Raw genomic sequence first — 72089 nt, 5'->3', positions numbered from 1 at the left:
AAAGTGAAGTAAGGCCAAAAGACTCCCCTCATTAAGTTGATGTTTGGGACATTTTGGGGTTTTGACGTTTGACTCAGAAAGTAACCCCTAACAAGGCAGGAAGTTTAATTGTAAGGCTGCAAGACTTTTCCAGAGTTACAAAGGTAAATAGGACACGGTGGTTCTGTATTCTGTAGCTACACAGAACACATGGCAGGATTCAGCTGTGCGAGCTCCAAAGCAACGGTTTGTCTCTTATTGATAAGTATTTGTCATAGACAGATGAAGGAAACCCTCAACAAATCTTGGTTAGCTTTTCAAGCTGGGAGTTAATTTGTCCATAGTTAAACAGAAGATATTTATAGAGGCATTAGCTGGTGGAACAAAACACTTCAGAAGTTTGTTTAGAAGTGATTGAAATCAGCTGTTGCTAAACTGAAAAACCAGCCACACAAGCTAAGTCTACAGCCCTTTGTCTGTTGTCTGTTAGTGTCTTCCAGCAACATCAATAACTCAGGGAAATAACATCAATCTCCTGTCTTTCATTGGTGGGTATTAATAATTCAAGGATAAACTCATCATTGAAGAGGGCAATTTAAGTGGGTTTAAATGAGAAACTGCTCCAGTTCTTATATTAAAATATATTTAAAATATTTCCATGTTTGAGAAGTCAAGCACTGAACCAGCAGGAAAACCAGTGCAGCTCCGAGCCAAAGCCCCCTTTGCCAGCAGTTGTAAACCTAGTCAAATGTGAGTGATGGGGAAGATAACAGAGGGCCCTTCCCTTTCAGAGTCCTGCAGGTCAAAATCCACCACTGCAGTAAGCTACAATTAAGAAAATGCTGGTGTCAGTGTGAACCAGGCTGCTCTGTCCTCATCCAGCCCTTCTTCTATCCCCCAGCAAGTTGTGGACCCAGCTATAGTGGTGTGTTTTGTACAGGCTGAATAGAACAAAAAAATGTCATTAGGGTAATGACATGAACCTGTCTCATGTGAAAAGGAGCTTTCCAGATGATGCACTTCTCAAGGCAGCAATGCTCCACTGGTGCCCTTCCTCTAGGCCATTTCTGTAGTATTTTGCTAAATATGAGCATTGCTTTGATTCCTATAAGATTCTCAAACAGATCACTGATTTCAGGGAATTAATCACTATGTTGATAAGCAGCAAATTGCTGATATCTTTTTTCTATTTGTTTTTCTTCCTATACCTAAGTAAGTATACTAGTACCATTAGTTAAATAGCATGCTTAACTTGATTGTATTTAAATACCCTAGGAAAACCCCTCTTACAACATCCTCATTTATGTGACAGCAATGACACCTCCACAGCTTGACCAAACCTTGGCATTCCTGTCTAACACCTGCACAGCTCAGAGCTCTGCTCTTCCTTTGCATGTTCCCTGTGGGAACATCACAGCCTTGACACTGGGGTTTATGTCTTCTATGACTTTATGTCTCCCAGTGATGGATGGTTTTCAGGGGACATACTTCCTTGATGAATAGCATGAAAAATGCTTTCATAACAAAAAATGCCAGAGATGCCTTTAAAATATTTCAATGCAAGGGGCCTGAATGTGAGGTAAAAGAAAAACTCTTCATATTTAATCTCTAAATTAGAAGTTTATTGCTGATGTTTACACAGATGCCATAGAGCTGGAGCCACTGCACATCTGGGGAGTAGGTGGCTAAATCTCCCTTTCAGTTTTTTTACTGAAAACACATTCAGAAGAGGCTGGCTGACAGTATGAATAAATCAGCATGCTGTCCACAGGAAATAAGGAGATAGCTGGAATGAAGCATAGATAATGTAATACTAACATGGAGAGATTATTTCATACATCTTTTTCAAAGGACTGTAGTGGATGGGTTGCTGGAAAATTTCTGAGAGAGCTGCTCTAAGTGTACAGTTATGAATGATCTCTTCACCTCCATGCAAAAGTCTGGATTAGCAGGATTCCACAAGGCCACAGGCATAGAGGCAGGGAAAGAGGTGGGAGACAGAAGACAAGATGGAAAGAGCTTTTGATATATTCTATCCTATCTTTGATAGGGGAATAAAAGAACAAAGACCATTTGGTTTTAGCAACATGAAAAAAGTGATTTTGCCTTTTTCATAAAACTTTCCAGATTAAAAGAATGAAGAGGCATGCAGTTTTTTAATCATCTGCTTTTCCCCATAAAAAATGTTAACCATGTCTTATCTTTGAGAAAAATAGAGGTCAGAAAATGTAACCACCTATTACTTCCCAGTATTATTCTTCTCTGAACAAAATTCTCTCCCCTCTCTACCTGCTTGCACTTGGGCGTGAAAGGAGAGGTACCATCCCAAGGGCAGTGTTTGAAAGAAATCTGGGTTGACATGGAAAAACTTGGCTAATGTCAGCAAAACATGTGGTCTGGTGTAGCCAGAAGAGACACTCAGGGGGTGTCTCAGCAATCCTGTCAGTCATGGCTGAGTGCAATTTTGCCTTGAGCTCCCACTGGTACCTGCTCCATGCTGGGGTTACGCTGCTCATAGCCTTGGAGTCTGCAGAACATGTGAAAACACTCACCAGGTACTTCAGGAAGACTCACAGAAGCCCAGGAAGATGGTAACTGGAGAGCATGAGCTCCTAAGAAGACTGTTATTTCCTATCATACTCTCTCAGGTTTCAGGAAATAAAATAATTTGGGTGATCAGATCTTGGTCCTTGCTGAGCCAAAAGAGGTCCTGGTGTTACCACTTTGCAAATCCACTGCAAGCCAGCTGTACAGGGATGTTGGCTGGAGAGCTAAATCCCTGAGAAACACTATTACGGGAAGTTAAAACTCCAGTTTGAATTTCAATGACTTCCCATTGGATTATGGGCACATTAGTAGGTTTCTGAGGCAAAATTATTAGAGGAAAAAGAAATAGTGAGATTTTCTGAATCACTATGGTTGTTTTTAATGCAAAGCATATGCACAGTCGAAGGGAGAATGCACGGAAGACCCTGGGATAGGCACAGCATCTCTTAATGAGAATTTTGGCTGCTGACAGGTTCTCTATTTCCCAGTTTGTGTGTTTGAAGCTTTGTTTCTGAAGTAGCTGTGATTGCTAGAAAACACCAGAGCTGTGCCAAGGATAATTTATATTCAGATACTTCTCATGGATGAAGTTATTGTTTATCTGCAAGGTCTTAATTTATATTGTACCAGACCAGCATTATTTCATGGGATATTTTTTGTCTGCTTGTGTCATAATACTGTCCCCAAACTGTGTGTAGTAGCAGTATTAGGAATTTTGAGATACAAGAAAACCGAGACAAAAGGGGTCACGAGGGATTCTTAAAATTCCAGAAAATTTTCATTGCATTCAGGTGACCAGAGAAATATTCTCCTGTTTCCACTATGTACGAGGAGTTTTTCCAGGATCCTGTAGAAGCTCCAAATGTACTTTCTGTCATGGCAGAGTCCTACAGAACTCTGCACGCTGTAAAGCTGGAAATTTGGCTGGTTTTGCATGTCTTATTTTGCTTTTGCTGATGAAAATTTCATCCTTGCTAATTTTGCTTCTCTGTTGGTTTGGGGTTTTTTTAGCATGCAACATGTTGGAATTTAGATTTAGCCAAGATGGTTAGAGAGGTCTGTCAGCTATTCCAGGATCATCTGTGTTCTACAAGCTGTTGCAACCACAGTCTTTTCTGTTGACTCAGACTCTGTGCTGTAGGCTTTTCCCCATCTTCTGAGTCCATTTGTCATTGCTTGCTTAAAATCCAGAACAGAAAAAAAATTGGGTCCACTCTTGCACCCAAGGGTAACATCAGTGTGTGTGCGGAATATGATATTCCTTCGTGGTGACTTTGGTAACTCCTCTGTAGCCAGATCTAGATGGTCTCTGGTGTCTTTTTCTTTTGCTGAGTGATGGCCAAAGTCTCTGAACAATCTTTAATGGCTTGTAAGATGGCTTTGTCCTTTGCAATTACCAAATGATGAGGTGGTTGTTTCTAGAGCCTCTTCCATCTGCATCAGTCTTTTTTGGACTCATGCACTATGATTTATAATTTCTGAGATAAGGGCAGTTCCTAAACAAAAGTTATCCTCAAACTGTGTTGAAGGCATTAATTTAAGATCCACCCCATGCTATACTGAGCCAAACTGAATCCAAATAAATGTAGGGAGCATCTAGCCTAGAATAGTCTTAATTGTTTTATGTCTTTCAGAGTTGGCATCTTCAAGATAGAGACATCTTTTTGTCCATCTTCCCAACAATGTTGCTGGATAATTAACTGAGAGAAATAAGCTTCTTAGCAAATGGTCTTCCTAAACAGCAGTTGTTTTCCTTATTTGAACTGAAGCAACCTGAACTCTACTTCCTGAACCTGTATAGGCTGCAAAAAGGTTGTGAAATTCCTGTTGTATCAAAGTTGTCTGGTGGGTCCAATTCACTACCCAGGTGGTGACTTTTGACTGAAGTCTTAACATTAGATTTTTTTTGTGGATCTAAGCATCTTACATCCATCATTTTATTGGCAGATCTTTGCTGGCATATATGCAGAGAAGTCCAGCATATTGGCAATCTGAGGTGAAATTTGTAGTGAAGAGAGAAGCAGGGAGACCAGCAGAGACTCAGGGGTAGTGCAGTTGCTTCAGCTCAGTGTTGCCCAGTGAGCCTGAAGACCAGGGTGTTAGACCTTGCACTAAAGGCTAAACAAAGCCTCAGTCAGTGGAGCCAGGAAACTCTGATGCACAAAGGCATTTAGGCTGAAGCAAAAATATGGAAAATCAGAGCAAAGACAATTTCTGGGTGGACAGAGAGATTACAAGAAGATTCATTTGGCCATTGCCGACTGTGGGCTGTTATTTTGTGGAAGACTACTCCTTGTATTGAAGGTAGAGAAATGGCTGCCTGAATCAGTCACTTCAGCAAGACTCATGTTAGCAACTTCCAGATCAGTTTAAAAGCTCCTGGCCTCTTTTGTTTCTTGAAAAGTCTGTTCCTCAAAAGTTAGGTCATGCCAGTGGTTTGAATTTCTCCTTAAATGTGAGAGAAATGCCTACTTGCCTTACTGCTTTCTCTAGTGAAATCCCCTTATTTTTAAAGGGCCAAAGAGGCTTATTGGCTTTAACATGAAAGTAGTCAAAAACTAGATGACTGTTTATTTTCATACAGTCACAAGGCACATTTTTTAACACCTATCCCAGAAAACATTCTGGTGGCTTTCTCCCAGTGTCACTCTGTGACTCTGGCTGAGTTATCTTGGACAGGCTCAAGAAGTGGGTGCGTGGAAATCTCATGAGATTTAGGAAGCCCAAGGGCAAGGTGCTGCACCCGGGTTCAGGATGTGAGCCTCCTCAGCTGCCTGCCTGGGGAAGAGTGGAAGACTGCAATGGCTTGATGAAACCAAGACCAGTGTGGTCTCCCTGTAACCACGCTTCCAGCAGCTGCTTGAGGAAAGGGGAGTGATGGCAGAGGAGTGATTCTTCTCCTGTACACCCTTGCAGCCTTTGGGCTGTCTCAGAAGAGACAAAGCTTTGGGAAATCAGATCCTTCAGGCCCAAGAAAGGTAAAATTCACAGAATTTCCTACCACTCTGGTATTTCCATATTACTGATTTCTCAACCATGGTATGAGCTAACATGCTACAGGCTGTTTGGTGACCCTCAATTCATGTTGTTACTGAGCTAAAGTCAGACTCTGGCTTGTGTTCTGGGTTGTGGTTTGGTATGGTTTCTATGAGTTAGTGACCATAATCCTGATGATGAATTGTTTTCTGGTGGTTTCTATGCTTGTGTTGACAGTACTGCTCTTGCCCCAGAAATGAACAATAACTATACTTTATGTTAATTTGCTTTGAGGTATTAGCCACAGCTAATAATTCTGCCCTCTCTAGGCTTTTGTTTTCTTTAGAAAACAGTTAAAAGATTGTGTGGTGCTCTTGTTCTCTTTTTGGCCAGACTCCAGCAAAACAAAGTCTAGAAATTGCACTCTAATTAAAACAGTCCTTACTGAGAGCTATCAAGCCATGAAGCATATCTATGTTTTCAACTCTGAACTTCCTTCCTGAGGACATTATAGGTTTTAATGAAAATGAACATGATTTCTTCAGCATTTTTTTTCCTCTTCATGAACCACAGAGATAAGGTCTGTCACATATGTTGTGTATCAGAGAAGCACTCAAACGGTTAAGAAAAAACCAGAGTATTTCAGTCAGTCTGTTTCATTGTGACGATTTTTTTATTTATTTAGCAAAGGGGGAAAAAAAACTGACATTAGCTGCAGGCCCTGCCAAAATAGACATTTGTTTTCCATTAGCTGCACATATGCTTTCCTAAGGGCTTACTACAAACTGAGATGCAGCTCTGGGCATAGATCTGGTTTATGTAAGGCATTTTTTATAAAGATAAGTCAACTTCACATTCAGAAGTTTCCTGTCTCTTCTTCTAATTCTACATTGATTATCTCTCTACTTAACACCCAAAAGCTGTGAGCCTATCTCACCTGGGGAGAGGTGTCCCATAATGAGAGGGAGTGATGTAATTAGGTGGCCTTCAAAAGATCTACAACAAATTAAAGAATAATAAGCTATTTAAAGCTTTGTTGTCATTCTCAAGGCTTAAAATATATTTCACCTGATCTCAGGTGAGTCTTGGAGAGAAAGGCATAATACTTCAGCACATCTACTTAGCAATCTACACAAGGAGAGGAAAATTTTATTCCAGACATATTTTATTTTTGGCTGAAGTGTGGACTGGAAGCAATCCACTGGCTAGTCTGTTACCAGCAACCTAGTCCATTCATGAGTAGTAACTTCCTTTGAAATCAGATTTTCACATGTTTCAGGTGCAAGAAGCAGTTCATGGATGGCCACATGGATGTCAGAGGACTCTAGAACTAGTTTTTACTTATACTTTTAGACTGAAAAATATTTGAAAGTAAAACTCACCACAGACTTCAGTGGCTACATTTTCTATGGTGATAGGCAATGCAAGTGCCATGAGAGGTCACTGCCTCTCAAGAATCAGATCACTGATTTTTTTTGATAATAAACAAACAAACAAACAAATATCAGGAAGAGAAAGAAATAAATATCAAGAAGAGAAAGCAAAATATGGTGTTCTTCACTACCACAACCCCTGACTGAAAGTGAATTGCTGGAAAGCTGAAACTCAGAAATACCTTGTTGGCTCCCAGGCTGTACTCTGTTCCCCATCATGAAGATCTGGAGGAAATGATCTGAGGCTTTTCAGCCTCATGTAGCTGAGAGATCTGTGTGAGCTGTGCCTTACCAGCAAATTCCTATTGAGAAAGCCCCTGGGAGGCTGCTGCTGCTGTCTGGAAAGAGGGCAAAGTGGACAGGAAGCAGGTTAGTGCAGTTCAAGGTAGACAGCGTGCTTGGCAGGGCATCTGGCTTAAGTCACATCCCCTGCTGGAGGTTAGAAGCCAAATTTGGGTGTACCAGCTGTGCCTGGCACGGTAAGTGGAGGAAATTCTGCTCTTTCTGTCTGTGTGGTCTCTCCACAGAGGGTTTGGTCTTGGCTTGGAAGGGTGAACATCTGAAAATGAGGTGTGAGACTCTGGCTGAAGAGAGACAGGACATCATTATGGAAGTATTCTGTGCAGAAGATGACCATGGCCAGAAATGCCCTGCTCACTTCAGGAGAGCCTCCACTGTGAGCAGACACATCAGCTTATGGGCAGCCCTCAGGAATCTCCATTCACAGAGTGTGAAGAAAATGCAGTGATTGGAATAGGAGTTAATTATTTTCCAGTCTTGCAGAGGAGACACCAGAAAGATATAAATGACCTCTGTGATGAAAGAAGAGATTAAATAGGAAAATCCTTACCCAGAAAAGTTCAGCAATCTGTAGCTTAGGTTTCATTTTGGACAGTACAGTATGATGTAGGCAATGCTGGGGTGCTTTGCTGTTTAAAATTTTGATGAGGCTGATATTTGTCATGCTCATGTTGCATGCAGTATAGAGAATGAGGTAAGTTAATGATATCTCTGAGATATCACAGTGGCTCCCAAAGCAAAAGAGATTCCACCTCAATGCTATTTTGATTCCTCGTTGTTTGTTGGATGGATTATTTTAAATGATCATCACAGTATGGAAACAAAAATTCTTTCACCAATCTTAAAACCTGAAATTAAATGAGAATATAGTATTTTCCTAACTGGAATTTAAAAGTTTTTTTTTTTTGTTGTTGTTTTTTTTTTTTTTTTTTTTTTTTTTTGTTGTTTTTTTTTTGTCATAAGGCCTGTTACAGTCATCAGAAATTATTCAGGCTGTGAGATAAATCAAGAGTCATATGTGACTGAAATAAAACAACTAAAGTCTGACGAGTTTTTTTTGTTTGTGGAATGTCTGAGATTGAGAGGAGGAGATACTCCTATTTATATTTGGTTTTGATTAAATCACTTTGGAAAAAATAGGATATTCGTCCCATCTCATGAGTGGTGTTAGCCTCTGAACAGGCCCCACTTAGACTCTGATGTCCATCAAGGACCTGTGCTGCTCCCTGATTTGGCTGCTCTGGCAATGGGCTTAATCTCCTGTTCCCAAGGACTAGAGCCTACAATGCTTTTCTCTGTGCATGCTGGGGCAACCTCCAGTGTCTCAGGGCAGGGAATAGATTATGGGAGCTTACAACCAAACTAACCTCTGCTAGTTCTATGAGAAACTGTGGAGGACATGTAGAGCAAATTACAGTTCTCATGAGGAGACTTATGGAGGGGGGAGATATTTCAGAGGCAAGCTTAGACAAGCATAATTTGACAGGCTCCCCAGGGAAGTGGTCACAGCAGCAAGCCTGACAGAGTTCAAGGAGCATTTGCTCTCTGACACATGGTGTGACTCTTGAGGGTGTCCTGTGCAGGACCAGGAGTTGGACTTGGTGAACCTTGAGGGTGGCTTCCAACTCAGCTTATCCTGTGATTGTGTGATTCTGGGATAAATGCCTTGGATATGTCTAGCTGTTCAAAAGCAGCTGAAAAAGTGTTTGCTAAACAATGGTAAACGCTTTATTTGGGGATCCAAATGGGAACAAATCCCCTTTCTTTCATGAAAGGGAGTATTATAAAGACGTACTCTGTTTTCTTCTGTGTTTGTTTAAAAGCTTTAGTCAGCTGTATAATTTTTGCCAAAATAAGTAATAGATACAAATTCTCTAACATCTGAGTTCTTTTACTTAAGGAATTTTATTTCATCTTTCAATAGGATTTTTTGGCAAATTATGTTTCCACCTACATTCAGTAGCAAAGACTTTCTGCTTTCCAGGGCAGTAACTCACATAAGATGGTCCAAATGAGATCATGAAGTTTTTATCTATGTCTTTTTATTTTCATATGTTCCCTTTCCTAAAACATGTTCCTTCTGAGTAACTTATGCCAGCTCATCTTCTGGTCAAAATGAATATAGCAAAAACTATTTCAAGGCTTTCTAAAAAAAAAAAAAAATTAAACCTTGCCTTTAGGTTGCAGAAAAAGGTATATTTTATAATTTAAAAAATGCATGTGGAGACTTCATTTATACAAACTTGGGCTTAAATCAAGTATTATTTTAGCTTAGCCCTCAGCTGTGCCTATTTTTCCATGAGGTGCAGTTTTGCCAGTGTCCCAGGCCATGTCTGGTGTTTGCTGTTTAGCTCACCTTCTTGAGCATGTCCCAGGCTGTTGTAGATGTCAGCGAACCCAATGGGAAGAATGATGATGTTTAACTCCATTTCAGAAGGCGGAATGATTTCTTTATTATAATTATGTTATAATATATTAATATGCTATATAAAAGAGGATACTAAATACTACATGCTACTTTCTCTAACTATCATATCTAACTAACTCACAACTCGTGACCCTGTTCTCCAGAGCCCAGACACAGGTGGATCCGATTGGCTCACAGGCCTAAACAATTTATTATGATCTAACCACGCGCTCACTCTGGGTAAACAATTCTCTAAACACATTCCACAAGAGAAAAACAAGGAGCAGAAATAGAAATTGTTTTCTCTTTCATTTCTCTCTGTGTACCTCAATAAAAAATCCTGAGAGAGAGAGAAATGTGCTTGCCACACCAGGCTGCCACTGCTGTGTGGGGATGATGCTGTGGCCAGCTTGTCAGCCCTGTCATGTCCCCTTGCTGGCGTGGCAGGCATGAAAGGCAAGAGTTCTGTGGGTGATGTGCTCCTAGAGACTGATGTTGTTAGAGGGAGACCTGGCAGACCACTAAATGAGTGGTTTATCTGAATCAATACTGGGATCTCCTAAACCTGAAGGAAAGAGGTGCAACCTTTTTTAGAGGGACCACTGGAATCCTGCCCTTCAGCCATCCAAGCAAGATAGAGGCAAACCCAGGTCACAGTGCTAGGACCAGCTTTTGTTCTCAAGCTTGTACTAACATCTTTCCCAGAATGAACCCTTTTGCTTGAACACACAGCACTTGTATTCTGTGCACGGGTCTCAGGCTGCATACACAAACTGCCTGTGTCTACCTGTAAGCCCACCTGGATGCTATCAGGATGGATGGTCAGGATGGATGGTCTCTGTTGGGCAGCAGAGCTGGCACTCTTCAATGCTTCCCCATGGAGGAGAGCAACTAGCTGGCCATTCCCTCCTACTCGTGCCTGGGGAGCAGGGCAGAGGAGCAGATGGAATATCTGCAATACCCAGGACAGCCCTCCTGCTGCAGAAGGGAGTCATGATGGCAGCTGCCTGGAAGGAAAATGGGAATGGGGAGCCTCAGGTGTGTCCGCAGAGCAGTGTGCCTGGCGTGGGGTCAGCACACTCAGCAGCTTGTGGGTGCACTGGGATTGCCAGCTACCGAGCTGACAATTCCCATGGCTTTGCCAAGCAGCCATCTGGGCAAGCTGGGCATCTTGCTGCCTGAGTTCACTGGCTCCTAAGCTGTTCCAACAGATGGATTTACCTTTAGCAGATGGATGAGGAAACATCTGCAATGTTGTCTGCCTTTCTGGAGGGTTATCTCTCAAGGATATCCCTTGGCAGTGGTGGATCTGGGTAATGAGGAAGCTGCTGGATGTGAAAGCTGAGAGGGGATCCTGGCAATGATTATTTTTTCCTTTGTTTTTGCCTTTGTGGGGTGGGCTGTCACAGCTATAAATGTACATGTTGTGATGACAGGCTTGATGAATCGTGTGGTGAGCCCCAGGGGACTGGTGCTAATCGTGTTTTGCTGTGAATTCTGCAGAACACCTTGGGGCTGGGTCACTGTGCCATCACCTTTTGGTCCTGATTGCCTTTAAAGGCCAGATCACTAGAGAAGCTGTCCTTCTCAGGGTTATCTGCCACAGACACATCTCATATGGATGTTCTTGAAGGCTGACAGACTCAGAGGGGTTCTAGGAGGCCCCACCACTGTGGGAGGGGTCTGTCTAAAAGGGTGTACCCCTGGGACAGGCCGTACCTTATTTCTTTTGGCCAGCAGAGATAAGTGAGCTTGCTGCGACCATATGCTCCCAGCTGTACAGACATCACCTCAGTGTTTAAATTTGCATCTAATCTAGCTTTGGTGAATAAGTGTGACTGCAGCCAAGGACTCCATGCCTTGAGCCCTGGCTCCAGTATACAGGACAGTTTACCAGTAGCCCTGGTGCAAGGGCTGACACCCTTGTAAGGCTGACAGCCTCTATGTAAGGCCCCTATGGCTGCTTTCATTTAGCAACATAAAAAGGTGTTTGCAGCAGCCAGCATTAGGTGTTTCTGTGGTTTAAAACATGTATCTGTTCTCTGGATGAGTTGCCTAGGTGTGTTTAGGTGTGTTATGCCCTTATTGCCTATGGACTGCAGGTGTTCAACTCACCTGTGCTCAGCCTCTGCACGGGCAGCATATTCACATCTCCAAGAGCAAATGGGTAGTTTGTGTGGGAAGCAGGCAGCCTCTGAGAGACTGAGGAATGATGAACTGGGAGGTTTGGGATTCAGAATAGCTGACAGCTGGCCCCTAACCCTTTGGCCACAGAGCTCTTTTGTTCTTCCCTCACTTGGTTGCACCTGCGAATATGTTAGGCAGAACATTCAGATGTGTGCATGTCCTTCCTGGCATAGCCCTGTTGATGGAAAGTCTCATTCCAAGAGGTGTCTTTGTCTCCCTGAAAGGGTACATGAACACAGGTGTCCTGGGCATGGTAGCAAAAGAATGGACAGGCCCCAGTGTGATGCAGCATCTCCCATCTTTTTGGCCAAGAGGTGGGAAGCACTGGAGGCTTGCTGTGATTGACAGGAGATTGCTGTGTCTGAAGATGGTTTTCACAGAATATTCTGAGTTGGAAGGGGACCCACAGGGATCCTCGAGTCCAGCTCTTAAGTGAATGGCCCATTTGTGGGTCAAACCCATAACCTGGGTGATATTAGCACCATGCTCTGACCAACTGAGCTAAAGCAGCAGCCCAAAACACCTGCCCAATGGGACAATGATCAAGGGAACAAGGAGAAAGGAGCAACTAAATAAACTGATGGAGGAAGAGGAGACATTTGAGAAGGAAATTGAACTAGGATATTTCTGGGATATTCCTGTTCCAATGAGGTGGGACAAAAACTGGGAGTGCTTGCAGCAACCAATGAAGATCTAAAAGATGGAAATAGCATGTGAATTATTTGAAACTTTGCAAAAGTAGTTAAGGCTAGTACTGGAGAGTAAACCTTCACAGGATTGAAGGAGCTTTGGGTTTTGGAGGTTCCCCAGAAAGACCAGATAAAATACTTCCAGGCACAATAAAACCATTTATTTGTGAAGGAACAGTTGGCTAGATGAGAAGTGCAGTTGTGACACCTCTGGCTTACCAAGATGAACTGATGAAGTGATCAGCATCCTGGCTGCCATGGACAGGAAGCTTTTTAAGCAAAATATGATCAAGTTTGCTCTGGCCAATTTGGAGCTTGTCAGCCAATGTGAACAAAGAGTACAAGAGCCAAAATGTCAGCTACACACTGAAAGAATCAAAGACTAAAGAAGAAACATGTTCTGTGGACATGGAATTTAGCCAGCTAAAGGACTTGGGTAAGACATGAAACTCTTATATATTTCCTATTCTATTTATAACCTTGCGTGCTGCAGAGAGAAGAATTCATATAGTTACAGCTCATAAGTCCTTAACAGGTTTTCTTAACTACAGTGCTAGAGCTCAAATAAATGTGTAGGAGGATGTTAATTTTTTGAGCAATTAATGTGACTCGTAGGAGAGCATGGCTCTGCAGAGGTGACCTCAGCTCTCCAAAGAGAGGCAGAAATTTGCAGAACAAAAATGGCTTTTTGAGCTCACCACTCCGGGAGAGGCTGCCTGGGAGGGATCTCCCAGGGGGCTGAGAAAAGTCCCATGGACTCAAGGTGAATCCTTGACCACTGTGATTTCAAAAAGGTCAGCAAGAATGTTTTTTATATTTTCTGAAACAACACTTCCTTTAAGCAATAAATTAACAAATTCAGGGTCTTCATTCCAGTTATGGAGGAAAACGTAACATATGTTTTTAATTTCCAACAAACCAGAAATCTCATTCCTTATGCTACAAGACTGCTCATTAGGTACAAAACAACCTCTTGTTTTGTCTTTTTTAGGTAATGGCCACCACAGAACTGGGATTTTTCCTATTTGGTGTTCCAGACATGGATGGTTTTACTTGGTATGCCATAGTTACTATGGCAGTCCTTTACCTTCAGCATGAGCATCACAGTAGTCCATCATTCACCTGTCACTGCTGAGGTAAACTAGTGAACTACTGTTCCTATGCAGTCACTCTTGCATTGATAATTTTTGAAAACATTTGTTTTCTGAAGTTATGGAAAAGAAATATAATGATGAGAGACAGCTGTGGTAGTTCTGGGACAAAGTCCCTACGCTTGGTTTTCAGCCTGAGAGAACTGATGAATGAAGGAGACATCCCACATCCAAATGTCTGTTATCAACTAGCCACCTTCAGTTGACTTTTTCCAGCAGTTAGCAGCACTGCAAGGATGGGGATTTTGATTCAGCAAGCAGCTGAGCATCTTGGGGACTCCCTTAGTCACCACAGTTACACACCAATTAACATAAAAATGGAGCTATAGAAGGCAGCTGCTAGGAAGGGTAAAAGGGAAAGAATACTTTGCAGGATAAGGTTGTTATGTGTGAGGCTTCCACATCCTGGAGGAAAAGTGTTCTGGATTAAGAAACTGTGGGATTAGGTATACAGATGAGCGTTGATAGTGTGAGAAGAGGGTTGCTTTATTATGAGTAAGTATGGTGCTTAAACTAATTTTTAAGAGAGAAAAGGAGTGATTAGCCTGAGGTGGAGAGCAGCTGAGTGGCCTAAAAGGTGAGGACTTGGTGGCTTCCTGTTGTAGGACAGAAGGGCACTCCCAGATTTGGTCATGAATTTAAGTATCTGAGGAATTATGAGAGTTCAGCTATTATTGTCCTGTGCTGTAGGAAGTGCTTAGCGAAAAGCTGAAGAGATTAATTACTAAGGGTGTTGCTGGTGAGTAGAGTATTAAGTGCAAGGGATGACATGCTGTGAAGCTCTGACCTGTTCATCTCTCCAGTTCTTATAGAAGTGGTAGAATCAAAAAGCAGAGAGGTATGGTCATCCTGTCCTGCTCAGATCAGTGATATGGAAGAATTGATTCTGGCTTTCTCTCTTGTGCTGCAAGTGAAATAGCACTTTGAGGGGGAAAAAAAGTGAATGGTCACTGCAATTGTCAATGAGGAAAGTTAGAAGGGATCTTAAAGGTCACCTAGTTCCACCCCCACTTCTAAGGGCAGGGGCACCTTCCACTAGACCAGGTTACTCAGAGCCCCGTTCAACCTGGCCATAAACATTTCCAGGACCGGGGCATCCACAGCTTCTCTGGGAAACCTGTGCCCATGCCTTACTGCTCCCACAGTAAATAAATTCACCTTAATATCCCACCTAGACATATTTGCTTTCAGTTTAAAGCCATCCTCTGTTGTTCGATCAGCACAACTTGTAAAGTGTCCCTCTCTGGCTTCCTTATAGGTCCCCTTTAGGCAGTGGAAGGTGTATAGGGCCTCCTTGTAGTCTCTTCTCCAGGCTGAACAGCCCCATCTCTCTCATCCTGTCTTCACAGGAGCAGTGCTCCAGTCCTCTGATAATTTTGTGGTCCTCCCCTCGATACACTCCAGCAGGTTTATGTCCTGCTTATGTTGGAGGCCCCAAAGATGGATGCACTCTTCAAGATGGGGTATCAGCATAGCAGAGGGAGAACTTTTCTTGGCCACGCTGCTTTGGATGCAGCCCAGGCTTTGTGGGGTTCAATGTGATTTTGTGCACATTGCTGTGTCGTGTCAAGCTTCTTGTCCATGAACATCTACAAATCTTTCTCCTCTGTAGTGATCTCAATCCATTCTACTCACAGTCTGTATTTGTGTTTGCCCTGCCCCAGTTGTAGGACGTTGTACTTGGAGTTGTTCATGAGGCTTGCACCAGCTCACCTCTTAAGCCTGTCGAGGTTCCTCTGCATGGCCCCTTTCCCTCCAGCATGGTGACCACACCACACAGCTTGGTGTCATCAAGCAAACTTGCTGGGGGCGCACTCAGTCCCACTGCCCATGTCTCCAGCATGGGAAGGGGAGACTTCTCTGCCTCTTCGTGTTCTCACACAAGGCAAGGTGGCCTGATAGTGCCTTGTTTGCTTAGGATTTGTGAGCCCTTAGACTATGAACTGGATGGTGTGACTCGCTCAGGGGACCTGGGGATACTTCTGCACTATATACAGTGTCAGTTACAAGTCAAAATGGAAAGATGGGGCCAGCTGACAAAATCTGACACAGGTTCTTTGATCCTTGTGATGGTGTCCTGGAAGCTTATGTGTCATGTGCAGCTGTCTGGCTTGGGCCCTTGCCAAACTTTAGCCCTTGAAGAAAATTTTAAATCAGTGAAAAGTAACTAGTTATTATTATGAAACTGAGTGTGCATACCTATTTTTTTAAATCACCAAAGAGAAGGAATTTCCAGGATACTATTGAAACTCCTGTTATAATAATAATAACTACTCTTCCATTCTCCTTTCCTATTTTTTGGCACAGATCATTTGGATTTCCATAGCATCTGGCATGCAGTTTTCAGTGAAATAAGAACTATAAAGGGCCTTATTTCCCTTAGGAACTCACGTACAAATCAAACCTGTACTAAGACACCTGATCTGAGCCAGATGAAATCAAAGCTTTGAGTCCATACACCTTAACTTTGAATGGCTTTAATTCTCGGGGAGTGGATCAATTTGAAGGCTTCAGAAGCCAGCTGTGGCTCTTTAGAAGTTGTAAAAGGTGAGGAAAAAAAAAGATTTATGATTGCTGAACCACAAACCAACTTGGAGTTTGCCAGCTGTCAGCCATTTTTAAAGCTGTTTTCAAGGCACTGGTACATCTACCACTCTCCTCACTCCTTTTTTAGAACTGTGTGTTTATCCTTACTATTGTCAAAAACAATAGATTGTTGTGATCATCATGTTCTTTAGGATGTATTGCTCCTTTAAGTTCTCATTCTTGGTGTTGCAGACAACTGGCAGCAGGAATATTTCTAGATGCTGCTAGGCAAGAAGTTGTGGTTTATCTAGTAGCACCCAGCATTATTCTTTAAGTAGGGTTCGTAATTTATCACAAACGTGAAGTTTTGAACTTTGAACTGTAACTCTAGTGGATAAAGTCTGCATAACTCTTTGGAGAAATAAACCTCTGCAGATTTAAACCTTTGCAGCTAGCAACTGTTCCACAGTCACCTCTAACCACACCTGGACACCATTTGATCCTGAATAGCAGATGTGCCCATTGCATTGTGCCACAGTTATAATCCAGTGCTGGTGTAGAGTGACCTGATGAACTGAGATCCAGATTCATCTCATCAAAGAGACAAGAATCAAATACTTTGGATGAGTTGCTTAGGGCAGGGTTGACCAAGTAAACTGTGTTTTGTTGAGCTGAAAAAACCTGAACACTACACTGTCAGGCTGCCACAAAGTTTTGCTGCTGCTCTTCCAACATGCAGGTAGGAAAGATTCACATGATGTCTCGAAGGTAATTTTGGAAAGCCTTAAGAGGAGTGATGCTTGAAACACCTTCACAGTGCATTTTCTGAATATTGTAACATTTGAAAGGACAAGATAGGCAGAAATGTTGTCATAACACGGAACACTTAATAATGAAGCTGTATTTAAATTTGGTATTAGAAGGTAACAGGAAGAAAAAAAGTAATGAGAGGGCTTAAGAAATAAGATGGATAGTTTATTCTGTGGGTAGCAAAGCACATTGAAATGTAGTTCTGCTTAGGGAAAGCTGCAGCAGTCTGACTTCAGCACACACTGAGCATAAACCACACTGAAATTAGACCCTTGGTTGTGTCAGCCATTTTCTGTATGAAAGTGCATCAGAACACTGTGGTTTTGAATTGCTTTTAAGAAATGGTTAGAGTAGAGGTTTGATAACAAAATCTTCCATGCTCTGTCCTGCTCCTTATTTGCATGAAGCTGTATATTCTTTGACTTTGGTAGATCATTTTTGTATATGTAAAATTGCAATAATGAATACCTCTGCCTTCCACATTGTTAATATGTTTTGATGTACAGAAAACCATGGCAATTCCTGAAGTCTGGACTAATGATACCAAAAGTCCATAATATTCAATATTTCATCCATGGATCAAGCCAGTACAAATGATTTACTGAAAGCTGTTTGAAGTGCTGGTGTGCATTATTTAATCCCATTTTGGATTTTATGTTTAGATTAAATCTTCAAATGAAGAATGTAATAGTGTAAAATATTTAATGTCTCTAACTAAACAAGTAACTAAAGGAAGTTCAGGCTCTTTGTATAAATATCCAGCTTCTTGAATCTTGCTAACTGCTTGGCCACAAATTCTGAAGCAGAATTATGCAATATATGAACTAGGCTTGGTTTTTTTTTTTTTTTTTTTTTAAATTTCCATCATTTAACTTGACTGAAATGCCATCAGGTTCTTTTATTCACATGTATTCTTTTGAGACCCTCAGATAAGTGACCCAAAAATGTACAAGAACACTTTTGATGCTCTATCCCAAGCAGTATGTTGCACTTCATACTGCAAATCTGCAGAGGTATTATGCTTAGATTGTTAATTTTGGGGATGTGGAGGAGAGAGGATGTGATAAAGATGGAAGAAAGAGAAGAGGAGGGTTTGAAGCATACCTAACATGAAAGATTGGAGTATATACTGGACCTGCTTTAATGCTTGTCTGTAACTACTGTGCTGCTTCTGCTTCCTAAGGGTCATACTTTGAGATGACAGGAAATGTCTCATGGGGCTTTGCTGGCAAGCCAAAATTTATCTTGTGTTCTGTCTCTTTAATGTTAGCAGACACTGGCAGAAAGAAGGGGTGGTCATAATCTGTCAGGGTCTTGAAAGGCTGGGTCTGACTGTTCAGCCAATGACATTCAGATGGGCTGTCAAACTGCATGCAGATCCAAGGGAGATTTTGTGACTAATGAAGTTAATAAGCATGACATGCAAATTTAATCTGAAACAGCCTTCTCAGCTACTTGTTACTGCTTGATAATACTGAAGTGATTATATTCTATGAAATAGCTGATCTTCTGACAGCGTGGCTTTTGTTACATCTTCCTTTGTTAGATTCTGGGATTATTCTTGGCTTTGCAAAAGACAAGGTAATATTTCTTAAGCTGCAAGCATCTGTAAGTGAGCTCTGGTTCCCTGAGGACTGGTTCTCTTCAAGCTGTCTGCCTGGCTTTCCCTCCTTTGGAAAAGGGAAGTTTCTGCTTAGTCCCATTCCATTCCTGCCTGCCCTGTGGCTTCTGGCTAGAGCATGGCTCTGGTATCTGTGAAGAGCTGCTGGTTCTCATCAAAGGATGCAGCCTTTGTAAACAAATCAGGGGCACTTTCATTTTGAGCATTTGGAATGATAAACTGAAACATGACTAACTTAATAGAAAAGTTAAGTCTGATAGAGTTCTCTAGGAGACTCCTGCAAACATCTTGTACAAATCTCATCAAAAGCTGGAATTACAGGTCTCAGTTACTTTCCCGGGGCAAAGCAGAATCATAATATTAATTTGCTTAGTCACAGGAGTCAAAACAAAGCACTAAAGGGGGTATGGTAAAAGGAAAACAAAGTTATTAACCTGACAGTGTCTTGGTTGATCAATTGCTACAAATGGGAGAAATGAAACTGTGGAGCCTTGCAGAAAAATTATGCAATGTTATGAAACAGATGTGGAAGAACTGATTAAATGCACATATCCTTTGTACTTGAAAATTATTTCTGGAAGCTTCCAACCCTAGTCATGGCCCTATGTAACCAATCCAACCCTATGTAAATATAGTGAGCCAGAATCTCATGCTGCTGGATCAGTATCTAGAGATCAAAAATGACAAAGGACCTGCTGAGCATTAGGGTACTCCTTTCTGTCTGCTCCTTCTATCCAGTGTCTTGTGAATGACTTAATGACATTTAATAATTGATTAAGGTTATTTGAAAGCCTGCTTATATTGATGATATCTAGCCATCTCCAAACATATCTGGGTTTCAGATGTAGCTTGTTAAGCCTTACCATGTGGTTGCCCTGCATGAGGAATCACTAACACTCTTGTCTGTGAAATGGCATCATTGGTCAAGAACCACGCACTTTTGTTCTGTAGGAGGAAGAGTTCCCTGGAGTGAGCTGACTGATTTCCAACACAGTCCCCACTGCCATTAAGATGCAGAGGCCCAGATCCTGCTGGAAACTCCACTGGTTCAGGTGTACTTTCATGACAGATCCCAGCATCCTATGAGACACTCCAGGAGCAAGAGGTTGTCACACTACAAAATTATTTCAGCTATCTAGGGTCTTCTGTGACATACCTGTCACCCCTAAGTAAGGATAGGATGGGGAGCAGCTATTCAGCTGTGAGTTACGTGGCCTTGCAATAACAGCATTGAGGGGTCACGCCTGAACCAGGTCATAGGCTTCTTCCCACTAGAAGGGTGACAAATAGGGGACCTTAGTACCCCTTTTTAATTCAAACTATAGAGAAGGAATTGTATGTAAGGTTTTTCTCTGGAATGACATACAAAAAAGCAAGGGGTTTTGCATGGTATCTCAGCGTGTAAGGGATGGATCACCAAGGCTCCCCCTTGGCTTAGGGTTATGGATGAACTCTCCCCACAGCTGAAATGCTACAGACCAGCTGGTAACGCTCTGAGACAAGAGGTTGAGAGGTACTTATGGCTGTATACAATACATTTAATGTGGAAAAAAGGCAAAATAAAAAGTCCTATGCCACTCTGAATATGTGGCCTCTTGGGGTAAGAAATAAAGGAGATATTGGGTCTTGCTTAATGGTTCTCAAGCAATGAATATTGGATCAGCTTTGGTTTCCACTTGGGCTGAAGGTGTGGAAGCACTTTGTACTAAAACACTTCATACTAGGGGCAGCTGGATGTCTGCCTGAAACAGGAGAATTTCCACTGAAGTTCATTGTCTGTTTTGAATCTACTGTCATTGGAATTTTTGCATAAATGGTTATTTTTTCAGAAAAAAGGGTACATATAAAACTTACGCAAACAGCTCTGCTGAGTGACCTAACAGGGTAATTAATAGGAGGTTTTTCTGTTTGGGGTTTTTTGTTTGTTTGGATTTTGTTGTTGATTTGTTTTTGTTTTTAAGATGTTTAGATATTCAAGTCAAGCAAAAGCTGAGACATAATAAATTTAATAGCAAAAAAAACAAAAACAAAAACAAACAAACAAACAAACAAAAAAACCCCCCAAAAAACTAAACAAAAAAAACCACCAAAAAAACCCACAAAAAAACAAACAAAAAAACAACACCAAAAGCCCCAAAACTCTGGGAAGGACTAAACTTCTGAAATTTTAAAAGCTGGATATTGACTGGCTGAGGAGCAAACTGGGCATGAGGAGTAGTGTGCTCTCGCAGAAGAGAGGGGCATCAGCATCCTGTGCTGCATTAACAGGAGCGTAGCCTAATCCAGGAAGGTGATCATTCCCCCCGTTCAGCACTTGATTGACCAAATCTGGGTACTACATCTAGGTTTGTTTTTCCTTTCAGCTCCCCAGCCAATACAGGAAAAAGTGTTAATAAGCTGGAACAAGTTCAAGGGAAAGCCATCAAACTGGTCATGGGGGGGCACTTGGCTGTGAGAAGAGGCTGGGGGACAGGAGCCTGTTTGGCCTGGAGGAGAGGGACTTTCAGAAGGAGCCATCTGCAGAGCCACAGTGCCTGTGGGGAGGTTAGCTGAATGGATACAAGACATCCCATGGCAGCAGTAAAGGATTGGAGTGGGTAGACTATCACTGTCGTTTAGAAAGCCCAACAGGACCAAGCTCTAAACTCACAGCTGGCTCTGCCTGAGCAGGAGGGTGGGCTAGAGACCTCCTGTGGGCCCTTCCAACTCGAGTTACTCCATGGTCAGATGGTCAACTTGTGTTTTATGTTAACATCAGTAACACCTCCAAGTCAATGGCATCTGGATATTTTGCCAGATCTGTGCATGATGGATTGAAGTCCTTCAGGTGTAGTATATTTCTTGGGATAGTGTTAGTCTCAGGTGCTGTCTCAGGTGACAAGTATGAAGCCCAGCTAGCCAGCCTTTAAGAGGAAATCAGTGCTCCTACAGCTGAAGAGCCATGAGAATTTTCTTACAGACTATCTCTCTCTATAAAATCCCCTTCAACTGGAGACAAGTAACTACAGTGAGTGGGAACAACTAGAGTACAGTCTTGGCAGAAGGGATTGTGTTTTTTCACTTTGATGTGAAAAGCTCTATTTGATCCAAGAAATTCATACTTCTTAAATGTTTTAAACGTGCAAGAAAAATCAAATAAGACCTTGACTTAGAGAAGGAAAAGCTTTAGTTTTCTGAAAGGCAGAAACTGCTGTAAAATTAGCTGCAGTGACAGTAATCATGTTGTTTGTCATGAGTTATGATACAGTTGAGAAGGAAGATAACCTCTGTGTAGTGTCAGCTTTATTAATACAGCTTACCTTGGCTTATCTGACACACCTCTTTTACTCAGCTACCTCATTGCAAGGCTTGTTGAAAAAATGGAAAGGGGCAAGAATTCAGATGGCTTGTTTAGGTTGCAATGTTTACAGTCCCAACAAATACTGATGCCTTCATGGATGAATCCAATTAGTATTGTACTAGTAACTAGTATTTGATATTTAATATACTATTAATATTTAATTAATAGTATTTAATAATATTTAATTTAATATTGTGGACTCCATAAATGCATCATACACATAGGAACCCCTATTTAAAAAAAACAAAGCCATCATAAAGTGTTGATGATTCTGACTCTAGGCATATTACGAGTCTGACAGGTACTTGGAGGCTGCATGATATCTCTCTGCCCAAATGGTCATGTAGCAAAATGCTGGGAAACAAGACGTATAAAAGCACCTGATGTCCTGGTGGCAACTCACTTAGCTTCTGAATTAAACTGGCTTCATTATCTTAGGAAGTAACATAGGATAGAAAACCTTCAGCAGCTTTTGAGACTGTGACTATTTTTAAATCACATGTCTTGTGAGGCTTGTTTTGACCACACTTCAATGTCAGTAACCTAAAGTATGAACTTCTGTGCTGTCCATGCTGACTTGATTTTTAGTCTCTATATTTTTCTTCTTCTTACTTGTAATTTAAAAAAAAAGTGGTCTTGGTGGTCTAGCACATTTGCCAGGGCTCTGTCATCTCCTTGCCATTCACAGTGTCTTTTAGGCTGTCATCAGATGTACAATGGATGCTTTCCCAAGTTTTATAAATTATTTTTTTTCTTGATTGTACTAATATCAACATTATGGACATATAAAATCTCATTCTCATTCACTACATTTCCTTGCCATAGGCAAGAAGAAATTTCTTGCAGAATAATCACCTTTATCTCACATATGAGGTCTCCTTCATCTGGTATTCTTCTGTGTATCCCAAGATTGTCTTTGTAACTTGTTTTTCCTTCATTTGAAGAGTTTGTTTAAAAAGAAAACAAAGTGCATGCACACACACATGCTCCCAAGCTCCAGCCAGTTTAACTACTTATTTCAAATGCTTTCCTTGAGTTACCTGACACCTTACCTGTGTTTGGGATATGTCTGTGAACAAATTCTTGAGTTTTAACAGCCCATTGCTCTTGTTCTAGGCAGGGTAGGTTTTCCTAATTATTATTCAGTCTCCTTCATATTCTCTATCAAATGCTGCTCTACTATTAACTGCTTTACTATTTGTCTTCAGAAATAGCAATTGCACATGTAGTGACCTTACACATTTTGGACAAGTAGCAGGATCTGACAACATGTCCTTGTTGACAGTTCCTGATGCTCTCAGTGGGCTGAGGTCACTGTTGGAACATTCCTGAGTGTTTCCAGTGCCATGCTTTCAGATGGCTGCTGTGGTTACCATTGTCCATGGCAGTGTTCTTTTCACCTGATGCTGTGACTTAATAATGTCACATCACCATGGGAAAGACATCTAGCTGTTGAATACTTTTTTTCCCTCTTCATCTGTCTGGGGACAGGAATCTGATTTTTCTGCTCCTCTTTCTGCATCTTTGATTTATTTATTTTCCACTATTGTGACTTTCTAACTTTACTTACTTGCAGGAAGCTGTTCTCTTCTGCCATCCTGCTCAAGATTCAAGGGTTAAAAGTTATGCAATATGAGACATTCAGATGATGTTCCTTCCTTGCTATCTACTTTCTCGAGGCCTTCATTCAAATGTTCACATGTAGTCCTGGCTCTCTAGCTGGTCAGACGTGTAGAAAAGTGTCAGGCCAATAAACAGAGATGAGTGATATGGGAACACTGAAGTGAAGGACCAGTTTGTTCTACCTATGGGCTTTATTTCACCCCTCTCTCTGCTCTTCCTTCTTGCTGCCTGCAGACCACTCAGTGCCAGTGAGGCTGAAATAACAATAAAAAGGATACTGTTTATTTCATACCTTCCTTAGAAAAGTAAAAGAGGAGATTGAGGGGATCTGATCTGCCTGGCTTTAGTCCTTAACATTTGCACTACTTCATTAGCTTTAGCTGTTAGGACTGAGGAGGGGACAGACACCACACAGGCCCCTTCTCTTAGCTGTGGGGAAGCCATCGCACGGACACGTCCCATCTCCTTGCGGATCTGCAGAGACGCCTGCCTTCTGCTCCCCTGGCAACACTTGGGTTTGAGACCCCTCCTGAGGCTGCCCTGGCTCTTCTCAGGAAGAGATCTAGCTCTCAATTTACAGTGTAGGGAACTGTAAAATATAGCACAGGTCTGTCCTGATGGGAGCCAGTCCGTGTGGTGGTGAGGTTGTTGTTGTCTCTAGTGTGTTGTTGCACTGGTCACAGCACAGGTTTCTCCTTTCAGCTAACTCCAAAGAGAATTAAATCTGTCTCCCATCCTAGCAGCCCTGATCACCAGGCCACAGTGAAGTGTTGCTCAGGGTCTGTCTGCCTTGAATTGGTTTGCAAGTAGTTTCAGGCAAGAAGCAAATGTCTAATGGATTTAGTCACCTCCACAACTGTGCAGGGATTTTTAGAGAGACCAGACCTTCATTTGGGATGTTGACAAAAGTAACTAAAATCTATCCTGTCATAATTGTTATTTAGATGTCCCAAAAGCTTAAATTGGTGGGTACTATTGTTATGTTTAAAAGCAATTCACCTAGCATTTAATTTTGTCAGCTATATTTGAGTTTGATGTAGTTCAGTTACTACTGCTTCTTTTAGATTGATGAATTTAATTTACAGACAGACTCAACAGCTTTACTGCACAGACAAGAAATTAATCCTGTGTTTAAACAAAGAGGAAATAGTAAATATTAACTAACTGCTTTCAGTCTTGAAGTCCTGATAAAATGTCATGTATAAGAATTGAGCTGTAGACTGTCTAATTAACCTTAATTTGAAACTTAACCAGCTTCATCATTAGCAGAGAACATTAAATACAAATTCTTAAAGCTATTCTTGGCAGTGAAAAATGAGGTCATCCTGCCAGACAGCTACATCAAATGATAAACTACATAACTCTGCCTCCTCCCATCTCCCTGCTGTGACTAGACCATTAGTGATAACCACCTAATTCTACCAAAGGGGATTTAGTTGTCAGCAAACAATCCTGGTCAAGGCCAAAAACCTAAAAAACAAATGTAAATCTAATTTATCTCATCTTCTTTCTGTCTGTCCAACAAACTTTTAACTCCAGGCAAAAAAAAGTTTGCCTGAATAGAAAGTAAGTAAGAACATGGCCATTCTTCCTACCACAATAAATATCTAATATTTGATGCTTCTCCAGTCTATCACAATTGTTTTTCCTATACGTTCTTTTGTGGCAAGGGAGAACTACAAATGTTTAGAACTGAAGACCATAAGTCTGCAGGTAAGAGTATCTCAGTAATAATGTATTAATCCTGTAAGTTTTCAAATGGTTTTACATTACAGAATTAGCTGGCTTCAAGGTATCCATCTTCATGGTCTTCCATCTCCTTGCTCAGCACAGCTGAGAGGCTGGCCCTGTTTATTCTGCTTCTCCCTCTTTCCATGCTGTTCTCTCAGTATGCAAAGGAAAAGGAGCTTTTCAGGGAATTTTGCTGGAATTTTTGTTTGTTTGAGGTTTTTTTTTTTAATTATTATTTTTTTTTATTTGTTTATTTACAGTTGAATTTACCTGCATTTGTATTGTGTCAGAGCTGCCAGCATGCTTTGCTCTTGTGATGTATTCAAAGCACTGGATATTTCAGTGGCAGCTGCTGACTCTTGCCCTGTCTTATTAGTTGTTATCAGGTGCTGATTCCTTCAGCAAACATAGTGAAAGGTATCAGTCATTCCCTCAGCTTGCTAGGGTTGCTTCAGCAGTGGCCCAGGGGGAAGGAAACTGTTTCCAAAATGGCCTGTTGGTTGGTCCTTGACTGGTGTGCACTAGGGACAGAGACAGCCTAAGAGAAGGATTTAAGAGAAGCTGAGCCTTTTCTGGGTCTGAACTCAGTAAGGCTCAGGAGCTCCTGGTGGCAAGTTGTTGCCCATGAGACCATACATGTAAGAATCCATATACACTTCTGTCTCCATTATGGACCTAAAACTGATTTTTCAGGCTCACACATACTTATTTCAGACTGTGGTGTGGGCCATTGTACAGAAGCCCTAAGGTTTCTCTCAGCAACAGTTATTCAGCTATGTATTTGGTAACAAACTTCTCTGCTGAGATCTTAACTGAGACTTACTGATTTTCTTCTGACAAAGAATTCTCTGAAATGTAAAGAATTATCTGAAATTAGAAACCAGAAATACTTCCAACAATAGTGTCTCCCTATTGTTAGAAAATCTGAAAGTGTGAGCTGGTTTTTCATGATTAAAAGCATTTATATGAATGTTACTAGTCACAATTACTGGTTGAATTGAAGAGAAATGTTTGCTCAGCAGTTTGCTAAGTAAGATACAACCTTCACATAGCATGAGATTTTAAAATTTTGTTAAATTTCTTATGACTTCCTATCTGTGCCCAGTAGGAGCTTTTGTCTGAGCTGCTGCAGGAGCCTGTGACAATCTGCAGAACCAAAATATTAAGGCATTGTTTCCAATATAAGTTGTAAATTGTGGTAACATTTCTGGATTAACTAGTAGGATGTATGGTGGCAATCTTCCTTTTTATTAATGTGAACAATTCAGACCTTGGGCTTAGTTCTAGGTAATTTGAAGCAAATAAATTGATTATTAAAACGAGCCTTGTCAAATGAAAGAAGGCTGTGCAACAAAAACAAGTTCAGAATCTGTAGTCTTTTCAAATTGGCACCAGATAACAGTGTTCCATCAGATTTTAAATCTAGGACTTCACTCTTAGTTGCCACTGAGAGGCTGTTCTGCTGCATTGTATTCCTCATTATGCTGTCAATAATTTTGCAACAGACATCTTAGTTAAGATTCCATTAAAATTTGCAGTCCCCTTCGATCACATCTTGGTTTATTTTAAAAGAATTATCAACCTAAGAATATTTTAAGAGTAAACTTGAACAAAACTGATTGCCTTTAAACTCTGCAGATCTGGAAAAACTCCCTTTTTCTGCCATATAAAAACTCACTCAGATTCTGAAGGCTAGGACACTGTGGTAATCTGAATGTGTCCATGTAAAATGTTTCTCAAGTTTAGAATCTTAATGCTGCATTTCTAAAGCCTGAGATGTGTAACCTAGATTATTTCATTCAATATGTGGGTTTTGTGTTGCTGTTTTATCCAGAGATTCAATATAATCAATGTAAGTAATAAGTGTTCAAATACTTACAGCTCTCCCAATGTTACTGGTATCAGTCTTGAGAGCAGGCTGTCTTCAAGATGATTGTCACAGGAAAAAAGAATGGTGCCTCTGGGTGATGTTTGAAGTTATTGAGAAATCTAGCAGGAGATATCCAGATAAATTGTAGATGTAAGTGCTGATCTTGCCCTATAGAAAGAGAAATTTCAGCCTCCTGAATGGTTTAGCAAGAATATTTATACACAAACACTAGTGTTACCTGAAATCATCAATTTGCAAACAGGATATTTGCACCAAGTAGGGAAAGAATGTAGATGCTGTTGGTTTTGTCTTCATGCAGGAGCATGGATTAGACTAGAATTATGGTCTGTCATTCATGGGCTTGTGCTCAATGAAGTATCAAAGGTGGTACATGAAAGCATTGCCATGAATTGAATGCTTCAGTCACAATCAACCGTTACAGAGATGCAGATTTGAGAGCACTCTTAAAATATTTGCATTAATTGCATTTGTAATCTTATTTATAGGAATGAAAACACAACTGTAAAATAGCTTATTAGTCTAAACTATGCAATGATCTTTCCTCACAAATGTTAAACAATAAGGTATGTCAATCAATTTGATTAAATCAGTCAACTGTTTGATTGATCATGCTCTCCCCAATCCAAAATGTCTGTCAATTCTCTTAAAATACATCAATGTCTTAGATGGCTTCTAGAATCTTCTTTCATCTTTATTTTATTTGCCACTGTGACACTATTTGTTAGCAAAAAAGTATGAAATAAAACATTAACAACAAGAATTAGTGGAAAGCCAAGAGACTAGAAATTAAAGTTAACTATAAATTTATGAATATTTGTACTAACTTGATGATAACCATCATTGCTGTTATTTTTGCTCTCAGTAGAGCATGCATGCCCTTATTTTTCTGAGCACCAGTCTAAAATACACTGAAAACCTTCAGTAAGCCCATTTTGAAGCGGGTAAAAATCCTGAATCATAAATTGTAGCAGAATCTTTAGCACTGTTAAATGCTGCTTACCTTTCCTTTCTAAATGGGTAGACTACTAAATTTAATTTTTTTAATGCACCCGTCATACTAGAGTATCAGCTGATGTCTACTGTAATTTACTGAGACAGGCTTGATATGCCTGGAATATGGAATGACATACTCAATTCCCCATGTCTCTTCCTTCCTTCTCAGAGACCTAATTTACAGAAGATTGCTGTTTCAGCTGAAAAGGCAATGGATATTTTTGAATGTTTTCCAGAGATTTGCCTAGCTTAAGGTCAATCATAACTGAGTCTAAAAAGACTAACATAAAGGCTGTGTATAAAGCATGCTTTTATTAACACAGCCCTCCCACCCATTAGAGTACAAACCATGTAATGATGCCTGCAATATCAATTCACAGTGTCAAGCAAAAGTGGTTGGAATAGCACTCAGGCATACATTTATTTATAATCCTATCTTTAACAACCACCTGAACTAAAAATAATATAGTCCAGTAAATGATTCGTGAGCATTAGAGGAAATGGATGACTTTTCCAGTGAAAGTAAGCTGTTCAGTGAGGGCATTTCTACTTTTCTCCAAGCATTTTCCTCCTTTATTTTACCTACAGCAAATTCTCCAATGACAAACTTATTTACAGATGGTTGAAACTCTCCAGGGGTAAACCAGCCTGAAGCATTAAAGACAAGCTCTCTGAGAATAGATGGCTGAAAAATATCAGAAGGTCTATGAGGAACACTTTGTCTCAGCTGACCAGAGCTGTCTAGCTACAGCTCAGCTTTCTGTGCACATGGTAACAATGGACATGGTCTCTTGTTACCCTTTTCCTTGACTTTAGACCACTGCCAGAAAAAGACTTAGCAGGCATATCAGCAGTCATCAGCAACCTTCCCTTCCAGACCTTCTCCCGCATAGGCTTTCATACGCTGTAAGAAATTGTCACTATGCAATTGTTACAATTGTTTGACTGTTTTAGTTCCCTACACCTGTCTTAGCTGCTGCTTGTAGGTACTACATTTTTCTCTAAGCTAATCCTGCAATCTTTTTTTGCCCTCTTTAACCCCTTTTTGCCTTCAAAAACCTGACATCAAGTTGGTTCTCACCATTACAAACAGCTTTAATTTGGTACAGGGAAAGACTGATCCACAGCATCTGCATCTGTCTCCACAAACTTCACTAACAAAAGCTGAGGAACAGTTTTCGACCTAAATTTTGAATGATAAAAGTAAAAAAATGCTTATTCTTGTGTGATAAAGGCAAAGGAAACACAAATTTCTGTTGTCATAACAAATCACCTGCCCTCCTGCCCTTCTTTGCCTTGAGCCACCCCCACCATTTGCTGAGATGGAAAGGGTAGGCAGCTTTCTCTGACTCTCCCAGAGACTTACCAGCTTGATGAGAGTTGACCTCTGGCAGCAGGAGAGCTTACAGTTAAAGGGCTGCAATATTTTATGTTGGAAAATTACCAAAATGAACTCTCCAGGCAGACAAAAGACAGTCAACAGCACTAATGCGCGTCTGAGTGTGAATAAATACAACATCTTCCTTGCTTTCCTGTCTGCTTTTCTTCATGGTCAGTGTTCATGCCATCCCTTAGATGATGGATCTTAAATATCCTTTGCCATGCTTGAAATAATTTGGGTAGGTGTGTGTTCCTCTAGGCATTAAAAATCTTGAGTTTCCTGTTTATTGAAAGTTCTCACCATTTAGAAATCAGGACTGAAATTAAACCTTTATGGGACGACCAGTGACTGCTATCCTGCTGCTGCATGAAGTCAGTCCCCTGGAACAGAGCCAGTCAATATTTTTGGCAGTGTTCCTGAAACAGCAAGAGGACTTGCTGACCCTGACATCTGGTGCACCTTATGAAATCCAAGCAATTAATCGTGATCCGAGGTAGAATCTCTCTAGACTGGCTAAGAACGTCTGTTTAGCAGAAACCTTGTGGTATTCATTAAGACCCTTTCAGATAATTTCCAACAGGTAATTCTCCTGGTCTTGAACAGCATTAGGTAATGTGTTATCCAGAGCCCACTGTAACATTCATCTCCGCTTTTTTGGAAGGTAAAACTAGTGATTATTTATCAGGGGATATGACTGACTGAAAGCAAGACTGAGAAGAGAAAACAATCTTTTGTGCTATTGTCTATTTTGTGCTATTGTGAAGGTGCCTTCAAGGTTCAAAGTGTTGTGCAGCAATGTGGATGTTAGTAGCACTTTTCTGTTGTAAAATGGGTCTTGCCCTCTATTGTGAGTCACACTGGCTATATGGTCACTGTAACACTCACCAGTTTCCTGGGAATGGGCCACAGACATCTTTTCAGCATAACTATTTCTTAAACTTTGGTGGTAGCAGGTTTTGTTCTTGCTACAGATGAGCAAAAAGGAGCAAATGCAAATTATATGTCCTTGAGTGTGAATCTGCTTCCCTACTCTAATGGAGGAAGGGGAGCAAGCTGCTCAGGTAGATGTACAATGCTCCAGCAAACCACTTATTTTGAATGGACATGGCATGTACATACATTTCCTAGAAATAACCAGGAACCCACAGGGGAAATTTAGCCCCAGTGAAAGTAGATAACAACCCGGTGAGGTTAAAGGAGTTTACTTATTTACACTAAAATTGGGTATACTGTCCCAGACCCACTGCAAATGGCGTCATGTTGGAAGATATTGTCAAAAATTATAAATTTATTAATCAATTTATAATATTATTTAAATTACCTTACATTGGCACTGAGATCAATTTACTTTTGGTTTTTTTTTTTTTTTTTTTTGCCAGTGTTTTCAGGAATTTGTTAAAAGGCATAATTGGTTGAGTTTATACCTGTCCACATAAGATTTTTGACTCCTAACTTCCAGATGGCATTTACACCATTCAGAGATACTGTAAATATGGACTTTGAAATAATATCTGGCTCCTTAAAAGCAGGATCAGAACTAAGTGGAATTGATTATTGCACAGTTTGTACTTCAAATAATTGTCAATACCCAAAAATTAAGCAAAACTTGCTCTGGTCAGGTTTGGAGATCTTGCAGTGCAGGTGCTTTCTTAATCCTATTGCTACACTGGGAATCGTGAAATCTCAGTTAATGTGTGCAAAACCAACTCATCATGCAAAAAAAAATTCCCAGTTTGTAATAATGCATGGATTTTCCAGCATCTGTGGTTAAATTGTACTCAGAAGGATACTAAGGAAAAAAAAGTTCCTGGAAAAATTGTTTAAATTTCCTGTCCATTTCAAATAGGTGTCATTTCACAGACCCAAAGTTAATGGAAGGCATATTTCTTGGCACTGTGGTTTTAGCAGTAAGGTGGGCTTTAAACTTGCTTTCTCTGGCAGAGAGTGAGCAGATACTTTAGAGAAGGGCCATGCATAAAACCAGAAACATTTAGATCCCATTCAGCCAAATGAGTTAAGGGTACCCAACACTTGAAAGAATATTGCCCTTGAATACATAGTTTAGTACAAAACAGTGTCCTTTTTCATCCGTGTTCTCTTTGTAGAATAAAAATGCTTAAAGTTTCTCTCCTATTACCACTTCCAGGCTGTGCTGTTCATTTGTTAATCCATTTACAAGTGACTTGGTTGGATATAATACTAGTACATAGGAGACCACAGCAAGAGCCAATAGAGTTTTGAAAATGGGGAGAAGGTAGCTCCTATTTTCCTGTTTGTATGTGAAGTACTTCAGTCACACCTTGGGGCATAAATTAATTTCTTGTAGCTAAGAACAGGAACAGCCACACTGACTGGAGAAGGGTCCATGAAGTTGTTCACACCCAAGTGATAACTATGGTTTTCATTGAAAGGAAGTTGAACTGCAGGAGAGCAGGTTTGGCAGTTAACACTTTTTTATTTTGAAGAAAGGTATTGCAGGTCTGGTTTTGAAAATGTCACTTTAACACCAAGGGCTTCAGTTAAGTCACTCCTGCCTTGTGCTGTTACAAGCAGAATCAGGTCTTGTTTGAAAAATAAAACAGGATGTTCCCTTCAGTTTAACTGCAGGACTCATTACATGCTCTGTATTTAAGTGGTATTGCAGACATTCATGCAATACAGGCAATACATCTTTGTCATGGTGACAGGTCTCTTTTGGAAGGGAGAGTTCTTCTCCTTCCCACTATGAAGTACTGTATGTTCTGTATTTAATGTGCACAACACTCTCTGAATTCTTAAGCTTTTAATTCCCTATGCACAATCTGTACACTTTGTTGGAGGATGGGATGCTGATGAAAACTCTCCTGTGATTTACATCTGCCAAAATGGTACCTTTAAATCATCACCTCTTTAGAAAGAAGGTAATTCTTGGTGCTCTGTCCTGTTGCAACCCTCACATCAGCATATCTCCTCTGAAAAATCTTTCCAATGCTGTAGTTGGTTTGTCATGCACTCCACAGTTGCATATGGGTGGAAGATTCTTCCAGATGATAAAAGAATTATGATGTAAACTGAATATTTTTTAGAGGAAAAAGAACCATAATGTTCATTTGTCATGTATTTGTGTGTTGAGAAAAAGAAAAAAATGAAACAATGTTGATTATGTGCAAAACTAGTAGCCAGTATCAGAAAGGGGAGAAACTGGGGAGATTATTTATTTCTGCACCTACATCTTGTAAATATTTGGCATTAACAATTCTGTTGACTACAGGGGGACTGCTTGAGAGACCCAGAATCTATTTTTAATTCTGCTGAAAACCACTTAGTTTTGACCAATAACTGCTGAGTAATAGAGGAGCATATTGCTTCTCTGTTTTGTTTTGTAAAGGAAACTCAAAGTGAAGCTGGTAGAAAAGGGCAGGGAGCGAGGAATGGTAGCTGGAAAGGCAGAGGTATGTGCCTGCCAAAGTCCTTGAGGAGTATAGGACAGAGGCACAGCGAGACACAAGTAAATGTAAAGCTGGGCTATAGTTTTGCTCAGGGAATTCAAAGTCACCATTTATCTTACTACTTGGCAGTCATGTGCATAATGAGGGCCATCTTTCTGGGAATGTTCCTTCTCACAGTCACTTTTGCCCTTCAATCTTTCTTTATCCGCAGTGGGTATTTTTTTCTGATGGAAGAAATAACTTTTTTTCTGTTATTTCTGTTGAAGAGCTATGGCTTCAGTCTAATTTCTTTTATTAATCCATAGAATTTAAAGCATTTTACAGAACAGGTCGATACAGAGGCAGAAGACCAAGCAGCTGCTTGCTGTGTGTAATCAGAGACAGGAAATGCACAGGAGGAACACAGGTGGCTCACCCTCCTGGCACGTTATAAGCAGATGAGTGATATTCAGGAAAGAAAAGTTCTCATGCATGAAGAAGGTAGAGTAAAATACATCTACATTACCATTTCAGCCTCAGAGTATGCAAACTGCATCCCTTTGGGGAGAATGAGTGGAAAAGTGTGCATGAGGGGAGCACTTCTTCTGCTGCAGCCAGTGGTGGCAGTCCTATCCGTGCAGCTGGACTGCTAGACCTTCTCTGAGGTGGTCCCTGGTGAACTGGGGATTGTATGGATGTCATATGCTTGGGACAGGCTATTTTGCTTTACAGGTCTGTTTCTGTAGTGCAGCTTTACTTACTCATGTATGCAAAGTCCCAGCGAAGTCACTGGGCTCAAACCATGTGAAATGTGTGGAATACAGAATGTTAAATTTTAAAGATGAAGAACTTCTTTGTGGTCATTTTCACATTCCCTATGCAACTCCTCTTGATACAGTGAATTAATTCAAGAAATTCTAGTGGGCTAAATTTCAATAGTTCATTTTTTTAAATGTCTGGGCAATTACAGAGCTTCAGAAACTCGAGGAATAATTACTATACTATTTTAAGATGATTCGTTACTGCCTTAAGATGTGCTTCCAGGAGAAAGGAAAATCCACTCAGCTTCTTTGCAACAATTGCACATTATTTGAAAGACTTATAACTCACATACAGCCAGTTCTGTGAAAGATTTATGTCTTTCTCTAATCATCCAACAACAGCTGAGGAGAAGTTCCAGACCAAGAGTACAGCTTTTTAAGTGAGGTACTTGCAGAGGCTAGCTACAGAATCTCTTAAAGATGGGGGGGAGAAGCCCACAAGCCATGTTAGAGCTTGCATCTGGAAAGAAAGCATTCCTAAGGCCTGCAGAACGAGCTCTAATATCTTCTGGATTTGATGCTTTGTCTCATGGGTCTTCAGTACGCATTGTAGCAAATGTGTTCTTCAGGGGAGGACATGGGGGCTGGCTAGGGATCTACTATATAATTTGCTCTTTTGAAGGCTTCATCCTGCCAAAAATTTCTGGGAGGAAGTAAATCAATCCTAAACTTTCTGTTAAGAAGGAAAAAACTCTGCAGTTACTTGCCACTAGATGTCAGAAAAACTACATGGTTCAGCTGGAATAGAAAATCTAACTGAGAGATTTTGTTGGCTGTTTAAGCACTTGCATAACACTTGGACGGGTCCCAAGGAAAACAATTAGACATTTGAGTTTATTTTTGTTTGCATGAAATAGTAAATATGCTGTTGGGTCAGACTCTCCTCTCATTGCCTCCAGAGAAAACTGGAAATAAACTTTTTGTCAAGAGTTATACCACCCTGGAAAATAGAACTGCTTCTAGTCTCGTCAGCAAAACCTTCTCATCTAGATTGCTGTGGTTTTCTATTCTTTGTATAAAGCTGGTCTCTGAGTTTTAGGCAACTCTAGCAGAAATGTGGTGGAGGGTGAGTGGGTTGGTCCTGATTCAGCAGAAATAAAAGCTGTTGTGGTTGGGATGCTTGTGCATGCAGAGTAAGCATCAAATGCTATGTTTCACTATATAGGAATATATGTAATTCTTAGTTCCCTGGATAAAACTGATGCAAATTGAAAGTATTTATTATGAAGAATAATGCCTGAAGCCTCCTATAGAATTGTGATTAAATATATGCAGATTGACCTTAAACTGTATCCCTAATTCCACAACACAGTTCAGCCTTAAGAGGACAGTTTGCCCTTTATGGCTACTGTTCTGCTGCTTTACTGATGCAGCTGCAAACTTTGTTTTGTAGTTCTGGCTGCAATTCAATACATAAATGAGTGGTCAAAATTATATTTGTTAGTTGTCTATAAGGTGAATAGACAGGGCATTGTTCTGCACATAAATGCATATATATCTTACTGCTTTACAGGCTGAAATACACTCTGGAAACAGCACAGAAGTTCACACTCAGTGGATTGATTTTATATTCTAATGTATGCATTTCTCTCTGGGAGAAAAAACATGTTCCAAATGAAAAAAACAATATGGCTTGTCAAACATGAAGATTTGTGAAGCAGTTCCATATTTCTAAGCTCTTGATGTTTACTAGACATACAGAGTGTTCAGTATTTAAGGGTCAGACTGTAACCTTTGAAGCAACATTTCCAGGAAAACTAGAAGGATATTGGGCCAAAAAGAAAGAGTCTGAGACATCCAATTTACTCAGTGTTGATCTTCTATCTAAATAAAAAAATAGAGTAGCCAGTGGCGAGAGGTGTAAAGGCAGAGGATGCTGTCTTGCACCTTCCCTGCTGCAGCTGCTGACCAGCAGGAGAGATGGGCATCGCAGACACCTTTTCAGGGACCCTTCTTTTCCCCAGGAGCCTGAAAACAGCAATTGACTGGCTTTAGTTTAGTATAGGAGAATAAATATTACCTCAAAAGCATAACCTGGAACCAAGGATTCTCACTGGGTCTGAAATTCAGGCAGCCACACACAAAATATGAACTGCATTGAAACCTACTTGGAGTTATTTCCCAGGAGGCTTCTCCTTGGGCTTTCTTTTGATCATGGCAGAGCTGAGGTCAAGGCTCAGCCAACCTTAGGACAGTCTGACATTTATTCCTCCACGAAAACTCTGTGTGTGGGGCACTGTGTGGTATTTACACTCAGCTATTGTCTCATGCACTGACATTTATAGTTGCATTTTAGGGCAGAATAATTGTACTTAAGATTATGCCCTTCCCTTTGAGGTGTGTATGTTTGGTTGTTTTTGTTTTTTTTTTTTCCCCCTCGTGTGCTCTGCTACCCTCTGTCTGTTGCACAGAAAGCAGGGAAGCACGTTTTCCTATTCCACATGTATTTGCAGTGCACAGCTTCTGCATTGCTAGAAGCAGCAGCCAGATAATTGCCTTGTCTGCTGCATAGCAGACAAAGACATCGACTTGGGCATCACACTCAAGTGAAACTGCAGTTGCCTGGTGTCCATGCCACTGTTGCTTGAAGGAAAGGAATTTGTTGAGGTGTAGATGGGTACATTGCTAAGCCTGGGGCTGTCATGGAAAGCTCTCAGGTTGTAAGCAAATTTTGGATGCAGTGAGTTTTTCAGTCCAGAATATATACTGTGATTTGAAATTGTATGTGATAATATTTTAATGCAGAAACTGCAGTCTTCTGACTCTTGTGATCTCCAGACAGGCGCAGTCTTTTCTGCCTGATGTTACTGTATGAAAAAAAAAATCTCACTGATGATTTATAGTGACTGTTTGATTCATTAATTTTTTTTACTCTGTCTTTCCTACATTATTACTTTCTTAATATAATTTTAATAAAACTGTCATTGTGGCTCTGTTGTAACACTTACTAGAAGGCTTTTTCCCAGTGTTGTATAGATTTTTTTTAGTGAGAAACCTGCACTAGCTTTGCAACAATATATTTAGAAATGTGATTTTACACAGAGGCATTTGGAGATGGAGCATTTTAGCATCTAAGCATCTAATTGGAATGCTCAGAAATATATCTCACCATTTGCACATTCAGACCTTCTACATTTTAAGTTTTGCCTAAAACCTGCAACATGAAAGCCTTCTGTTGAGAACCACAAATGTATTATATGGTGAATACACAGGGATATGTTCTACATGGTTTTAATGAGAAAACTTCAAAACCTGTGTAGCTGTAGCTTCCAAGACAGAGTGGAATTACTTCTATTCCAAAGAGCTCTGATTTTCATTTGAAGGTTTGTAATATTCCATGATGCTGTGGGAATCAAAGATTTTCTTCTTTTGTGCCACTACACCCATTAAATCCTAACCAGAGCAGCGTTCTGGGTAGGAAATAAACTGTTGCATTTGGAGTTCCTTTGCACTAAAACAGATGTTTCTTCTGGGGAGTTTTTTATTTGTAAGGACATTGTTCTGAACCTATTATTAGGATCTAGATCCAGTTGGCAGATGGTTATATGAGGTCTCATTTTAAAAACAATCTTGTAGAAGTTAAGTGTCACATTTCTGGAGTAGGAGTGCACACATACTTCTATGTAGACACACACATGCATGTGCATACTTTTTGTTTGTACATAAAACCTGTTGTTTCTCCTGGTTAGCTCTTAATTGTGCAAAAGTGACCTGACTAAAGTAGAAATTAACTGTTCTCTTGTATTAATATAGGGAACATTAATATAGGAAAATATTAATATAGGGGAAAAAGAGGAAAGTTAGTGGAAGCTTTTGTGTAATACTTTTATTCACTAAGGATATCTAAGAAGAACATACTCCAGCTCTTGAATTACAAATTGAATTCTTGTCATGACTTTTTGTCTAAGGACAGAATGGATGAAGAAAAGTGTAGCTTGAATCCTTAAGTCATCCAAATAGAATTTGAATGCATTGAGTAAGCACTTGTTAGAAGATGTCAGTAAAAAGGTGATCTTTTGCAAGGCAAGAGACACGCTTAACATATTGTGCATCTTTTTCCAACCCAAAGAAGCCAAACTCACATAGATGGAAGATAATCACAACGATCTGTAAGGATTTTCAGGAAGAGGTTTTGGAAATAACAAGCATGCCTAAATCTAAAGACAGCAATGGTTGTTGATCTCCACCATCATGTATAGTAAGAGTCTAAGATTTGGCAAGACTACCCCTGAATTTTTTATGGGAGCTGGCTTCTAGAGGATTCTCCCCTAAAATTTTCTTCTGTGGGAATAAATAAATGCTTAGCTGTACTCATAGTAAATGCCATACAACATGATTTGCTGCCCAGAGACCATGCACAGGTCTTGTTTAGCACTAAACTTACTCTCTTCTGTATCTTCTGATGTCATAGATGCACAACAGCCGGTGATTGAATACAAATTCCTTAGTACTGTTAGTCTTGTAAATGTAATTATGAAAAATGGAAAAATAGTGCAAAATGGTGAGATCCATGCCCCAGCTTTCTCTCAAGATGCTAATTAAAGGGATGGCAGGATTATAAAAGCATACAAAATCAGTCCAGGAAAATAACACTGCCAGTAGCTGTTCCTGTGTTAGAATTCTAGACAGTCCCTGGAGATCGTAGAGAAAAAAAATTCTGCTATGATTGCAAAAAGAGCAGTAACTGAATAAAACCAAGTGAATGCTACTTTCTTTCTTCAGCTTATTTTGTACCCAAGTCAAAATTCTAAATTTCACCTTTATGTCTCTGTGTATAGAAGAGCATCTCACATAAATCTATTTTGGCAGATACATAAAATTCATTCACAAGCTTTGTTCAACATATAAAATTTAATTAGATCTTGTAATATTTGTACTTGTTATAAATTCCATTATGAAGAACATTCACTGAACTGTGTACCTATAGGATTTAATTATGTCAGCTATTATTAAATTGTGGAATGGGAAAGGAACACATAAAAATTTCCTGCATATTATCAAGGAGACCAGTGGTGATGAATTTGCAAATTTTACCCCTGTAATGTCTTTGCATTATGCTGGCATGTCATGGAGTCAATAATTCCTGACAATGTTCAAAATACTATTTCCTCAGACCTTACAATTCTATAGCTGCAGGAATTTTGCGAATGAAGGAAACCTAAGAGAAGTGAAGACATCTAATGCACTCATGCATCCTGCACATGCTAAGAGGACTTGGTGTAACTATCCCTCCTGTAATTTGAATCCCTATCTAGACAGCAAATCATTCACTCCTTTGATGAGGAAAAAGGAAGAAAACACTGTGGCTGAAGATGAAAGAGAGACGACAAACATGTCAGCTGGGGAATAGGAACAAATCAAGAAGTGACCATGTCTATCAGATTCCCTGAAGTGACTGCCCTGCCCATTTTCTTGGGTACCTCTGTGTGACTGTGACTTCATGGGTGCTCTCAGACACCATGGCTGGAAGCCACTCTCTTAGTGAGCTCTTCTAGCCTGCCAGGAGAATGAATGAACAGTTTCCTTCCAGCAGAGGTAGATAAGGTTTGCTGCATTCCTGTCATACTTTTATAGATCCTGTGCATGGCTGTTTGTCAGCTTTGACATATGTTTCTTCTTGCAGCTGCCTCCATTGGTTGCCAGTGCATTCAGGCTTAGTTCATGTGGCTGTTCCAAGCACTGAGATTAGGAGTGGAGCCACCCGTGTGAACAGAAATGTAAATGCAACTCCCCCAGCAGGTTCAGAAGACACCCCTTGCTAACAGGCTAGAACAGTTGCTGGTTTGTTCAATAACACTAATTTGCTACTACCAGCTTAAAAAAATAGGTGCAGGAGACCTGCTTTAAAAATGAAGGGAAAAAAAGGAAAACAGAACGTATGTGTAAAGAATGTGCCTGAATCCAGGAAAGTAACACCAATGGAAAGGATGGTACAAAGAAAGGTGGTTATGTGTTAGAATTCAGCAAATTGCTAACAAGTAAAATACATGATAATTATCTGTAATTTGCAAAGCAAAACACTATAATGAAGAACAAATTACTATAAATAATTTGCTTCTTCCCCTCTTTGCCAGGATAAGTAAACATGAACCAATGCCAGTTTGTTCCTGCCATATGTTTTCACAAGTGCATTTCTGTTTGGTATGGAAGAGAACCTTTTCCATAGTGTGATCTGATTTTTATACTAATTCATGTGACTTTAACCTAAGATCTGATTACTTCTTGGAAAAGGAAAATTAAGTTACTGAACTGTGTCCTTTGCGGAAACAGAGAGGACACTGTTCTTGGATTCTTCAATTGTTCCTGTAGAGGGTTTTGCAAACCTTTGAGGTCTACACCTTCCCTCTGCCACCCCTTGGAACTGTCCTGATCTTTGTTCATCCTTTTAAGTGGTGGAAGTGGCCTTTTGGCTCACATGAAAGATTGATCTATGTAGATCAAATGTTTCTGCTAGGCCTGTTTCGCTCATTGTAATAATAAACCAGAAACAGGGTCCAAAAAAAAGTGCCTTGCATTTCAATTTGTTTTCTTTTATCATAACTTAAGAGATCAGAATGTAAGATGAAACACAAATCTGCTTTTGTTGGCCTGTATCCTGGGTGTATTATGACAAGTGAATTATTGCAGGTTTTGTGGGAATACATTATGAGGTATATTATGGCCCTGAGAGTCTGTAGAGGTCTGGGGGAAGAAGGAGGTGCAGCTATTTATTCTATGAGTCGTGTTGGGACGTGCCACTTGTGGTGCACAGTGTCTGCTGAGAGGAAGTGCAGGGACCTCAGTGACATATGAGCTCCTTCCTGGCCTCATGCTGCTGGCTTGAAATATTAGATTGCTGAAAATGAAAGCTGCTGGACAAGCTCTGGTGTCACCAGCATCTGCTGCTCTGCCGTGGGTGACAGTCGCCTCCCAAACCAATGCCTGCTGAATTCACATGTCCCAGTCACTGCTGATGGGGGCTGCAAGAGCAAACCTGTGTGCACAAGTCCCAGCTCACATGGGCAGGGAAGCCTGTGGGTTGGGTGCTTTTAGGTGGGATGGCAGCCCTGTTACCCAAGCTGCTTATTATTTCCCACACTAAAACTCTGGCTTTTGTGTACTGCAGCATGTAGGAGATTTTTCCATGCCTTGGGCAGGTTTTTGTTTCTGAAAACATCGGTCAAAGCAGTTCTGCTGTTTATGAGAACAAAAGCAAAGGGTAAACAATGCACTGGTTTCCAAAGCTGAAAAAGGTTAAGTAACCTTTTCCTTAGGAAGTTCAAGTGCCTTGGAGCTTTGCAGTAGAGGCTCTTGGTTTGGCACTAGAGCTGCCTTTCTGTCGGGGATGTGTTTTTCAATCCTTTGGGGAAAACCCGGTCATGCTTTGCCAAGTCATAAACAGTTGACAAATTGCAATTTATTCATACTCAAAAGAATTTAGCAATGAAGATCTTTGTGGTGTGTTGGAATGTCTACAGCTTCCTGTGCTGGACAGACCTGGCATAGCATGCTTCAGGCTCAGGCTTCAGGGATGCTGCCAGAAGGATTCTGTGATGCCCATTTCTCACTTCTTGGTCTGTACATGGTCAAGAGCGGTGGGCACACCTGTCTTTCTTCTGAGTCCTCTGCCCTTTGCACCCAGGCAGGCTGGAAGAAGAACAATTGTATAGACAGAGAGACCGAAATCAAGTGGGGAGGCTGACTTGCTGGGATGTAGGGTGAGAAAGGAACTAGCTGGACATGGTGATTAGAATGAAATGCTGGAGAAGGGAGAGTGCTGAAGAGGTACTGGATCTTGAAGTCAGATGCAAGGGGGTGTGTGTGGGAGATGTCTACTTGTACTACTATGCAGATACATTTTTTCAGGAGAGCAAATTTATATTCCTTCTAGAAGTTCATGTCCCTGTTTAATGTCAGCTCAAAAAACAATATCTGGATGATACTGTATTGTTGGTTTTGTTATTTATTATTTTTATTCTCCTACTACTGGTAGTCCATAAGTATTCCTGAAGGTACAGTAGCTAAGTTTTTTTATTACTGTTTCTATCATTTCAGACACATATGTGACTTTTATGACAGACGTAACAACTTCTTTCTTGTTTTGACCCCTTTTGGAAGTGTGAGATTGCATTCATACAGTACTTACTTGGTTTATAATTAACCTTTGACAACAACCATATCCACTGCTGCAAGAGCATCACCAAAGAGCAAGGTTAACAAGTAGAGTGTGTGGGATCTGTATGTATGTTGTTTACACAGGCACACATTGCAAGAGGGAGAATGGACAAGACACTGCACGTGCTTTGTAAATACTTTTGTGAATTTATAGCAACGTGGATTCTCCTCCCACCCCCACATTTACTCAGGACACCTGCACAGTGCTGTGTTAATTTTGTGTAGGCACTAAAAGCTCAAACTTGTTGCTCAGTGTTGTGTTTCACAGGGCTGTTCTAGCAATCCCTAGACCTTGGTCTTTGGGAAGACACCTCCAGGCTTTTCTGTCTTGCTTTGCCATCCTGCACGTCTTACAGCTCTTAATGTCTGTTTGTCAGCCTTCTCTTGGCTACTAGAACCCCACACTGCCAGCTCTGGGCAATGCTCTGCTGGTTTGGCAAGGCTCCCCTCAGGGCTGGTGGGGCCCTATGGGAGAAGCAATGGCTGGCTGCTGGGGAGCAGGAGCAGACGCAGGCGGGACATCAGTGGCACCAAGGGAAGCTGGCTGTGGGCAAACTGAACTGGCACGTTGTTTATAGGTCTGTGGGGCCATGTTCAGGCAAAAGAGAGCCTCTGCCAAACTGCTAATTGTAGCTCTATTTTCTTGCCTCTTGCCTTCACAGGTTAGGAATGGAAATTAATCCCTTTGCAGAGTGCCCTGCCTTCCTGTAGCTCTGGGGGGACTCTAATCTGCTACCACTTCCTGTGGTGCATGGCTAGCTGTCTGACAGTTTTCAGCATCACTTTTAAAGACATTTTTTTTTTTTTTTCAAATGCTTCCCTTACCTTGGCCTGACATATGTTTTTGCTTTAAGAGCAAAATGGTTTCCATAGGCAGCTGGTGAGGTCCCTGAACACATGTTCCTCCAAAACACAGAACTCTAGAAGACATCAATTCCCAGTAGAAAGGTTACTTACAGCTGCAGAGAACTGCTTAAAAGTTTTTTGGAAAATAATATTATAGTCAGCTGACATAATTTAGTCACTTTGTTTAGTTTCTTTTGCCTGATTACTGAATGACCTGAATAAAGACAAATGAGGCTTCTTCGAAGATCACATCTATATGCACTTTAGTAATGACCAGAAAATAAATCATCATTCGTTACAGAGATATAACCAGGGAAAATGTCCCCAGGATATAACCAGATTAGCTGGGCAGTATTTAAAACAAATGTAATTACAAAATACATGTATTGTAGCCAAAAGTGTTGTTTGAAATGAAGATTCGCCTATGCTTTCCAGTCTTAAGTAACACAGGGAAAATGTTCTTTCTGAAAGGAAATAAGGGAATTAAAGAGACAAAGGCCAGCTTAGGAAACAAAACCACATCCATTCACCCACAAGTTTTCTCTTTTTTTCAGTGCATGTGGAAGAATGGGCAGGTTGTAAAATCAGAAGAAAAGAAAGTGTTTTTTCATGAGAACAGGCACTGGATTTGTGTAGACTGATCCGATTTCTGGGTGTATAGACAGAAATGTACTCTTTTCTTTAGGAGCACTGTGGCTTCCTCTTGCACCCTGCCTGCCTGTAGAGTCCATCATCCCCATAGCACACATTGTGCTTTGCCAGACAAGGTGCTGAGCTTCAGCAGTAGAGGGTGGAGGGGCAACACCAGCCCTGCTCTGGCACTTGGCATGGGGCATCTTGGGAACATGCTGTGGGATCCTTTCTGTAAGGGAATATGAGACCTGGCTATTTTAAAAACATCTACTTTTTTTCCCCTGCATTAAATAAAGCCATTTGTGAGAGTCTATTCATATGCTGTGTCTTTCCTGTCCCAATTGTATTTTTAAGTGACTGCTTGGACCAGCCAGCACTGTTCCTTTTTAAGTGTAGGACTTTTGGTTTTCCTGTTTAGTTTCTTGTGGTCTTTAATGTTTGCACTCACAGTATAGACCTGAATCCCTAACTAGGGTCATAAAAAAAGGAAAGAGAAAAAGAGAAGTGTTCCCTGGATTGCAGTCCTGTCTTAGAGAACAACCCAAAGGACAAGAGGTCACCCTACGGGTGTGCACCCTTCCTGCCTTCAGGTTGCATGTAACTTGTAATAACCTAAATTTCCACGTTGGCAAAGGAGGTCAGATCAACAAATTAAAGCCAGAGTGCTTGTGAGAAGGCTTCATGACAGATTGATTTGCTCCTTTCTTTTCTCCTGCATTTTCTGGTGCTGGAGAATGAGGGTGGTTCGTGGTTGTGCTTTCACGGTGGGTCACAGTCAGTGCTGCAGCAACTGCTTTGGGCCATCAGAAAATGTAGGACAGCCATGCTTGGCTTCCTCATTTCTCACTTCTTTTCCTCTTTTCTGTGCTACCCTGAATGGAATCAGAGGTCATTCGTAAGTTGGTGTGTTTGAATTTCTGTCCCACTCTCTCCAGGGTCTTCTCAGCTTGACAAGCGACAGCAAAGCCGTGCCTAGGTTTTTTAACCATGGGGTTTTCCAACTACTCTTTTTCTTTCAGGTTGCTGCCAGTGGGAAGACTGAGAGCAGCTCTAGTTCAGATCAGAACAACACTGGGATGGGATTTTCAGTCTGTGACAGAAAGTATGACCTAGAGATCTACACACTCAGACATGAGAGCTCATAAATGCTGGTTCAAACTGTTGGGATAAGATCTTATGCTTGAAGTTAGAGGCTTTGCTCAGGAGGCTGTGCCCATTGATAGAACCAAGTGGTTAGGAGTGTCCATAAAGGTGTCATTATAATTTTTTTTTTGTTATGATATGGATGATTTTGATTTAAAAAGAAGCTATGAGAAGGCAGGGTAGTATTTTTCTTAGACTTCCCCTACAGAGCTTCATTTTCTTTAAAGTATTCATTTGAAATCAACAGAATGTGGGTTTGTTTTACCTGAAGATAATTTAGGAGTATTAGTAAAGATTTGTTTGTTATTTTGATATTAGCAATTTGGTATTAAATTGCATGAGGTCATTTTACTTTTAATGACAGAGTTTAATGTATTTATCTTTAACATGTCTACCAGCTGGATAGTAATTTTTGCCATGAGCACAGGCAACATGTCAACAGCTCAACGATCCATTTCAGAAAAAGAAATTTTCTGCCTTTATTTTAGAAAGAATATGGATTTGCTCAACTCTTTCTATTAAACAGAAGCCAAAGCTATGGAGGAAATATCTAGCAGTTTAGTGTTTTAAAATATTAGATTATGCTAATCCAATGTCAGTTTATCTTAAAATAGGAATACGTCACAACATATCTTTTTGACAAAATGGCAGATCCTGATTAATTCTGGAGTAATGTTTCTCCTCAGTGGTATCAAACCTTAAGTCTCTTGTTGAAAGCACTGAGATATGTAAAGAAAAATAACTGGTAAAAGGCAACACAGTTTCTCAAAATGAAAATCTCCAAAGAATAGCTCAATGGCTTTTTAAACCTCTGTAAGGAAAAACTGCCAGCCACCCTGGGCTGAATACTTGTGTTTTAAACTTATAAATGGGATTGCAAGGTGATAAAATCTGCGGGATGATTTTCAGACAGGAAGCTGAAATTCTTGCATCTGAAGTGCTAAAATTTGACAACCATTACGTGTATTTTTAAAACAGGTGTGAAAAATCACAGCTATCTGCTTTCAATAAAGAAAGAGCAGGAAATCCACAATAAAGCAATAAAACCATAAACCTTAAAATATGCACGTGCAGCAGGTGCTGATATGTGCAACAATATTTGAATGCAATAAAATGTCTCACTATTGTCCAAAAAGAACTGCTGCCAAGATATGGCATTTGGCTATATTCTGCCCTTGGCTAAAATTTGTTCAGATATCCAAAGCTAGCATATGTTAGATAAAGAGAGGAAATTTCTTTGGGAAAGACAATGGGAAGTGTGTTCTTGTTCAAGTTACTTGCTTTACTCTGTTGAGAGGTCTCTTTTGTTTTGGGGGTTTTTAGCTGGTTTTTTTTTCCTGATGGATTAATCTGAAATGTGAATTTTTTACTCTTTCATTCCCAAAATTTTTGTGACAATGGTTAGCTCCCAGAGCTGCTAGTGAGGTGAGGACTGTATGCATCTCACCCACCATACAAAGCAATGGAAGCAAACAGGCTTTGGTTTCCTTGTCTGTGTGAGCTCTTTCTGCCCTGCTCCTATTTAGAGCTTGTCTGCTTTCCTGGCATCAGCAGCAATTGAGAACAGAGCTTGGCACATCTCTGGCCTCCTTCTTTGGGACACAGAATGAGTGGTGTGAAGGCACAGAGGAGATCTACCCAGTGAGCGTCCAGGTCAGTGATTATCCAGCCGCTGAGAGCTGGGCTTGGAGGGGTGAAGATCTGAACCCTCCTTGTATCCTTCTCTGAATTTGTATTAGTATGTAGCTAAAGGGAAAAATATGGACACTGAATAACACCCAAAGGAAATGTATTAGATATGGACACAGAGTAACACCCAAAGGAAGACTGAAAAAGGAGTCTCAATAATAATAAATAACCCTCAGTCTTGCTATCCTGGCTGATTAATCACCACATACACACTGTTAAAAGTGTGACTGCAATCTTCAAATTGTCCTTGGTACTTTTTCTTCATGGCACTGCCCATATCCTAATTTTCTGGTCTGACTGTGAAAATCTGTGAAAACATTTTTGGTTTTAGAAATAATGCTGGTGTCTACCAGAGGCTCTCTAGCAGATCTCTAATCTAGACTGCTCAATTTCTCAGATTTATCAACTGCTGCAATGTTCAGGTGAATAACAACCCAGGGTCAAGATCAAATGCTGGTGCAATGTGCAGCTGTGCATATGGGGTAGGAGCAGTTGCAAATCTTTTGTTGGTAGATTTATAGAGATTTGTGGTATATTTACCTTTAAAAAAACCTCAGTTATGTTTTAGGCTATGGAATCATCTAGATCCCTTAGGCATAGCTGTGTGTCCAGTCCCTTTCTCTACAATTCATTCTGCATTCCTAGGCTTGTCTTCTGGACTGTATGATGGGGGGATACCATCTCCTCAAGTATAACCAGACACCGTAAAACAATCCAATTTTACAGCCCTTTAGTCTTGGGTGAAGCAGCAACCTGTGTAATTCCACATGGAGGCAGTGTCAAAATGTTCACATGAGTACTCCAGTATGTATCCCACCTGCACATGAGACTCCACCCATTTGTCTTCCTGTACCTGCATCCTTCATTTCCCTTGGCTCTGAGTAAAACAAGGCTTTCAGAACCCTTTACACAGAATTGTTTCAGTGGCACGTGGATAAAGCAGTTTATACGGATGCAGCTATAACAGCTCTTATGCCTTCTCACAGTTTTTGGTGGGATACCACGCTTGTCTGAGCACTAGTACTGTGATAAAACAGCATCTACACTGGAAATTTTTGCCAGCATAATTATGCAAGGCAGCAGGACCTCTCTGGTGCATGCTATAAATAAGACCCATATTATAAACAGATTGAGAACCACCACAGACTTCTCCCCTCCCATGGATTTATTCATTGTTTCTCCACTACAATTGCCAAACCACTGACTGTAAAACTTCCTTCAGGCCCTGCTTTATTTTCATGGTGGGCCCCACAGCCTTATCAACATGTGTGATATGCATAATGGCAGTCACTACTGCTTTTTTCTGCCATTCCCTACTCTTCTGCTACTGAAATCCAGCAGCGTTCCCCTCTGTACAGGAGCAGATCTGTGGTTTTTTTCCAATCAGCAAAAAGCAGGGCTTTTTAACAAGAAAAAACTGTGTGAGAAGGGAAGGGAAGTGACACCTTATTAAGAAAAGAGCTTGAGCTGAGAACAAAAGTCTCAGATTTATATTTTTCCTTAAATACATCTCAAACACTTGGCACTAGCTTTGTCAGCAGTGAAACATCACTCATTACATTGGACTCCTCTCCAAAGGCTGCAACAAATTTGTTTTCTTTTTCCTTTAAAATGTTAATGTAACTGATGATTTATTTTACAAGAGTTAGAGTAGCATAGCTGTTTTGGAGCAACAAGCTGGGAAGTGCAATGGTGTGAAGCAACAGTCAGTGCCTCTGCTGTGGGGTGGGTTTTGGATAGGGGCACGATGCACATCTGGTCTGCAGCTCCTCTCTGGGAACAATTCTAGTCACACTCTTTCCACTTGGCTTGTGTTGACTTTGAAGCTCATTTGACATGCACATTTGAAAGACAACACTTATGCAAAGGGCAGGGCACACTATAAATAAAAAGAAAAAAAAAACCCCAAACCCCCCCCCCCAAAAAAAAAAAAAAAAAAACCACCAAAACCCAGAAGGGTCATTCTCCTTATTCAAGCTTGGTTCTGTATGGGTTTCAAATGCACAATGTAGTTGGTGACAGAGGTTCCTTCTGTAACATATTTCTTTCTAAGGAACTTTGGGAAAGAGGGGAAACAATATGCTGACTGCATTAAGTCAAAGAAAACCTGTGAAGAGCATGGGTCCTGGTGGAATGAAATCACAACTTAGTCATCAAATCTAATGGTCATTTTAGGAATCTACTGAAAAGAAAAGCCTTAAAAAATTATGTCATAATGGTCATAATGTATACTAACATTTCAGGTGCTATTTTATGTGATGGATAGAAGCCTAGTCAAATTTTGCTTGCTTTGTAAACAGTTTATACCACTGGGATATAAACTAAGAGAAGTATAGGGGGAAAACTGCCTTGCACAATAATTCATGTCTTAAAATTGTATTTGGGGCACTTTGCTTTTGATAGAAAGGAACGAAATTATTTACTTTCACTTAAGAGGAGTTCTTTACATAAATTATAAAGAAACAGAATTGCAGTATGTTTCTGCTTCCAAATTCTTTACATAAATTACAAAGAAACAGAATTGCAGTATATTTCTGCTTCCAAATTCTGATATAATCAACAAGTAGCTGAACTTTTTTCAGGCGTTCACTAAGGTAAATGAGAACAGCGTAATATCTCTTTTCTGTTTGGTCATTGTTAGACATACAGCATCTTTTTGTATTGCTTTGTAATACATCCTTGTATGCAACACTACTACTGGCCTGAATCTCAGGGTCTGGATTCTTATTTCAGGCTTGAAGTATTCTTGTGTTACTACATTTATTTTCCTGGGCTTTAAGCCTAAGGTTGCTACAACTCTTTAATGATCATTTAATTTTGATTGATCATTTAATTTCAAGTAATAAAGAAATAGCTACTGATTAGACAAACGAAAATGCCGAAATAAAAAGTCATAATTTCAACTTGAATCCTGTATGATTCGCACAGACAAATTGTCCTCATTTTTTCATGCATTATCCTACCAAAACTACAGATGAAAATCTATACAACTTAAACAATAAAACTGTGAGCTTTATACAACTAAGTCTATTTAGCATTATTGCAATACAGCAAATTGCCTAAGTAAAACTACCAATAAAAATCTGTGCCACTATAAACTACTGCTCTGGACTCATGCAAGCCTCTTGTTCATAACAATCCAGGGGAAAAGGTACATGGTACACAAATGAGATTGAGTCTGAATTAGGTGATTAGTACTTTTATCACTAACTTTGCCTGCCTCAAAAAGTCTGCCTGTCAGATCTTGTCTTTGAATTCTGATCTTCAGCCAAAAAATGGATATTTCCTCTCCAGATAAATCCTTTTACATTCAAACAAACTGGAGCCTGAATGAGGAGATACAGTCAGGGCTCTTTCAACAATAAAACCATTAGCCCTGCTGTATTTCTGCTGGCTCAACAAACAGCTGAGTCGGATTTATTTGCTGGCAGATGGAAGTGACTAATGATATAAGCAGAACTTTTCTGCATGGGCAAGTTCAGCTAAATGATGCCTAGCAGAAAAGGCAAGAAGCATCAGATCTACATGTTAAAAAAGTACCATTCTTTCTAATTTACTGCTTTGCTCAGTGGTTTGTTTTATTTTTTTTTTTAATTTTATTTTAGTCTTTTTTCATTATGATTTTTTGTGGGTTTTTAGTTTGTTTCTTTGCTTGTTTTGTTTTGTTTGTTTTGGAATTTTTGTTTATTTGAGTTTAGTTTTTAGGGGGAGGTTGGGGTGGGGTTGACTGGTACCTAGACACATCCCTTTAGGAAAAGTGTCTACTTAATACAAATTCAGTAGCATGTATCCATCCCCAGTAAAGCTATAAGCATTTACTCTGTTTGAGAACAAAAGGGAGAGTGTTCTGATGAAATAGCTCTTACTTGGTTTGGCTAAAAGGTCCAGAATACATTACAGAGACCACCAAGTTTTATTGACTGTACTAATCCTGCTCAATTCAACCCCTTGCTTGAGACTGGCATCACAAAATTTGTGAATGTGTCAATCAAAACAGAACAAAATGAGGTTTTGTGTGGTGATCAGACAGAACTTGAAACGTCAAAAAATGAGTCAATCTCCATGAACTGTGCTGTTTGAACCCATTTTGAAGCCCCCACAGCTTTCTTATCTGGTATTTGATTCTGAGGCTTGAGCTGGTTCTGCTTTATAATTTTTTTTTTTTTTTTGGAGACTCTGGAAGCTTTTAGTCTTTTATCCAGAACCTTTATTCTTTCTGTCAGCAGATGCCAAGCACTTTCCTCAGAGATGTCCTATTTTCTCACATGATCAAACCACCCTTTGAATGTTCCCCTGGAGAAACCCATTCTCCTGAGATACTGCCCAGATCTCTGGAAGAACATGTTGCTGTTGTTCAAAGACACAGTTGATTTGTCATTCTTCAAAGACCATGTCACTGAAATCTTTCCTGGGACATGCAGGGCTCCTCCATGCTGGGGAGGCCACCCCATCCCTGTGTGTGGGAACCCACAGCACTGGGACAGTGGGAATGAGAGCACCAGGAATCCAGTCCTGTGGCAGGGTTGTGGCTCATCATTTTCTAGTAGTGAGCAGCCACCCTGCTCTGTACATTGACCAGTGTAATAACCCATAAATGTATATGGATTTTGGAACCAGAAAAATTGTTTCAAATCTGAGGTGTAACTGTGTATTGTATACTTGCTTACCATGGTGATTATAAAAGCTGCAAATAATTTCATTAGGACTGAGGTTAATGGTGCACATGTACTTTATTTCTGCCCTTACTTCTTGAATGTGAACATAATGTCTGCTGCTGGTGCTTCACAGACAGTTCAAACCATTGGTTTTCTTGGTTCTGACCTTCTTTAGTTTCCTCATTTTTGAGCTTTACTTTTATGTGCTTTAAGATAACTAATCAGTTTGATTAACATGTTGATAGCACTTACATTGCAGTGAGTTTTGCTTCATGGCTCAACTCCTGTGTGTCCTGAACTAACTTTTCTGAGCATTGCTGATGCAACAGCTGCTCTGTGGGATGATCCCTGTATTTTCAGCACCTATGTGTGCAGCTGAAACTGTGCTTTGATATTCTTGAATGTTGTGCTCTCAGTGTTTTCTTGATTAGGAGATTAGGAGATTAGGGAACATAAATCTACAGGCATATTTGTATTTTTGTCATGTCTTTATGAGGGAAATAAATCCTCCCTGCACAGATTGATGATAGATTTAAAAAATATCCCTCTGTTCTTCCTCCTCATACAATTAATCAGGATGCCTGTCATCATAAAGTCTCTGTCATCATTAGACATTTTTTTCTCAATGTTAATTTATGTTTTGGATTTTCTTTGAAGGAAAATTTGGCAAAGTATTTTAACCATTTCTTGTTCATTTTGAACTGGTATTCATATCAGTCTAATTTTTTGTGCTCAAATTGCACTTAAGTTTACCCAAGTACCTTCCCTTCCTCAATTCTCCTTGGCAAATTATTTGTAGTGTCCCTTAATCACTAACTAAAGAGTCTTAGTTGACGTGAAACAGCATCAGTTTTTTTTTGTTTGAGGATTTTTTTGCAATATACTTTTCTGTCCTCAAGCTGTCTCTCAAGTTCTGCAGAAATTTTGTCCTGAAATGATGGAAGAACTTTGTTTGATGATACAAATTTGCATTCCTATTTAGAAAAAATATATAGATATTTGAAGCGTATTGAATTTGATAAGTATCTTTCCATTTCCATTGCATTTTTGATCCAGCTGTGAGACACAGATGGGAATCTTTGAAGTTAATTTCAATCATTTCCCCATGTATCTGCAGTTTCTCTTCAGTCTTATAAACCTGTAGCCTTCCTGAGGAAAATAAAGTCATATCTGGTTTATTTTTTTATTTGAGGAAATAGTTGAAAACCTTTGACTTTTTTACAGCTCTTCCTCATAAACTGATCCTGTGATGTGTCATCTGAAAGTGAACCCTTCCTAAAACAAATGTCCCAAGTGATGACTTTGGAGAAATAAGCATATGGGAACACAATGAGAATTCTGCAAATTTTATTCACCCTGGAAAGCTAGTTCTTAATGAGTCAGAGTCTTCCTTCCCTATTTATTTCTTTAGACATTTGTGGTATTCCTAGAATTACGCTATTTGATAAACCCTTTAACTTTCTTCTTCGAAGTCAGACCAGTGGGCTTAAATTAGAACAATATCCAGGCTATTTTAAGTGAGCACAGCCCAGCCAGCAGATATGACACACATCAGCCTTTTGGTGTAGCCCTGGGCTGTTACCTCCCTAGTTCTGGCTGTGATGAGAGGAGAGCCCCTCACTCTCCCATAGTGATGCTCTCTCAGGAAAGATTTCTTATTGACAAAGCAGAGGATGGCACTGTGGCCTCTTCCAGGGAACACTGCAGATGGTGTTGTGCTCAGTGTCACTGATTAGGCAGTCAGGGCACTACACAAGGACATAAAATACCCCGTGCAATTTGTTGGAAGCAACATTTTGCTGCACTGCTAGACTTGTTTAGCTTTCTATCTGATGTGAGGGCAGTGTTTTCTTCTTCTGTTTCAAGGAAAATGGAAAAGCACCACTGGGCAAGTGCATGGTACTCTAATAATAGTCTAATTTAATTTTTATGTGAAATCTTCAGCTGATTCCAATAATATTATTGGCCCCAACCCCAAATTTCTTGTAAAAATTAAATGCAGAGAGAACAATTCAAGCAGCCTCTCTTCCAGTGCAGAGCTTCAAGTATCCTGAAGGTCCTGAGAGCAGCAGGAGTAACTCAGTGAGTGGGGCTGGAAGCACACTAGCAGACCTGATGTGTCTGGAGAAGAGCTCCAAAGCTCCAGAACTTCCAAAATATAAAAATGAACATTTTGCTCTATATAGTGTTTTGGGGTAGAGAGATGGACCTAAATCCCTGCTGTGCCCCATGATCTGGTTGATCTGCTTTGTCTCAGGCCTGTGTCAAAGGTACAGAAATACTTTAGGGCAACTGTAATCTGTGTCTGCTGTTTGTTTGCAAATGCACAAAGGAAGGACAGGGGTGCAACGAGGCAGGCCAGAGCAGGAAGGACAAGGGTTCTTTACAGCCCTGAAACTATTTTGTTACGAGGGAAGAGTGACGCAGAGCCAAGTCCTCAGCTGGAGAAAGACCGTGAGATCCATGTTGTGGCAGGGAAGTGCAATGACCATTGATGCCAACAAGACTGCCTGGCCCACATGGCATGTGTCCAGATCTGCTGGTGCCTCCTGCCACAAGCACAGCTTTGATGAATACCATTCGGCCCAAAATAATTTGCTTTGGTTCCATATCACTTGGAATCAGTGATATCTCATTTGATTCTACAGAAAGGAGGTAAAAACAGTGAGTCAGAATATGTGGCTGAATAAAATAAAGATAAAATTTGCCGGTCTTTGGGCCTTAGGTAAATATTTTAAGACTCAAGAGCCCAAATAACAAACAGAGTTGCAGATATAGGTTTGTATGAGGATTTAGAATCTTTGGAGTTAAAGTAGAGGACATCTGTGACAATAAAAAAGAAAATTAACACTTATTTGGTAGATCAAAATATGAGTAATGTGTCCTCGGTTTGTATTGATTTTACCTCTTTCCCATTGCAGATTGCAGATACAGGTCTACATGCCTTTGCTGTATCAGATATGCTCAATGTTCAGAGGCACTGGGTTTTTGTGGTTGCTGCCCCAGTCACTGTATTTTCAAGAAATTTCCAGATTTGTTTGGCATGTTTTGCAGTTTGCGGAGCTTATACATACATGTGGGATTTAAGGACTTTGTTTAAAACCTTCAATGTAATTTAAACAAAGGTCTTGTACACTAAGTATAAACAGTATACTTTTTGAACTCCAGGTGTTTCCTGAGGGAGGTAGTGAGAACCTAATAATGCAAGATTGCACACACCAGAAAAAAAACAGTATTGCACCTGGGCATGGTCTCTACAAGAAGATAAGTATATTTTAATTCTGTTTTAAAATCCATCCTTCATAGAAGCTTCTTATTCTGATCATGTGCCTGGCCTTAAAATTGAAAAATAGTGCTGGGGTGATGCATAATAGACACATTGATGTTGAAGTGAGTGTTCAATAACAGGGTTTCAGAAATAGAGGTAGAGCTGATATAGATATTATAAGAAAAGAACCCCAACAGTTATAGATCTCACCACAGAGTATGTTAGAAGACTTGAACTCTCATCATTTCAAACATTCATGCTGTCAATGGAAATTAATAAAACTAACACATTAAAAATAAAACTACTAAATTCACTGATTAAACCATATGAACCATAATATTGTAGTGGGTCTGCCTTATAAAATTGTTACAGATTCCAGCATAGGAGTTAGCTATTTGAAATCTTTGAATTTACAGAAATGGTTGTCATTGTTTTCCTGCTGACTGTAGGCCCTTGCTCTATGCTCATGACTTAACTAAAACTTAAGGGCAGACATTTCAAAGTGTCACGCCCCAAATCAGTATTTTCCCTTCTAGCTGTGGGAAGTAGGTCTGTGGAGGACTTAGGTCACTTGGCCAAAATCTCAGAGGTCTCAATAGCCTTACTAGGAATAGAAATGAGATCTTCTGCTTCTACTAATTTTTATAGGTTTCTGTGTGGCTGTTTTAGAAGAGGTTGAGCGATGTCTTCACTGTTTTTATAGCAGTGGAATGTGCTGAGAGAACAGCCAAGGCAACTTTATCCCGCAACAGCTCTTAGCTTTGGTGCACCTGTGTTAAGCCCATATAAAACCGAAACGAATAAAACCTAAATTCTGAGTGCTTGATCTGAGACACGTCAGTACTTTGTTATCTTTATGAGTCTCAAAGTGTCCCAACTTGTGCACCCGAAGGGATAACTGAAAAGAGTTGGGGAAATGGTGCAGAATGAAGTCCTATCACCTGCAGCTAGAGCATTTACAAGCCAAATTTCATGACTGCTTTTTCACATTCAGTGAATTGTAGCGTTGGTGAATAGGATAACAAAAGCTAATTTCAAGGTGCTAAGCTAGGAAAACTTTAGTGAGGCATGCAGTTGAAAGCAATGGTACATATCAGCGTTAAATATTAAGATTTATTAAAACCAATTTTTTATGCTAATCAGAATTAAGTAGTAGATCTGCTATGTTTACTTATGTGTGACAAACTGTAGCTAAGCTAAAGACCTTGAACACTGTACAAAAGAATAATTGATATTTAAAGAAAAATAGTCCAAACCTGAACTCTTTGGGAGTCCAACCCCTGTTTTGAAAAGGGGTTGAAAAGGTTGCCCCCCAACCTTGTCCCCTGCAGGTTGGGACAGGAGAGGAAAACAGGAAGTTTTATTCATCTTAGTTTCTCAATTTTCCAAGTTGTAGTCTCCAGTTGTTTCCATCAACTTTGTTTTCTAAAAAAAAAAAAACCAAAAAAACCAACAAAACCAAACAAACAAACAAACAAAAAAACCACCAAAAAGACAGAGAGAGAGAAAAGACTTCTATGGATTTCTTTAGCTGTCTTTAAGTGACTCTTTGTTGAAACCTGCATTGCATTTTTCAATAATTCCAGAGTAGTTTTCTTTCTTCTTTTCCCAAAACAAACATCTCTTACCCAGATTCTCCTCAGCCTGAAAAAAAAGGAGATAGAAGCAAAATAAAAGCAGCAGGCTATGGGGTGAAGGGAGAGGAATGGTGTCTACAGCAAGAAACACGGCCACACAAAGTCAGACATCGAGTCTGTCGCAGTGACAAGTGAAGACCTACCTGCAGGCAAACAGCAAGGGTGCCTTCCACTTTGCCAAAAACCAACAACATTTTACATAACATTTCCAGATAAAGGCTGACCACTGCACCTAGCAGGTAGGGACTGATGGGCTGGTGTTTTAAGCAGCACTCTTCACATAATCTGCATCACCTCTTGCAGGGCAAGCTCTCCCAAGTACCTCTGTTCCCAGAAGCGCCTTGACCGCAGGAACTGTAACATGTAGAAACTGGCTGCTCTCAATCTTTGGCCCCTTTTATATGGGAGCAGGGCAGACACCCCTGTAAATGCTGGGGATCAATTAGCCATCCTTGATGAGGTGATTGAAATAAGTGACTGCTGTTCCTTTCTCCCTTTCTTTGCAGCTCAGGGAAGTGAAACTATTGGGTGTTTTTCAGAAGGTATCAGGAAGTAACTGTCTGAAGTGGAGGGGGATATTCTGCAGAGGTGCCTTTTAGTTTTGCAAGTCCAGCACAGGTATTGAGGCCACGTGGCAGGAGGTAAAAGAACAAATCATATTTATAGGCAACTGATTTAACTGATTTAAACAGAATTAAGATCAAATTATTAATAGCCTTGGATAAAAATTTTAATACAGTATTTAATGCTTTGTCTTGTGTAGTTTTTTATTTTCTGTTTGTTTTTAATGTGTCATATTAGCGTGACTATCATCTGTACAGGGTGTTTACACAGTTGGAGATATAATGACAGGTTATGTACAATTGACTTTTATTCATTTTGGACATAGACCTATTCTTGTCACCTGAAACATTTCCTGGTTTTCAATCACTTAAAATTTTGTGAAATGTTTACCATTTCAATGGTAAGCATCTGCTTTAGTCTGATTTCTCCTGGACAATTTCTGTAAACTTTTCAGATGTTGCTAAGAATGAAACAATGGGAAAAGAGTCTTTTGTTGACTAAAGATTTTCTAAAGGAAAAGTGATGAGTTTCAAATCAAAGTCCAGAACAGGAGCCTGGTGGGAGAAACTATGTATGACTGAATGAACATCTGTAGGTCTGAAAAGAGTACTATATGTTTATGAGAAGAAATGGGACTGGCCAAAGATAAAGACTTAACAGGGCTGAAAGAATAAGAAGAGTCTGGTGGAGAAATGAGCCAGGCATCAATATGTGTGTTCCAGCTCCCTGATAGTGGTGTCTGACACCTATCACCATTTTCTGCCCTGCCATTAGTCAAACTACAGAGGTCTGTGCAGTGCCTTTTAAAGGCTCCATCTACCTCCTGGTAGCTATTGTGAGTTGTCAAATATGGGGACTTGTTCCTGTTTTTGAGAAACAAGAAAAATATATGCCAGTTGATTAAAGTATTATCAAGGATGAAAACTTTGGTACTTGTGTTTATGCACCTTGTGTTTCATGAAAAGGTTGATTCTATAATCAGGACAGAGAGTTCCAGGAACTGAACATGGTTAAAGATACCATGAGACCTGTTCCCATTTCATTGGTCCCAGAAATGGGGAAGAGTATAGAGAATGAGACAGAATTTAGCAAGAGAGCATATGGCAAGGGGGTGATGTTCTAGCCTGGAAAATTGGATACTCTCCCTTTTTCTGTCAAACAGCTCCCATGTGGTGATAGCTGAGTCACTTGAGCCAATCTTTTCAGAAGCTGTCAATAACTTTACATTGCTTTTATTCTTAGTGCAGGACTTGTAGGCGTGCTGAGCTTTCTCAGCTGCAGTTGAAGTCAGGGAAGTCATGCTCCAAACACAAAGTAGTACACAAAAAAAATCTGTTTTTGGGAATTTAAAATATTGTCCAACATAGTAATGTTTGACCTTACTCTTCGTGGGACTCACCAGTTTTCAGTAGGAAGGGATATGGCCAAGCCCTCTCACTTTGAAGTGATGATGTGCAGGAAGTTCACTGTGAAGCTCTCTTATGGCAACGAGGGATGCTGTCTTCAGAACAGGTTGTGAACACTGTGAGGGAAACAAGGCAAGCATGAGTTATGTTGAGCTGCAAGAAGAAAACAACCTGCTCATCTCACTAGCGTGCCATCTTTTCCGCACAGTGTAGGTACAGCAAAGACATGTCTGTATATAGGATTTGCTGAGTCCTGCACATGGGCCATAACAGCCCCTGCCACACTACAATCTTGCAGGAGTAGTTGCAAAGTTGCCCAGTAGAAAAGAACCTGGCAGTGCTGGTCAGCAGCGGCTGAACATGAGCCAGTGAGTGCCCAGGTGGCCAAGAAGGCCAATGGCACCCTGGCCTGTATCAGCAATAGTGTGGCCAGCAGGACCAGGTCAGTGATTGTCGCCCTGTGCTCGGCACTGGTGAGGCCACGCCTCGAGTGCTGTGTTCAGTTCTGGGCCCCTCACGGCAGGAAAGACATTGAGGTGCTGGAGCGAGTCCAGAGAAGGGCAATGAAGATGTGAGGAGTTGTTAACCTGGAGAAAAGAAGGCTCAGGGAAGACCTTTCCACTTTCTAAAACTGCCTGAAAGGAGGTTCCAGCCAGGTGGGACTTGGTCTCTTTTCCTGGTTAACAAGTGACAGAATGAGAGGAAACCTTGCGCCAGATTTGCATTGGATATTAGGAAAAATTTCTCCACCGAAAGGGTTGTCAAGCATTGGAACAGGCTGTCCAGGGAAGTGGTGGAGTCATCACCCCTGGAGGTATTTAAATGATGGGTAGATGTGGCATTTGAGGACATGGTTTAATGGTAAACACAACGGTGGTGCTGGGTTGACAGTTGGAATTAATGGTCTTAAACGTCTTTTCCAATATTAACAATTCAGTTATTCTATGATTGTATGTCTTGCCATCTACAAATTACTCCAAATTCTCCTCTAACTGTATTCCATGAACATTTAGTAGATTAGAAGGAGTATAAATGAGGAAATAGATGGTTTCCCCAGTTTAGTCAATTTCCTGAATAGGAAGACAACACCTTTCTCGCTTGCACTTTGAAAAATCGCACCGTCAGTATCAAGGCAAGTGATCTCAGTCCTCTGTCAGGTCTGACAGTGCCAGCATTTTCTCAGGACCCATTTTGACAAAAAACAAGGCAAGTACAAGAGGAGAAAGAAGCCACTGAAAAACATACCCACCAGCACTCTGCCCTGCACTATTGACTCCTGTCCCATTACATGGCCACTTCACGAGCTTGTCTGAAACCCTCCTGAACTGCAGCTCTTCCAGTGCAACAGCAGTGGGCATATTAGAAACATAACTGACTGACTGCTGAACTGGGTATGCTGTTTTAGGGGTAAATAGAGCAATAATATTGTTTTCCAAGGTGACTATGTGTAGACTTATGTGAGCTGGGTAAAAGTCTAAATAAAACCCTTGGGTCATAGGACGTTCCAGCCAGGACAAATTTATGTTTTCTGAAATGAGGTTTCTCTGATGCAATCCCATTTAATTTCAAAGAAAGTACAAAGCCCTCTTTTTCTTCCCACAGCAAGAATTGCAGGCATGGCCTGTGTTTACAGCTCAAGTCTATTTTCCATTAAACTCTCTAAAAGCTTTTTTTCCTTTTTGTTTTAGCTTTTCTCAGAGGCATATTCCTGGCCCTTGTTATGTCTGTGATGTTGGCTTTTTCTTGCCACCATCTGTCTCTTCCTTTGATCTTTTTGTCTCTCTCTCATAGACACCCAGCTGATCACAAAACAATGTCCAGTAAAAACCTTCCACCCATGTGTCTTGCAGGTGCTCTTTTTTTGGACAAGGGCATGTGCTGGTAGTTGGAAGGAAAGCTTTGGTACTTCCAGCTCTCTGCTCCTATAATGAACTTAACTGCTTCTTACAACTGACCATTATATAGGTAACATGCACCCTAATTTTGAGAGATTTTACCCCAAGGGTTTATGAAACTGTTGACGAGAAATCAGACTGTTTCTCAGCAGCATTGAGAAACATTGAAAGCACAGCACTTAGGGCTGTACCAGACAGAACAAAGATTCTTTCATCTTCTTCTGGTTACAATCTCTGCGCTTCATCTAGTTATAAACTTGATGCTTTTTCTCAAAGCTGTTCTGACTTAGAAGTTTGAAGAAATACACTTAATGCATTTAAGCATTACTATACTTCATTGTCATTCATTGCAAACTTAAATGTCACTTGTCATTATTTGCCTAACTGTGAGTTGTCTGAGAAAATAATATCTTGGCATAATATACTGTTTCTCATCAGCACTACTTCTCCTAGGTGCCTCCTGAAGTTTATCCAGTGAATTATGGAAACACAGAATTACTGGGTAGAATTTCTTTTGGAGTTCTCTGGTTCAGTCTCATACTCACAGCAGGAATATTGCTGAAGTGAAAACAGGTCAGCCACTGGTTTATCTGCCAAACTTTAAAGACTGTCAAATATAGAGACTTCTTATCTTCCCTGGGCAGCCTTTTCCAGGGCTGCTCTGCCCTCCTCCTGGTGAAGCTTCTCCTGAGCTCCTGCCCAGTGCAGCAGGCTCCATGTCCCCAGGTGCCCTTGCACAGTGGGTATGAGGCTCTGCAAGTGGGACTGAGCAGTGGCAAGGATGGTGGTTCATACAGCACAGAGGTGCTGCTGAGATTAGGAGCTGTATGTCCTTCATCAAAACCACTTCCATACAGAAAAAGAGAGGTCATTGTCAGAGGAGACGCTCTTAAGGGAAACAGAAGGCTCAATATGCAGATCTGACCACTTAATGAGGTCTGTTGCCCCCCTGGAGCCCGGGTTGAGGATGTGAAGAGAAAGCTTCCTACCCTGGTATGGCCCTCAGATTACCCAGGTATGGCCCTCAGAAATTACTGGTTTCTCAGGTAGGCAGTGATGAAGCAGCAACAAGAAATCTGAGGGCAAAGGAGACGAGAGCCTTGGGATGTCTATAGGTAATGTGATTGTTGTGGATAGATAATGTTTGCAAAGTTTCTTGCTGGGCTAAGCAGGAAGTAACCTGCATATGGCACTGTTTTGTTGACTTTTACAATACAGATAGGAAGTGGTCATCTCATTCCAGCACTGGTCATGAGTGAGGACAAGTACAGAATGAAGAGAAGTCTTGTATAAAGCTCACTACAGTATTTTGTTGAAACATTCTAGAGTTGTAAAATTTTTCTGAAGTAAAAAAAAGCATAATGTTAGATAATTTCAAACACAAGATAGATAAAACTCATTCTGTTGCAGCACCAGGACAAATTACTAACCTGGAAAGAAAGTCTGTATTCGCTGCTCAAAGAGCATACAGCAATAACCAAAGGTAAGGCTCCACAAAATAGAAAAACCAGACTGCTAATAATTAGATTTTTCTTTGGACTAGCCTAGCATCCAATACTTTCATCCCAGAAGATTTAGAAGATTCTTTCTTTCTTTCCATTTAACTCTAAAAGTTTCCACAGGCTTAGTTTCTTATTTGAGACCAAAGCACTCCTGGCAATCATTTGCTTATATCAGAATCTCATCTTTGATTGGAAAGAGCAAAACAAAACATGGATGTAATGAAGATTTCAAGACATTTCTTTCAAATAAGGGCTTTAATCCCACCAAGAGTCTATTCTCCATGTACAAATAGAGTGAGAGTTCTCCAGTGCCCTTCTGCAAGCTTAGGGCTTAGGGCTCTGCTGGGTGTTGGGCTTTTAGGTCAAACTCAGGGTGTTTTAGGACACAACTGGTTTTACAACTTTTTTTGTTTAGAAAATTTGACTTCTTCTGGAGTCTACACTTTTCAAAATGGACATTGTCAAAATGGAAGTTTCTTGGAAGAAATATGCAAGAATGATTCAGTCTGTAAAGTTTCCCTACTGAGGGATTGAAGAAAAAGTTAGATTTCTATCTTGGTCTCAAAATACTTACGTAAGGAAATTATTTTTTTCTGGGAATAGATGACAAGTTATACAACAGCAGAAGGAGATTTCAGCTCTGGAATCCAATCCTAGAGAAGATTATGCTGGGAAAATGGTGCATGTTTTTAATAGCAACATTCATATGCTGAATCCCTATTACTGGTGTCTTAGACATCAAGAATTAATGTCTTTTCAACCATTGCACATTAGCAACCGTGGGTAGGGCCAGGTGGAGGAATGACTGGTAGAGACTTTGGCCAGAAAATCAAACTAAAAGCTGACAGCTTTTGCAGAGTGACTTTCCTGCTGCTGCCTTGTCTTGTCCTTCCTCTTCCTTTCTTACCACCTATTTTTTCTCCTTCCAGCTCCAGTTACTGCCTCTTGCATTGCTTCCTTGGCAATACCATCCTTTACTTCTGTTCTGGCTTTGCCTCCTCATTTCCCACACTCTCAGTATCCCCAGGACTGCCTTTGAGTAGCCCCACTGGCTTCTGTTTGTGTGCTACTCTGTAGTGCCCCTCGAGCTGCAGTGTAGCCATCCTACCAGGCAGGCACACGCATTGCTGGCAGGAACAGGCAGCTCAGAGTATCTCAAACAAGCTCTTCCCTGTCCAGCTGAAGGCACAGAACAATCCTCATGGCAGGATTTAAACTACATCATCATTTCCTGTAGCTCTTTTCTACCATCACTTTCAGACTGCATCCAAACAGTGTGGAAAAAACCTATTTGGTTCTGAGTTAGATATGAACAGTTTATGGGCATATGTGGATTTCATGGATAGATAGCAACAGTATCTGTGGCTGAAGGTCAGTGGAGGTGGTTTAAGGTTTTGGCTGTCTTTTCCAGCTGTTCACAGCCATTTAGAAAATGCCACAAAATTACCCTTCAGAAATCTGTTTATGGAAAATAGGAAGGGTATCCAGGCACAGAAACATAATATGTTCTGCCATATCTAATGCAAAATAAGGCTTTCTATCACTTTTATTTTAAGCAATGAAACACTGAAAACAAATGGATATTGGAGAAGAAACAGTACCCTCTGTGAGGTTTCTGCTCTGATAAACCACATAACAGAATCCAGGTCTTTCACCATATAGTGAGACCTGATATAGCTTCAACATTTTCACTGGCTTTTTAGACAAAAAAAAAAAAAAAAAAAAAAAAAAAAAAAAAAAAAAAAAAAAAAAAATCAAGAAGCAAGGCCTTACAAGAAGCAAGACAATACAAATATGTGACTGAAAATATGTGTGTTATTAGCATGAGAGTGCTTTTGGCAATCCTGTTTTTACTATGCCTGCTCTGGTGTTTTACTGGCTCTCTGCTGCTGTAAACAAATTTGAAATTGGAGGAAGATTTAGAAGCTAACTAATGAGTGTGAATGGAAGGAAAAGAAGATGAATGGCTATTTCCTTAGAGAAAGGAAAGGAAGACAAATGACTATTGACCCTGCTCTCCCTTATTAGACATCAATTGATTTTTCAATTGATTTTCAGTTGATAAAACTGCTTCATCCTATCTGATCCCCGTGGTGGAATTAGGCACTCAATTCTGGGGGGACCATGTTTCCAAATAACACCCACAGGGCAAGTGTTTTCCAGCCATCCTTGAGCCTTGTCTGGCTTTCTCCATCTTAGATTTCTCTTCTGTGGTCTTAGGATTAGCCTTCCTCTTAAATTGCTCATCTGGGTGACATTGAAGGATGTTGGCATTTTTGTAGGCTCTGTGCAATTTTGAGATAAAGTGGAAGGCTGTGTCTTGGAGCCAAAACTGTATGAAGTGGATTTTCACCTCCAGAACAGCATTGCAACTGATTTCCACTATATAATGTAGTGCAATCACAACATTACGCTTTGTCTGGAGTTGATTCTCCAGCTGTTGAAACAGTATCTTTTTTCATTAAATTAAACCAAACTGTAGCCAGCATCAACATCAAGCTCCAAAAATGTAATGCTTAAGTCTTTTAGGCCAGGTGCTGATCTCTGAAACACTGGTGTGAGCCTAGAGGAATTACAGTTTTACACTGATGTATGTGAGATCAACAAGCTTATTTTGGGCCAGTGATCTGCTTTCACAGGTGTGCCTTATTTTAAGATGCCATCAAAGTAACTTCTCCCCATCATTCCAAAACTGTTGAAGATTAAAGATAAGCTTTACTGGTAAACAGAGAAACAAAGAAAAATATGTGGAACAAAGGTTTCCTTTCTGTCTCAGTTAAGTGCTAGTTAAGGAAAAAAGCATTCTGGAATGCTTCCTTTTTATCAATCATAGCAAAATCAAAATAAGCTGACAGAGTATAATAAAAATGCTGTTTCTTAAAAAGAAAAACATTCACAAAAGTTTATTGATAAAAACTTAAAGAACTATGTTATGTTCCCTTTTTTTTTTTTTTTTTTTTGCCATTGTGTGTAAATCTTCAGGTTTTATTAAAGACAGCTGATGTAAGATTCATTCCGTTGCACTCCCTGTTAGCTTAGCTTGGCTTCACTATGAGAAGTCCTTGGGAGAGTTGGTGAGAAACTGTTTTTCTCGTGTTTTGTTTTGTTTTAGTTTTTTTTTGATTGTTGTTGTTTTTTTGTTTTTGTTTTTGTTTTTTTTTTTTGGTCACAGACACTCAGCAACTGAGAGGAGAGAAATTGAATTAAATTGAAAAAAAGTGTATATGAGCATTGGAGGAGAGGAGAGCTCTGTCCTACACTGCTATACCTCAAAAATAGTTGAAAGGAGTTTTCTAATAATTTCCACATACCATGCACATTTCATCCCTGAACTGTGACCAAACATATAAAGGATCATACCCCAAAGGAGAATTTGGAGGGGGGGTGGGGGGTGGGCATGGCAGTGTCACACTACAACACAAAATAATTCACACAAGCACATTAGATGTAAAAGAGAGGAAGAAAAGAACCAAAAGAGAGATTTTATTTTCTGACTCTGCAATATATAGGATTCCAAAAGTGACAGTAGATTGGAGGGTGAAATTACTACCTCTCCAACCACACTGGTCAAACCAACAGTCCATTAATTCTCTCTACCCACAAAGAAGAATGCAAAACAATCACTATTTACGTGAACATGTGTGAGAACTCCAGTAGAAATATGTAAACATCAGAATGCATAAAAAACTTTTAGAAGAACATTGAAACTTTTAAAAGAACAGGGTGACATGGCGACACTTAAATAAAAAGAAAAGTGATAATGGAAATATGCCCATAAGCAGAACTTTTGCATCCTATGCTGAAGGACATACTGCCTTCAGTAGTATTTTTTCAGCGTGCAATAGCAATTAAAGTGAAGTAGCCAGGCAGCACTGTGCCTGCCTCATGTCCTTTGTGTTTGCACCAAGCCCAAAGTTCCCACAGGTGTGGGCTTGGCACATTTGAAACTGCACCAACCCAGTTGTGATTCCCAGTCTTGTGCTGGCTGCTGGAAGCATCCTGGGGAGGCACATCTGAAGCATGATACAGCACCATGAAAAAATGTGCTTTACAGCCTTGGCTTGCATTCAGCACTCAAGCTGTAGATTGCTAGCCAAGAGTTTGACCCTCTCTTTGCCATCCAAGACCATGCTCAGGCCCTGCATGTGGCAACACTGATGCTCCCAGTGATCATCACCTTCTGCAACAGGCATTTCAAGCTTTATTGCCAGTTTACCAAAGCTTGCAGAAAAGAGCTTAAGTCCCAAGCACAAATTTTCTTAGCTGTGTACTGGGCTAAGAAAAGTGTATTAATATATCCACAGTCTGAAAATAAATTGATCCAAGCCTTGAGGAAGCTTGGGAAAAAATAAAAATACCTTTCTATGCTCCTTATAGAAAAAAATCCCCGTTTTTCCTACTAGATTTTCATCATTACAATGACATAACATGATTATGTATTTATGCATCAGCTTTTCCATTTTCTGTCATTTCAATAAAAACAAGCAAACAATGGAACCACTGAAGCCATTAGTATTTGTAATTTGGTAACTCTTCCAGACAAGTCCCAGCATGTTCCAAGACAGCTTCATGTTTTGCCTTGATGATTACTTTTACTTCTTAAATGGTATGAATTTATCTGTTTCATAACATGAGAAAAAGAGAAACTCATGTCCCTTCTCATTTCTTTCCACCCCCAAATCTTTTCTTAACTTTTAATTTAGCAACATGATATGAAATACATTAGTCTTGAATCCCAAAGCACAGTCTCATGGCTTTTAGCATGAATTATGCATTGCAGTTTATATATATGAATAGCAGTATTAAAACCAAATTGCTTTCTGAGCCAAAATCCTTTAAGCAACAGAATGAATATGGTGGTCATAAAACAGTCCAGAATAATATGATATTAGAAATTCAAGCTGAAATGCCCTTCCATGTAAGTTAATAAATTTACTTGTTAAAATAAATTACTCCTTATGTCATCTTTATTCAGTTTTATTACCTTTCTAGTAATGCTGTAAATAGATACCTTGGCTAACCTCATTCTTGTTTCATAGAGATGCACATGCCAAGAAGACCTGGCTGACAGTAAATTCTGCACAGGAAAAAACCCTCATTGATGGGAAGAGCTGGCTGGCTAGTGACCTCAGTGAAATATTCTTTTGTGGCATATTTTCATATAGAGTCCCTCTTGCCTGTGGTAAAAAAAAAAACAGCACACTCCAGAAGCAACAGGAAACCCAGACTGAAGAATGAGACTGCACATAAAACAAACTATAATGGAAAGTAACATGTCAAGGTAGTATTTTTAATTCAAATATTTATTATGTATTTGTATTGTAGCATAGTTTAAAGGCCAGGGCTACTTTGTGCTAACCTTTATTCAGGTTTTAAAAAGTGCCTAAGCTCCAAAGGTGGGCCTGTCTGTATCTACATTTATATTTACTAGTTTAATTTTGCTCATTTGACTTCAGAATATCAAAGCTTTAGAGGAAATCTCATCCACCTTCCTTCCTTTCAGACCTGAAATGCCAAGAGCTCCAATTCAAATCTTCTGTATATTTATTGCTTACTAAATGAGATACAAGAAGGGATTATAACTCAGGCTGCAAAATTCTACCTTCAAAAGTGAGGAAATGCCCGATTAAATATGTAATAGCAATTCAATTCTCTTAGGTATTATAAACAGTATGATATAAGGTGTAATTTTTCCTTTTCCCTGACAACCTTGCCTCATTCTCTGCAAAGGAATCAATAAGTCATGGCTCAATGTTGCCTTTGATTAAGGTGGCTGAGTGTATGTCAAATGCCTCCTTCATTGCATGCTAGTCAATGTCCTGTGTGAAAACTAGACATTTTTCTCAGTTTTCTGAGGTGCTTCTTGAACATTTCAAAGTTGTTTTTGATTTGTTTTGTTTTGTTTTCGGAAAATCCCTTTTTACATTACAGGGAAAAACGATACATGGACTGGAACATTGCTCTTGCCAGATATGTAAATAGTGGTTACTTTCATCAGAGAAATAGAGATACTGGGGAAACTGAGGTAGCTTTCCAGGATCTGAAGGCAAGAATACCCTCAGAGCACATGCTTTTTTCTCTTCCATGAAGTTTCTTCACTAGTCTGCTTGAATTTCAGTTTTAACCCACTTTCCTCTCTTTGTTTCTCCCATCTTCCTTCATCAGGCATTTCATGATGGTACAAGCACCTTCAATTTTTAAGTTTTCTTCTCTGAGCTCACAGTCACTGGGACAAATCATACTCCTCACCATCCTATCTCTCTCTCCCATTGTCATGGCTGTAATTGACATCTGCAGGAAAAAAAAAGTGAGTGGAATTTTGACAGGAGGGCTCCAGTGCCTTGAGGGCTGCACCCAATTTCCTGTAGTGCCTTTCAAACCAAGGTCTGGGCCTGAAAGAGTAATTTATTGGCATCCAACTAACACTCCAGGACAGGAGTGGCCTTCTTGCAGGTATTCGTTTCTCCTTGTAAAACTCCCACCTTTTCTGAGGAATGCCTGAGAACAAACTGTCAAAGAACGAGCTGTCAACACTCTTCAGTGTTGTAAAATAAATATTTCCTCACCCTAAACCACTTTACAGAATTATATCAGGGCCTAGTCCAAGTTTTGAGAAAAAAAAAAAAAAGACAGTTTTCTAGATTATTGCATAAGAGTTAAAGACTTGTCATCTGTGTTTGAGAGTGTTTTAGTGTCTGGTGATCTGCAGGTGCTGCTGTAAGATACTTACTTGCCAATGTAATTTTCACAATTAGAAATACCAATGAGGCAGGATATAGAACAGAGGAGCAGCAGGCAAGTCTGCCAGAGAGACTGTCCACCTGGGCATGCTGTAGCTCCAGTTGCAGTCCACCACTATCATGTTTTTTTAACGAGAAAAGCTTTGACACAATCAAGTTACAGATGAAAACAAGTTGCATTTAGAGCTGCAATATCACCAAGATTTTCAGTGCTACCTGTGTCTTCTGCAGGACAGGCTGGCTCAAGTGCGCTTTGTAATCCATGTAACAGATCAGGTATCAAAATGAGCATTTAAAGAAACACAAATCTTGTTGTGGAGTCACCCAGATCTTCATGCAAGTCCTTGTTAAAGAAGTGTGAAGAGCAAGTAGCACCTGAAGCAAACGTGGGGGAAGGAACCAACAGCTGTGGTTGCCCCGAGGTGTTCTCTTCTGCATCTCAGTGTTCGCTGGGTGCCCCTTGGTGATGGGACCCTGAGCAACTCTAAGCTCCTCTGGGCTGGCCAGAGGAGCAAGAGAGCTCACACTGGGTCCCCAGGTGTTCAAACAGATAGTCTCTCAGTACATTCACACATTTGGAAAGTTGTTTGAGAAATATCACTGAAGTGTCCAATCTGCTGTGGCTAGAGGTTTGTTACTGCAGAAAGAGTGCATTTTTAGAAAGAGCTGGCTGACCCAAGAGACACAGCACACTGAAATAATGTAATAGGCAGATTATATTTGATTACTATTGCTAAAGATCAAAGTATTGTGAACTGAACTTTTTGGATTCACTTATATGCTATGCTAAAAACATTTGAAACCATTGCGACTGTGATGTAGGGATGTAGGTTTTTATATGAAAAGCAAGACCCTACAGGTCCCTTGGCTGCAGTGCTCTCTCCTTTTCCAGACCACTGCACAAGACCAACATCACCCTGTTGTCCCACACCAACAAAGCACGAGCAGATTCCCACACAGGAGAAACTTCAGCGTTGTTTCACAGCTAGTTCAGAGAAGGTTAATGATGTGAAGAGCTTAAGGCCACTAACTTCTCTGTTAATGAGGCCATTACTGAAGACAACATACAAGCTGGTGATGGTGCTGCGCAGGGCCAGGAGTTGGGCTTGGTGATCTCTGTGGGTCCCTTCCAACTCTGCCTTATTCTGTGATTCTGTAAAGCTGGATATTCTTGCTGTTGTGCTAGGGGCAAGCAAGCAGCGGAACCAACCTGTTTACAAGCTCTGTGCTTTGTCCTGCGGGGCTGCAGCTCACCTGTAGGGCTTCCCCCCCGGCAGATTTGGGTGCTCCGTAGTGACCAGCCTTGCCGTGGCTCCGCAGCTCTCTCCGAGCCACCTCGGCGTGTGACAGCAGAGGGCAGCAAGAGGCAGAGAAGATCGTTTCGTAAATCGGGTCAAATTCCATTCTCTGACATGTGCTGTCCGCACACAGCGCCCGCACGGGCTGCCTGCGGTTCCTGGGCCGCATCCCCGGCTGGCGGGCGGCGGGCGGGGCTCGGCTCCGGGGCCGTCCCGGGCAGGGGATGCGCTCCACGGGGCCAGCGAGCAGGGTCCTGGCCTTGCACGTGTGCACCTCACCAAGTGGGTTAGAAAGGGAATCATGCTGATTTTGGAGACTTTGCCCAGATACAAGAGCGCCATATGGCATTTTATCATGCTCGTCTTGAAACGCTATAAAAATCTAAAATTAGCTATGCTTAGCTTTCACCACACAGCAAAATGTAGCACTTACTTTAACTGTGAATAAATAATTTCTTATATAATGATGAGAGCTGCTGGGCTGCATTCCTCTTCCCCTGTACAATGTCTGCAAATCTCTAAAGAGAGGTGTATATTTGGAAAATATTTTATACTGAAGGACAAAGCAAAAGGGTAATTGCTACTATCTGATTTTTAACAAATGCTATTTTTTTTCCACTGGAGGCTCATAGAAATACACCTTTTCTCCTTTCTTGGGTAGCGTTTAGATAAAAAAAAAATCTCTGCAGTAATGCAACTTTCCCATCACTTTTCTGCAAGTATTTACTCAAACCAGGTGGTTTTGGTACAGAGTAGAAACCAAGCTGCAGGTGTCTTCTCAGGTGACAGCAGGAAGAAATGTGGCAGCCAGGTTCCCTGGAGGTGAGAGTAGCTGCCTGCAAATGTAGGAACTGAAACTGCTGCCACAGTTGGTCTTCATACCTACCTGTAAATTCCATGTTGGTAACATGTAAACATGCATATGATTTTAGGCATGTACAAATGAGCTCTGTGATCTGGAATGAGCAAGTGCACCAGGTTGGTTCCGCTGCTTGCTTGCCCCTAGCACAACAGCAAGAATATCCAGCTTTACAGAATCACAGAATAAGGCAGAGTTGGAAGGGACCCACAGAGATCACCAAGCCCAACTCCTGGCCCTGCACAGCACCATCACCAGCTTGTATGTTGTCTTCAGTAATGGCCTCATTAACAGAGAAGTTAGTGACCTTAAGCTCTTCACATCATTAACCTTCTCTGAACAGATGATTTATTTCCATGATGAACAAACATTTGCAAAATTCAGCACAATCTGCATGTTAGATAAACTTCTTATGTCAACAGAATAATGGTGGACATTTCCTCCTACACAGTGAAAAGTGCAGTTGAGCTCACAGCCTTCAAAAATCTCTGTTTCTCCAGTGTAGGGACAGAGAAGCTAAAAAAACATGGCAAGTGGTTTGGATGGATTAGAGAACTGTGCATGTGGGGTAATAGGAGACAGAATATAAAGAACAATCTGAAGGCACCTTCTATTTTAATAAAAATATGTTTCAGAATGGGATAGTATTTAGATGTGGTTGTGGTTTTAATTTCTTTTCAATATTGCAAACTGAGACAGAGCACTGTCCTGTAAGCATGTGTCAGAGTGAAGCTGCCTGGTTTAGTTTCACTGAAACTTCAGGAAGTTCATCCTAGTTCAGAGTCTCATTAATCTACTTAACGTTGTACCCACGGAGTAATTGTAAGTGTGCTATAGCACCTGTTTTACTTTTTACATCTGCTGTCAAGAAGTGTCCACCTCTGCCAAGAACGGGGCCAAACCCTGGCATTTCTTCCTTACTGTCACTGGCTGGCAAAGTGATGAGAGTACTCAGCATGGCAGACCACATTTTGATGTTCTACAGCAAATAAGACAGACCTCCAGATTAATGCAGTTAAGCTATTCTTATGTTCTTATGTAATGTACTCCTAACACTTTTTTTTAGTTCTGTTTAAACATCTTCCATTTGGACCATTTTAGTTCTGTTTAAACATCTTCCATTTGGATAATTTTCCACATTAATTCCATATTCCAAAGTTAAATTAAATTGTCGGACAAAATTAATTGTATCCAGTGCTGCTATAATCTGAGACCAATATAAAAAAAGAGTTGGTTTCTGCCTAAACAAATTCTATATTTTTGTTTTTTTCAATTCAAAAGGAGCAAGATTTGAGCTTAAAATTCAGGGCGGTCTCCATGTTGAAGTCAAAGCAATGACCATCTTTTTCATAAACAGGCTGTGGTTGCTTATATTCCACAGTAATGAACACCATACAAAAATCACAGACACAACTTGAGGAGGCAAAAATAATGAAACTCGGTGTGACAAACACTGCTCTGCTGTGCAGAGCAGCCCATTATTCCTCTCCAGAGGCTCTTCTTCATAAATTTTTACATAATGGTCTAAGAAATGCCCTATATGCTGATTTTTTTTAGTTCAATGATGCTGTCAACTGAGAAGTTTTCAAGTGGATTTTAGAAGCACCCCATCATCTAAGAAAAAAACCCAATGTAGTGTTTGTTGACCAAAACTCCACATGGTGGAAGCACATTTCACTTTACATTATTAAATTTGGTTGTGATTTTCCAAAGACTTTAAGGATCTAAAATATAGAGTTGAAATTAAATGTAGTGAGAAGGATTCTAACACTTTAAGGTTCTAACATAAAACAGGTAATACTGAAATTTCTATTCCCTTATTTTTGACAATGGAAAATGAATGCTCCTTATAAATTCGGAATAAAAGTTTGTGGGTTAAATTTTATATATGGTGAACAAAACACATGTATAGAGCCTGAAGATGAAAATTTCACTCTTTATCCCTGACCTGCTACAGATTAGAGATATGTCCTTAAATTAATTTTAA

The 72089-nt window shown here is 40.3% G+C and overlaps 3 long non-coding RNA genes across 4 annotated transcripts; 1 reads left to right on the top strand and 2 right to left on the bottom strand.

Annotated features, from left to right (window-relative positions):
- Positions 1-21890: 21890 nt before the first annotated feature.
- Positions 21891-23258, bottom strand: LOC128806473 (uncharacterized). Its single transcript, XR_008436833.1, has 3 exons — positions 23019-23258; positions 22822-22898; positions 21891-21973 (listed from the first exon to the last, which is right to left on the bottom strand). It is a non-coding gene; the product is annotated as an uncharacterized LOC128806473 (long non-coding RNA).
- A 16018-nt stretch (positions 23259-39276) lies between these two features.
- LOC128806977 (uncharacterized) lies at positions 39277-39764 on the top strand. 2 transcript variants are annotated; one of them, XR_008436998.1, is made up of 3 exons: positions 39277-39348; positions 39437-39530; positions 39628-39764. It is a non-coding gene; the product is annotated as an uncharacterized LOC128806977 (long non-coding RNA). The 2 variants fall into 2 exon arrangements; XR_008436997.1 differs by having other exon boundaries at positions 39327-39357.
- A 16002-nt stretch (positions 39765-55766) lies between these two features.
- Positions 55767-69344, bottom strand: LOC128806946 (uncharacterized). The gene is made up of 3 exons (XR_008436986.1): positions 69200-69344; positions 57802-57924; positions 55767-55845 (listed from the first exon to the last, which is right to left on the bottom strand). It is a non-coding gene; the product is annotated as an uncharacterized LOC128806946 (long non-coding RNA).
- Positions 69345-72089: the final 2745 nt, after the last annotated feature.

This window comes from Vidua macroura, chromosome 4 (assembly GCF_024509145.1).
Source record: "Vidua macroura isolate BioBank_ID:100142 chromosome 4, ASM2450914v1, whole genome shotgun sequence".
In the NCBI taxonomy this organism is placed as follows: domain Eukaryota; kingdom Metazoa; phylum Chordata; class Aves; order Passeriformes; family Viduidae; genus Vidua; species Vidua macroura.
The sequence above is the reverse complement of the archived record's forward strand: the minus strand, read 5'-3'. Positions and strand labels throughout refer to the sequence as shown.